General features: G+C 43.5%; 3 protein-coding genes across 7 annotated transcripts; 2 read left to right on the top strand and 1 right to left on the bottom strand.

Moving 5' to 3' along the window:
• The first annotated feature begins 21,412 nt into the window (after positions 1-21,412).
• LOC106581128 (beta-secretase 2) lies at positions 21,413-31,144 on the top strand. The gene is made up of 9 exons (XM_014162943.2): positions 21,413-22,113; positions 26,294-26,382; positions 26,637-26,850; positions 27,437-27,568; positions 28,088-28,222; positions 28,623-28,724; positions 28,979-29,128; positions 29,264-29,432; positions 29,628-31,144. The coding sequence occupies exons 1-9, from the start codon at positions 21,823-21,825 to the stop codon at positions 29,870-29,872; spliced, it is 1,527 nt and encodes a 508-aa protein (XP_014018418.1). The 5' UTR covers positions 21,413-21,822; the 3' UTR covers positions 29,873-31,144.
• A 543-nt stretch (positions 31,145-31,687) lies between these two features.
• LOC106581129 (serine-protein kinase ATM) lies at positions 31,688-45,822 on the bottom strand. 4 transcript variants are annotated; one of them, XM_014162945.2, is made up of 10 exons: positions 45,443-45,822; positions 43,779-43,896; positions 42,681-43,690; positions 35,736-35,851; positions 35,508-35,634; positions 35,146-35,321; positions 34,856-35,012; positions 34,371-34,555; positions 34,019-34,185; positions 31,688-32,157 (listed from the first exon to the last, which is right to left on the bottom strand). In XM_014162945.2, the coding sequence occupies exons 3-6, from the start codon at positions 42,975-42,977 to the stop codon at positions 35,175-35,177; spliced, it is 687 nt and encodes a 228-aa protein (XP_014018420.1). In that variant the 5' UTR covers positions 42,978-43,690; positions 43,779-43,896; positions 45,443-45,822; the 3' UTR covers positions 31,688-32,157; positions 34,019-34,185; positions 34,371-34,555; positions 34,856-35,012; positions 35,146-35,174. The 4 variants fall into 4 exon arrangements, with proteins under 4 accessions (XP_014018420.1, XP_014018419.1, XP_014018421.1 ...); XM_014162944.2 differs by having other exon boundaries at positions 34,019-34,153; XM_014162946.2 differs by having other exon boundaries at positions 34,019-34,145.
• LOC100286556 (protein NPAT) lies at positions 45,782-58,040 on the top strand. Of its 2 annotated transcripts, none has more exons than XM_014162942.2 (17): positions 45,782-45,974; positions 46,173-46,291; positions 46,424-46,484; positions 46,589-46,667; positions 46,777-46,817; positions 47,542-47,760; positions 47,933-48,008; positions 50,959-51,070; positions 51,163-51,254; positions 51,386-51,467; positions 51,589-51,685; positions 51,839-51,958; positions 52,077-53,630; positions 55,402-55,514; positions 55,648-55,738; positions 55,836-57,148; positions 57,345-58,040. In XM_014162942.2, the coding sequence occupies exons 1-17, from the start codon at positions 45,938-45,940 to the stop codon at positions 57,423-57,425; spliced, it is 4,287 nt and encodes a 1,428-aa protein (XP_014018417.1). In that variant the 5' UTR covers positions 45,782-45,937; the 3' UTR covers positions 57,426-58,040. The 2 variants fall into 2 exon arrangements, with proteins under 2 accessions (XP_014018417.1, XP_014018416.1); XM_014162941.2 differs by having other exon boundaries at positions 50,947-51,070.
• The last annotated feature ends 372 nt before the right edge of the window (positions 58,041-58,412 follow it).

Below are 58,412 nucleotides of genomic sequence, written 5' to 3'. Positions count from 1 at the left end.
GACAGAGCAGAGGAGGGGTCTGGTCGCGTGGAAATATTATGGTGCGTTGGACATAACACTACCTTCAGAAAGTATTCATACCCCTTGACTTATTCCACATTTTGTTGTATTACAGCCTGAATTCAAAATTGATTTTTGTTATCACACAATACCCGATAATGACAAAGTGAAAACATGTTTTTAGAAATATTTGCTAATTTATTGAAAATGAAATACAGAAATCTCTCATTTACATAAGTATTCACACTCCTTTGCTATGACACTCCAAATGGAGCTCATGTGCATCCAATTTCCTTTTATCATCATTGAGACGTCACTACAATGATGATCCACTCGGGCTCCCGAGTGGCGCATTGTTCTAAGACACTGCATCTCAGTGCAAGAGGCGTCACTGCAGTACCTCGAATCCAGGCTGCATCACATCCGGCCGTGATTGGGAGTCCTATAGGACGGTGCACAATTGGTCCAGTGTTGTCCGGGTTTGGCCGGGGTAGGCCTGTCATTGTAAATAAGAATTTGTTCTTAACTGACTTGCCTAGTTAAATAAAGTTTAACAAAAAACAAAACTTGATTTGAGTACCCTTGTGGCCAATTGAAATGTTTGGACATGGTTTAGAAAGAAACACACTGGTCTATATAAGGTCCCACAGAGCAGAAACTATACCATGAAGTCCAAGGAACTGTCCTTAGATATCTGAGATAGAATTGTGATGGGGCATAAATCTGGGGAAGGGTTTTAAAAAATGTCTTGTGTTGAAAGTTTCCTTTGTGAAATAGAAAAAATATGGAACTTCCCACTGTGCCTAGAATTGGCTGTCCGACGAAACTGGGCAAAAAGGACCTTGGAACTACATAGTTCCTTGGCTGAGATGGGATAACCTGCCAGAAGGACAACAGTCTTTACAGCACTTCACCAATCTTGGCTTTATTGGAGTGTGGTCAGACGAAAGCCACTCCTGAGAAAAAGGCACATGACAGCACGCCTGGAGTTTGCAAAAAGGCACGTGAAAGACTCAGAGCATAAGGCAAAATAGTATGTTGTCTGATGAGGCCAAAACAATGAAATGGAGCAAAATACTGGAAAATCCTTGATGAGAACCTGCTTCAGAGTGCAAAGATTTACGTTCCAACAGGACAATGACCCCAAGCATACAGCCAAAGTAACGATGGAATGGCTTCAGAACAAGAATGTGAGTCCTTGAGTGGCCCAGCCAGACTTGAATCCCATTGACATGAAGATTGCTGTTCACCACCGCTCCCCATCTAACTTATCAGAGCTTGAGAAAATCTGCAAGGAAGAATATCCCCCAATCCAGATGTGCAAAGGTGATACAGACATAACCAAGACAACTCATAGCTGTAATTGCCGCCCACGGTGCATCTACAAAGTATGACTTAGGTGTGTGAATACTTATGTACAGTTGAAGTCGGAAGTTTACATACATACACTTAGGTTGGAGTCTTGAAAACTCATTTTTCAACCACTCCACAAATTTCTTGTTAACAAACTATAGTTTTGGAAAGTCAGTTAGGACATCTACTTTGTGCATGACACAAGTCATTTTTCCAACAATTGTTTACAGACAGATTATTTCACTTATAATTTATTGTATCACAATTCCAGTGGGTCAGAAGTTTACATACACTAAGTTGACTGTGCCTTTAAACAGCTTGGACAATTTCTGAAAATGATGTCATGGTTTTAGAAGGTTCTGATAGGCTAATTGACATTATTTGAGTCAATTGGAGGTGTACCTGTGGATGTATTTCAAGGCCTACATTCAAACTCAGTGCCTCTTTGCTTGACATCATGGGAAAATCAAAAGAAATCAGCCAAGACCTCAGAAAAAAAATTGTAGACCTCCACATGTCTGGTTCATCCTTGGAAGCAATTTCCAAACACCTGAAGGTACCACGTTCAACTGTACAAACAATAGTATGCAAGTATAAACACCATAGGACCACGCAGCCGTCATACCGCTCAGGAAGGAGATGCGTTCTGTCTCCTAGAGATGAACGTACTTTGGTGCGGAAAGTGCAAATCAATCCCAGAACAACAGCAAAGGACCTTGTGAAGATGCTGGAGGAAACAGGTACAAAAGTATCTGTATCCACAGTAAAACAAGTCCTATATCGACACAATCTGAAAGGCCGCTCAGCAAGGAAGAAGCCACTGCTCCAAAACCGCCATAAAAAAGCCAGACTACGGTTTGCAACTGCACATGGGGACAAAGATTGTACTTTTTGGAGAAATGTCCTCTGGTCTGATGAAACAAAAATATACCTGTTTGGCCATAATAACCATTGTTATGTTTGGAGGAAAAAGGGGGAGGCTTGCAAGCCGAAGAACACCATCCCAACCGTGAAGCACGGGGATGGCAGCATCATGTTGTGCGGGTGCTTTGTTGCAGGAGGGATTCGTGCACTTCACAAAATAGATGGCATCATGAGAAGGAAAATTATGTGGATATATTGAAGCTTGGTCACAAATGGGTCTTCCAAATGGACAATGACCCCAAGCATACTTCCAAAGTTGTGGCAAAATGGCTTAAGGACAACAAAGTCAAGATATTGGAGTGACCATCACAAAGCCCTGACCTCAATCCCATAAAACTTTTGTGGACAGAACTGAAAAAGCATGTACGAGCAGGAGGGATTCGTGCATGTACGAGCAGGAGGGATTCGTGCACTTCACAAAATAGATGGCATCATGAGAAGGAAAATTATGTGGATATATTGAAGCTTGGTCACAAATGGGTCTTCCAAATGGACAATGACCCCAAGCATACTTCCAAAGTTGTGGCAAAATGGCTTAAGGACAACAAAGTCAAGATATTGGAGTGACCATCACAAAGCCCTGACCTCAATCCCATAAAACTTTTGTGGACAGAACTGACTCAGTTACACCAGCTCTGTCAGGAGGAATGGGCCACAATTCACCCAACTTATTGTGGGAAGCTTGTGGAATACTACCCAAAATGTTTGACCCAAGTTAAACAATATAAAGGCAATGCTACCAAACACTAATTGAGTGTATGTAAACTTCTGCCCCACTGGGAATGTGATGAAAGAAATACAAGCTGAAATAAATCATTCTCTCTACTATTATTCTGACATTTCACATTCTTAAAATAAAGTGGTGATCCTAACTGACCAAAGACAGGGAATTTTTACTAGGATTAAATGTCAGGAATTGTGAAAAACTGAGTTTAAATGTATTTGGCTAAGGTGTATGTAAACTTACGACTTCAACTGTAAATGAGATATTTCTGTATTACATTTTCAATAAATTTCTAAAAACATCTTTTCACTTAGTTGTTATGGCGTATTGTGTGTAGATGGGTGAGAGAATAAATATATATTTAATCCATTTTGAATTCAGACTAACACAAAATGTTCAATAAATTAAGGGGTATGTGTCACGGGTGTCGTATGAATTAGACCAAAACGCAGCGGGAATGTGAATACTCATCTTCTTTAATGAAGGAAAACGTAAACACTTAACAAAATAACAAACATCGCCGAGAAACAGTCCTGTCAGGTGCAACAAACACTAAACAGGAAACAACTACCCACAAATGCCATAGAAAAAAACACCCCTCTTAAATAGGACCTTCAATTAGAAGCAACGAGGAGCAGCTGCTTCCAATTGAAGGTCAACCCAAGAAACACCACATAGAAATAGACATACTAGAACTAACATAGAAATAGACCAACAAAGAACATAGCCCAACAAACCCTGAAACACTCTAAACAAACACCCCCTTTTAAATAAGAACATAGCCCAACAAACCCCGAAACACTCTAAACAAACACCCCCTGCCACGCCCTGACCAAACTACAATAACAAACAACCTCTTTTACTGGTCAGGACGTGACAGTATGAATACACTGTAAGCAATTCAGCTCCATACTAACTAGAGACTAGACAAGAAACAAAACTGATTTTAATTTGAGCATGTTAATGATATCTGTCATCAAGCCAATTATAGAGATCCTTATTAAAAAAAATGGGAATGCTTCATAGTTTGGACATTAAATACTGCAGTTGAATGTACCCCTTTGATAGTGTCACGTCCTGACCATAGAAAGCTTTTATTTTCTGTGGTAGAGTAGGTCAGGGCGTGACAGGGGGTTTTGTCTAGTTTATTTATGTCTATGTTGGTTCTAGTTTCTTTTTTCTATGTTGGGGGTTTTGTCTAGTTTATGTATTTCTATGTGGGGTTCTAGTTTCTGTATTTCTATGTTTTATTTTTGGGGATGATCTCCAATTAGAGGCAGCTGGTCATCGTTGTCTCTAATTGGGGATCATATTTAAGTTGTTGTTTTTCCCACTAGGTTTTGTGGGAGATTATTTTTGAGTAAGTGTATGTTGCACCTCTTTGTCACAGTTTGTTGTTTTGTTTATTAGTTTATTTGTATGTCTTGCATAGTTTCACAGTTTTAATAAAATGTGGAACGATACACATGCTGCGCCTTGGTCTCCTTCGAAAGACAAACGTGACAGATAGCGTAGGGATTATTTAGTTAAAGTATCATCTCAAACATAATGTGTCCCCACAAGTGAGACATTTGTGTAATACTTATGTTATTACATAAATAATAAGGGTTTAATAACAATGCATCATTGTTCTCTTGTCACCGACAGGATTAATTTCCAGGCCAACCTCTATGAAGGTACCAATCCTCCATCTGTCAGAAATATGTCTCCTTTCAACCACCTTCTCTTGGCAGGAACAGGAAGGGAAGTGGCCAGAAATCTCATGTAAGCCCTTTCTACAGAACGACATTTCCTTGTGAATCTCACAAATGACACATTCTCTAATCTTTGTGGTCTAAGGTAACTTCAAGTGAGTCTCTCATAGGTCTTTATAGCCACAATTTAGCAAAGTGCATAGCTAAGTCCAGTGATGACATCTGCACTGCTTGTTGTTGATATTCATGTTACATAAAAGGGAAACAAGGGAGAATAAATAGCTATGAATAAAATAATGTAAAATAGTTATCCAAGGTCAAGGATCTCTTGCAGAGGAAGTACAGTAGGTGACCTTCCACAATATTTTCATATCATCATTATGCTCCTCCTTCACACTTGGTTTCTGTGTGTTTGGTGGCAAATAAATATACCAGATAGCATCAAAGGAGATCTAATAACCTTCAGTGTTCTGCCTATAAAGCTGGTAGGCCTAAATAATAAAGGTACTTCCACATTTTTGTATCCAGGAGGTTTATGTTGATGGACATCTAAAATAAAAAATAAATGATACAATACCAACGCCATGAAATAGATTTTCAGCCATGTCTGATGTATACAGATGTAGGATCTTAATTTACGATGCAGTAAATGTAAAACTTGCAGTGTATTTGAGATATAAAAAGGCTTCTGACTTGATTTTCTCCTACAACAATTCATTATAATCCACTGAACATTGTACATTTCCTGTTGCTGTAGGATTATTTCCCAGCTGTAGCAAACTGGCTCAAATTAAAATCCTACATCTGTAGGCAGCAGGAGGAAAAGTGCCCTTTTACATTATGGGCTATCATTTCAAGAATAATTACAAACAGTGCATTCAGAAAGTATTCAGACTCCTTGACTTTTTCCACATTTTGTTACATTACGTCCTTATTCTAAAATTTATCAATATACATACAATACCCCATAATAACAAAGCAAAAACAGGTTTTTATACATTTTTACTAATTTTCTTAAAAATAAAAACTGAAATATCACATTTACATAAATATTCAGACCCTTTACTCAGTACTTTGTTGAAGCACCTTTGGCAGCAATTGCAGCCTCAAGTCTTCTTGGGTATTATGCTACAAGCTTGGCACACCTGTACTGGGGAGTTTCTCCCATTCTTCTCTGCAGATCCTCTCAAACTCTGTCAGATTGGATGGGGAGCGTCACTGCACAGCTATTTTCAGGTCTCTCCAGAGACGCTCGATTGGGTTCAAGTCCAGGCTCTGGCTGGGCCACTCAAGGACATTCAGAGACTTGTCCTGAAGCCACTCCTGCTTTGTCTTGGCTGTGTGGTTAGGGTTGTTGTCCTGTTGGAAGGGGAACTGTCGCCCCAGTCTGAGGTCCTGAGTGCTCTGGAGCAGGTTTTCATCAAGGATCTCTCTGTACTTTGCTCCGTTCATCTTTGCCTCAATCCTGACTAGTCTCCCAGTTCCTGCCGCTGAAAAACATCCCCACTGCATGATGCTGCCACCACCATGCTTCACTGTAGGGATGGTGCCAGGTTTCCTCCAGACAAGACGCATGGCATTCAGGCCAAAGAGTTCAATCTTGGTTTCACCAGACCAGAGAATCTTTTTCTCATGGTCTGAGAGTCTTTAGGTACTTTTTGGCAATCTCCAAGCGGGCTGTCATGTGCCTTTTACTGAGAAGTGGCTTCAGTTTGGACACTCTACCATAAAGGCCTGATTAGTGAAGTGCTGCAGAGATGGTTGTCCTTCTGGAAGGTTCTCCCATCTCCACAGAGGAACTCTAGAGCTCTGTCAGAGTGACAATCCAGGTTCTTGGTCACCTCCCTGACCAAGGCCTTTCTACCCCGGGTTTGGCCGGGCGGACAGCTCTAGAAAGAGCCTTGGTTGTTCCAAACTTATTCCATTTAAAAATTATGGAGCCACTGTGTTCTTGGGGATCTTCAATGCTGCAGATATTTTTTTGTACTCTTCCGCAGATCTGTGCCTCAACACAATCCTGTCTCAGAGCTCTGCGGACAATTCCTTCAACCTCATGGCTTGGTTTTTGCTCTGACATGCACTGTCAACTGTGGGACTTTATATAGACATGTGTCTGCCTTTCCAAATCATGTCCAATCAATTGATTTTACCACAGATGGTCTCCAATCAAGTTGTAGAAACATCTCAAGGATGATCAATCGAAACCGGATGCACCTGAGCTCAATTTCGAGTCTCATAGCAAAGGGTCTGAATACTTATGTAAATAAGGTATTACTGTTATTATTTTTCATGAATTTGCTAAAATGTCAAAAAACCTTGTTTTAACTTTGTCATTATGGGGTATTGTGTGGTTGTGTGATTTTTTTATTTATTTAATCCATTTTAGGATAAGGCTAACGTAACAAAATGGGGAAAAAGTCAAGGGTTCTGTGTCACACCCAGAACTGTTTCACCTGTCTTGTACTTGTTTCCACCCCCCACCAGTTGTCTACCATTTTCCCCCATTATCCCCTGTGTACTTATACCTGTGTTTTCTGTTTGTCTGTTGCCAGTTTGTCTGTTGCCAGTTTGTCTTGTTTTGTCAGGTTTACCAGGGTGCTAGTTGTTGTTTTCTAAGCCTGCCTGCCGTTCTGTCCCTAATTGACTCTGCCTTGGATTACGAACCTCTGCCTGCCCTCGACTTGACCTTTGCCTGCCCCTTTGTTTATAATAAATATTCTGAGAACCGAACTATCCACCTCCTGTGCATCTGGTTCATATCCTGAGTCGTGATAGGTCTGAATACTTTCCGAAGGCACTGTACATCTCCATCGTATTTAAAAATATCACACTCAATGGAGGAATTTTGTAAGTAGGTGATACCTACAGTATTGTCATGAGTGTCATAAGGATAGGACCAAGGCGCAGCGGGTAAAGTGCTCTTACTTAATTTATTAGATGAAAACACTTCAACAAAATAAACAAACGACGAAAACAGTTCCATAACCCATCCCAGGCTATACAGAAAATAACCACCCACCAAACACAAGTGAAACAAACCTCAACTAAATATGGCCTCCAATTAGAGACAACGACAACCAGCTGCCTCTAATTGGAGGTCCTACCAAAAACCCAACAAAGAAATAGAAAACTAGATTTAAACATAGAAATAGAAAACATAGAACCTAAACCAAAAACACCGAAACACACAAAATAAACACCCTCTGCCACGCCCTGACCAAACTACAATGACAAATAACCCCTTTCACTGGTCAGGACGTGACAGTACCCCCCCCCCCCCCCAAAGGTGCAGACCCCGAATGCACCTCAAAAACAAAAACCCCACAAAAACAACCCCAAACTTAAAGGGAGGGAAGGGAGGGTGGCCACCGTCAACGACGGTCCCGGTGCTACACCCCCCCTTCCCAATCCTCCCACTACGGAGGTGGCTCTGGCTCTGGGCGTAGCTCCCGTTCACAAGACTCTAGGCTGGGGAGCGTCGCTGGAGGCTCCTGGCTGAAGAGCGTCGCTGGAGGCCCCGGGCTGAAGAGCGTCGCTGGAGGCTCCGGGCTGGGGAGCGTCGCTGGAGGCTCCGGGCTGGGGAGCGTCGCTGGAGGCTCCGGGCTGGGGAGCGTCGCTGGAGGCTCAGGGCTGGGGAGCGTCGCTGGAGGCTCAGGGCTGGGGAGCGTCGCTGGAGGCTCAGGGCTGAGGAGCGTCGCTGGAGGCTCCTGGCTGCGGAGCGTCGCTGGAGGCTCCTGGCTGAGGAGCGTCGCTGGAGGCTCAGGGCTGAGGAGCGTCGCTGGAGGCTCAGGGCTGAGGAGCGTCGCTGGAGGCTCAGGGCTGAGGAGCGTCGCTGGAGGCTCAGGGCTGAGGAGCGTCACTGGAGGCTCAGGGCTGAGGAGCGTCGCTGGAGGCTCCTGACTGGGGAGCGTCGCTGGAGGCCTCCTGGGTGGAGCTGGGACAAAATAAACAAACGACGAAAACAGTTCCATAAGCCATCCCAGGCTATACAGAAAATAACCACCCACCAAACACAAGTGAAACAAACCTCAACTAAATATGGCCTCCAATTAGAGGCAACGACAACCAGCTGCCTCTAATTGGAGGTCCTACCAAAAACCCAACAAAGAAATAGAAAACTAGATTTAAACATAGAAATAGAAAACATAGAACCTAAACCAAAAACACCGAAACACACAAAACAAACACCTCCTGCCACGCCCTGACCAAACTACAATGACAAATAACCCCTTTTACTGGTCTGGACGTGACAAGTATATGTCAAATGTTACTGAAACCCTAAATTCTTTATGGAGAGCAGGTGCTTTCATTTATCACTTCAATGCAGTGACAGATGTAAAATCTCTGTGGTTTACTTACATTGTGAAACACAATACCATCATTCACACTCCCAGAGCAAGATGCTTGGACCACTGACTGTTCACAATGTACTAGCTGTTAATGATGTAAGGCTAAGCATAGATGGTTAGTTTTCAGAAAAGCAGTAACCACTCCAATGCAGGTTTATCAGTGTAAATGTACTTCAGATATACTGTAGACACACATAATGGAAGGACTTCTTACATCACATTTTGAATATGGCATGGGGTTAGGTGGAGGTGGGGTGTAATTTAACCTCCCATCAAGTTGTTCAAATACTGGAAAATGCATCTGATAATGAGGCCAATGGGCTACTGCATGCAGGCTTGCCCTTGCCGTGTGGTCGTTGCAGACAACAACGGAACTAAGAAGAAATATCTCTATATTGAAGGTCATGACTCCCCGTAAACACACACTCACCAGAAATACACACATTGCTTTCACAAAATGGGTTGAATATTTGTGTTGCTGATGTTTCTTCTTTGTCATCATATCCAATCCAAACCATGGTCATGCAACAGTACTATATACTAAAACAATTTTGTAGTATTTTAAGTTACTTTAAAATGTTCATATTTTTGGTAAAAAGACATAATGGTGAAGGACTTTTTCTTTATTTTTATTCCTGTCTGCACTTTTTCCATCCAAAACAATGAGAGATCTAATGAACTGTTTGATCTGTCTCCAAGATGCCCCTGCCTGCTGCCTTTATCCAGTCTGCCCGTCCACTTCACCCTCTCTCCCATCATCATTCCCCTGGCCTTTCCATGGCACTTGTGCTGCAGATGGTGGGTTAGGGGTAATTCCCAGGACAGCATTCTTGTTTTGACAACTCCTCTGAAGCCGGGTGTCTCCTATAACAAAATACAGACTTACCTATCATCAGAAAAATGTCAGGCGGCCCTTTTCCATGTCACCCAAAGGAGGATCAGGTTCCCTCTCACTATGCAACCCATTAGCTCAGAATAGAACTGTCCACAGCACCAGTAAATTATCCCCTTTGTTGACTAAAACAATGATGCTGATAAGTGACAAACTGTGCGTGTGGCTCCAAATATAACAGTTTGTAGAGTTAAGTTGGCTGAGGGAGAATGTTGTGACACTTAAAGACAACACATGATGGTGTTCTGTTATCAACCATATCACTCTCAGAGGAGATAAACACTTGAATCATTCAACATCAACACGGTCTACATGAGGAACTCCAAGTGAGGAGAGAGCTTGTGAGTCTGAGTGCTCAAGATATAGAAATCAGCAGTGGTGTTCTTTTTGGTCAAGAGAAAAATAACATGCCAACCATTGCAAACAGTATTGCTGGATCAATATAAAAGTATTTTGTGTAAACAAATCACAAATATAGAAAATAGAAATATGATCACCACTGGTGGACTAATAAGAATGATGTATTATGTTTACAAACACATGCATTCCATTGTCTTTCTCCCTCTGACTTGTTACCCATTCCCCTTCATCTATAGAGAGCAGTTATCCACCCCCCCACCTCTACTCCCCGAGCAATCCAGTACCACTTCACAACACCAACGCCCCACCCTACTACCGCAACTACTGACGGCCTTCCATTGGCTAGCCCCAAGGCATGGAGCAGCATATCTGTAGCCAATCTTGACGTGCTAAACTAGGGCGCTGAGGGGGCTAAAGTGAGAGGAGAGAGGGAGGAAAGGAGCGAGGGAGGAAAGGATAGAGAGGACGAAAAGGGGCTGTTAGGTGATTTGGTGCTTATAGCTGCATTCCCCTTGCCTCCGTCTCTCCCATTCCTCACTGGAAAAGTGAAAGATCAATAAATCATCATTATGCATTTCATCTCCTAAATGAACAACCCTTTTCAACCCATCATGATCATCAGATAATTTCACCACAATGTTATTATAGTGTTATAACAATGGTGTAATAGCATTTTGATATTCTCTTATCAATAATGTGTTTGCCTTTAATCACTCAAAGTCTAAACTAGTCTCTCGGTCTTGACACAGAGCATGCATGGAGCAGTGAGCTGCCTGATTGTTAACAAACGCAGAAGCATGGCGGCAATAAGAATGTGGAATTTGACTTCTCAGCTTCACAACTCAATCCAACACAGGGTTGCAGTGTTGCCTAGTAACAATGGCACACAACTGACCTTATCTATGTGGTCATAAAAATGTATGAAGACCCTCTTTCCTCCCCACCTCTATGTTTATTTATCTCCTCCTCTCAGAGCACAATCACCAGCACACAGCCAGGGGGCAAGCACACTCTGCACTCTCTTACCCCGGCCCGGGCAGCAGCGGGGTGGGTGTTTTTGCCTGGAAGCGCCCTTCTTTCATTATAGAAGGGTATCTGAACCAGAAAACAGCCACACAACACATACAGCACTGGTGGGCGGGAGATAGTGGAGATGCAGATTGCATGCCATGAAATAAATAGATAGCAGTAGCACAGAGGGACAGAGCGAACCACAACAGATATTTAAAGATGAATTAACCAAACTTAACCAATTTGCTGTGGAACATAGACCTACAAATAGTCAACCAAATCTGGTAAGTGTATCTGATCTCTCACTCTCTTGGCCACAAAACCCAGTACCATGCCTCTGATTGTCTACTGTACATGACCTTGGAGATACGAACTCATCCTGGGAGCTCTTTGGAGTTACTCTTTCTTCCCCAGGGGCTCCATACTGTACTTTAAACACCGTGCCACGAAAACTACTCTGCTACCAACCACCAGCCGCCCTTCCTGCTGCTACCATAGGAACATCTGTGTTGAGCTGCTGTGAGCATCTGGCGGGCACCATGCTAACACAGATGGTGTGTGTGTGTGTGTGTGTGTGTGTGTGTGTGTGTGTGTGTGTGTGTGTGTGTGTGTGTGTGTGTGTGTGTGTGTGTGTGTGTGTGTGTGTGTAATACTGCAAATGGTGGGTAAGGGTAGTGTCTGCCGTGGGGGCTAAGAGCAGGAGGTGGCAGGGATCCTGACTCCTACAGGGACTGCTTTGCTGCTATATCCTACTATGCATCATATGTATCCACAGTAATCCCCATTTTAAGGGTCAATGAGTGACTTTGAGTATAAATAGTTCTGTAGGGCAACGATGGTCAAATCTCTTCGCAACAAGTATGAGGCAGTGTGGTGCCAGGACAACAACCTCTCCCTCAATGTGAGCAAGACAAAGGAGCTGATCGTGGACTACAGAAAAAGGCGAGCCGAACAGGCCCCCATTGACATCGACGGGGCTGTAGTGGAGCGGGTTGAGAGTTTCAAGTTCCTTGGTGTCAAATCAAAATCAAATCAAATGTATTTATATAGCCCTTCTTACATCAGCTAATATATCAAAGTGCTGTACAGAAACCATGCCTAAAACCCCAAACAGCAAGCAATGCAGGTGTAGAAGCACGGTGGCTAGGAAAAACTCCCTAGAAAGGCCTAGGAAGAAACCTAGGAAGAAACCTAGAGAGGAACCAGGCTATGAGGGGTGGCCAGTCCTCTTCTGGCTGTGCCGGGTGGAGATTATAACAGAACATGGCCAAGATGTTCAAATGTTCATAAATGACCAGCATGGTCAAATAATAGTAATCTCAGTGAACAGGTCAGGGTTCCATAGCCGCAGGCAGAACAGTTGAAACTGGAGCTGCAGCACGGCCAGGTGGACTGGGGACAACAAGGAGTCATCATGCCAGGTAGTCCTGAGGCATGGTCCTAGGGCTCAGGTCCCCCGAGAGAAAGAAAGAGAGAATTAGAGAGAGCATACTTAAATTCACACAGGACACCGGATAAGACAGGAGAAATACTCCAGATATAACAGACTGACCCTAGCCCCCCGACACATAAACTACTGCAGCATAAATACTGGAGACTGAGACAGGAGGGGTCAGGAGACACTGTGGCCCCATCCGATGTTCACATCCCCAACGAACTATCATGGTCCAAACACACCAAGACAGTCGTGAAGAGGGCACGACAAAACCTTTTCCCCCTCAGGAGACTGAAAAGAATTCGTTTTTTTTTTACCTTTATTTAACTAGGCAAGTCAGTTAAGAACAAATACTTACTTTCAATGGCGGCCTAGGAACAGTGGGTTAACTGCCTTGTTCAGGGGCAGAATGACTGATTTTTACCTTGTCAGCTCAGGGATTCAATCTTGCAACCTTTCAGTTACTAGTCCAACACTCTAACCACTAGGCTACCTGCCGCCCCGGGTCCCCAGATCCTCAAAAAGTTCTACAGCTGCACGATCAAGAGAATCTTGACCGGTTGCATCACCGCCTGGTATGACAACTGCTCGGCATCTGACCGTAAGGCGCTACAGAGGGTAGTTCGTACGGCCCAGTACATCACTGTCGCCACGATTCCTGCCATCCAGACATACATAATAGGTGGTGTCAGAGGAAAGCCCATAAAATCATCTGTTTTCTCTGCTCCCGCACGGCAAGCGGTACCGGAGCACCAAGCCTAGGACCAAAAGGCTCCTTAACAGCTTCTACCCCCAAGCCATAAAACTGCTGAACAATTAATCAAATGGCCACTACCCCCTCCATTTGTTTTGTACACTGCTGCTACTCTCTGTTTATTATCTATGTATAGTCACTTCACCCCTATCTACATGTATAAATTACCTCAACTAACCTGTACCCCCACACACTGACTCGGTACCCCCTGTATATAGCCTTGTTATTGTTATTTTATTGTGTTACTTTTTATAATTTTTTAACTTTAGTTTATATGCTAAATATTTAACTCCTCTTGAACTGCACTGTTGGTTAAGGGCTTGTAAATAAGCATTTCACGGTTAGGTCTACACTTGTTGTATTCGGCGCATGTGACAAATAAAGTTTGATCACAGACTTTCTGATCTACACAAAAATCTGAAGCAGAGTAGGCTAAGAATCTCTATACAAACAATGCTATTTCCTGCCCAATAAAATGGCCCAGGCAGGCAGGGTGATGATAGAAAATGAGATTTTCAGCAGGAACATGTGGCCAGGTCATTACGCGCCATCTCCTTTAATCCCAGCTTGTCCAGCTCTTTCCTGGCTGTAATTACACAGTATCCAATATCACATGGAAATGCCAACAGATGCACAGCGTCTAAGACGAGCATTATGTACTTAGAGATGTCCCAGTCATTATGCCTGTTGTACAAGTCGTGCTGATTACACCATTGTTGTACTCTGGCTAAGGCAATAGGGCAAGTTGGATGGACGGAAGGACAGGCATGCATAACAGGTGGACAACTCAGGGGCCATTATGTGAAGCCATTTCAGAGGATGCACTGCCTCCATAATGTAAACTATGGTCATAATGAGTGTGAAAAACGCCAACAATGTCTAGTTATTTCACAGATCTCCTCATTGCAGTCTGAGCATGCAATGCACACAACTACTACAGCTAATACTGTATTATACAATCACGATGTGTGCAATCAAAATATCATAGTCTGAGCCAAAAAAGGTCTCATCATATGTTTACATTGTACCAGAATTGTAATGTGTTAGGCTGTGAAATCACATCTCATCTAGACATATGTGTATATATAAACTCTAGAATTTGACATGTATGAAGGGGGGGACTTGAAGGAAGAGTTGTTTTTCTTTCTCTGTGTGGTCATCTCTCCGGTCTCTCATCAGACGTAGTGATCAGAGCTCTGTGAGGATTAGGAACCAATGTTCCTCTGAAGAAGCTTTGCACAGCACTGTGAGGCTGTTTACTAATCTGACTAATTTGCTCACAAGTATGTCACAGTGCCTCTAGCTCACATGGGAGAAAGGTAACAGCCAGGAGTGCCCTCTTCTGGTCATTGGTGGAGCAGCATTAAGGGATTCGATTAACGCCCTGGGCCAACCGGGTTTTGACTAGGTGAGATACAGATTTTGTCAGATTTGACTTTTCGTGGCAGGTTAGGAGAACCTAAGCAGGAGATTAGGAGAATTACAAAGCAGGTTAGGTTAATTATGTTACGGTTGCAATAATAAGTAGGATTCTGTATTTTCACATGCAAAAGTGATTGGTTTTGATAAAAAACGCTTTCTGCCTTCTCAATGAAAACTAGTTTGAAAATTCAAACATACATTTTATGGAAAAGAGATGCACCATACTGCATTGATGACAATATGACAGAGCGACGCAGATTCCGTAAACCATTCTGTTTTAGCTGAGCTCACCTCACTCACCGGCTTCTGGGGCAGCTTAATCGAAACCCCTCAATGTGTGCAAGGAAGAGTTAAAGATATCTTTGTTCTGATTGGCTGAGTTCGTGATGGACAACAGGCCCATTGAGGCCCTGCACAAAGACACGCACAGTCAAAATGATGAATGACCATAAAGCTGCTATGAGTTTATAATAATAATGTCTTTACAGGAAGTTAAGAAGGATGAATGCACACCAAGGAAACACAATACCAATATTCCAGCTGAGCCAGAGCAAATTCAATTCAGGTCAATTCTTTCCCCCCCAAAAAACAGTAAATCCACAAAAACTGGAATTATAATCAAATAGGAAATACTGTATCAAATTGATACAGTACAGTACAATCACCACTCCTTCGTGATGATAGGAAGTCCTTGAGAGAGATGTGAGAGAAGTCCAGTAAATCCCTATTTCCAGGCAAATTATTAAACCATTTTTTATAGCACAATTACTGAACTATTTTGTTTTCAAACATTGTATTCATTGTTCTCATACCACAGCCATTTTGCTTTGTTATTCCTACTCACATGGCGCCATAAAGTGACAGGTATAATTTTAGTCAATCAACAGAATTTCAACCTGGCATTTAAATCATGGCATGGATCTACACATGTACAGATTTCATTTTTTAAAACCTAGGAACACATGCCTAACCTTTCTTTCTGTTTAATTTCATTCCACATTTAATGTGGAGATGTTACAACTCTGATGAATTGTTGACTTGCAGACTTACTCCCTGTTCACCCACGACTGCGTGGCCATGCACGCCTCCAACTCAATCACCTGGAATACATTTCTTGACTTAAAAGGCAGAGGCCAAAGGAAAGCATTGATGCTAACATTGCATACAGTTTAATTACAGGAACATCAGGTGTTATATAAATGGTGATATCCATAGTAGGTACCATTTCATTATGTCATGTGAGGCCCTACAGTGCATGCAGCTGTTTTGCTATGGAGCAGCTTGGTAAAGGCTTTTCCCTGGCGATTAAAACTCTATCAGCTCCGCTGTAGGCTGTGGAACTTCACTGAGGACATGTGACACTGGAACTGTCTTAGCCCAAGTGGAACTCATTGGGGCTGTGGAGGGAGACAGTGCCTGTCTCTGTGCTGCTCTTAGAGAATAAAGCGTGGTGATGTGGTGTGTCATATTGATCCTCCTGACCAATAGGGTCTCTCTCCCTCCACTTGTGGTGACAGAGACAGAGTGGACAGTGTGGCAGTTTGCTGGTCATCCACACCATATTGGTCAAGTGAGTGAGACAGGGCCTAAAGGGAATCCACCTTAATGACACTTTGCAACAGGTAATTGGGTCATTTTTATGCAATTACATTTTACATTTTAGTCATTTAGCAGACGCTCTTATCCAGAGCGACTTACAGTTGTGAGTGGATACATTTCATACCTTTTTTTGTACTGGCCCCCCGTGGGAATCAAACCCACAACCCTGGCGTTGCACACACCATGCTCTACCAACTGAGCCACAGGGAGGCCACAGGGAGGCATGCAATCATATGGATCAGCAGTTGTTGCCTGAGGTAGGACGAGGAGGGCAAGGGTCAAATCAGAACACGATGCAAATAGGACAATAACACCTCTCTGTGCACATGGGTCATTGTGTGGCAAACTTCACCTTTGAAAAATACAAAATAATTTCCATGTCATTCTTCCATTTACAATATATGCTCATGTATGCCTATTTATTTTGTATCTTACAAAAAAGTCCTGAATTAAAAAATCTTTCCTCTAGCTAAAGACTAGCCATACAGCACACAAATCACTTTTAAAGGTCAAATGCTGCCAATTTATCTCAATATCAAATCATTTCCGGGTAACAATTAAGTACCTTACTGTGATTGTTTTTAATTAAAATGGTACTGTAAAACATTTAAAAATGTTAACCCTAGCAAGGCTGCTGGCCCAGACGGCATCCCTAGCCGGGTCCTCAGAGCACGCGCAGACCAGCTGGCTGGCTGGTGTTTACTGACATATTTAATCGCTCCCTATCCCAGTCTATTGTCCCCATATGCTTCAAGATGGCTACCGCTGCTCCTGTACTTCTGTCATCATGAAGTGCTTTGAGAGGCTAGTCAAGGATCATATCACCGCCACCTTACCGGCCACCCTAGACCCACTTCAGTTTGCATAACGCCTCAACAGGTCCACAGATGAAGCAATCGCCATCACACTGCACGCTGCCCTATCCCATCAGGACAAAAATAATACCTACAGTGCCTTGCAAAAGTATTCATCCCCCTTGGCGTTTTTCCTATTTGTTGCATTACAACCTGTAATATAAATTGATTTTTATTTGGATTTCATGTAATGGACATACGCAAAATAGTACAAATTGGTGAAGTGAAATGAAAAAAAAAATGTAAATGGAAAAGTGGTGCGTGCATGTGTATTCACCCCCTTTGCTATGAAGCCCCTAAATAAGATCTGGTGCAACTAATTACCTTCAGAAGTCACATAATTAGTTAAATAAAGTCCACCTGTGTGCAATCTAAGTGTCACATGATCTGTCACATGATCTCAGTATATATACACCTGTTCTGAAAGGCCCCAGAGTCTGCAACATCACTAAGCAAGGGGTACCACAAAGCAAGCGGCACCATGAAGACCAAGGAACTCTCCAAACAGGTCATGGAGAAAGTTGTGGAGAAATACAGATCAGGGTTGGGTTAAAAAAATATTCGAAACTTTGAACATCCCACGGAGCACCATTAAATCCACTATTAAAAACAACAAACCTACCAAGAGAGGGCTGCCCACCAAAACTCATGGACCAGGCAAGGAGTGAATTAATCAGAGAGGCAACAAAGAGACCAATTATAACCCTAAAGGAGCTGCAAAGCTCCACAGCGGAGATTAGACTATCTGTCCATAGGACCACTTTAAGCCGTGCACTCCACTGGACTTTACAGAAGAGTGTCCAGAAAAAAGCCATTGCTTAAAGAAAAAAATAAGCAAACACGTTTGGTGTTCACCAAAAGGCCTGTGGGAGACTCCCCAAACATATGGAAGAAGGTACTCTGGTCAGATGAGACTAAAATTGAGCTTTTTGGCCATCAAGGAAAATGCTATGTCTGGAGCAAACCCAACACCTCTCATCACCCCGAGGATACCATCCCCACAGTGAAGCATGGTGGTGGCAGCATCATGCTGTGGAGATGTTTTTCATCGGCAGGGACTGAGAAACTGGTCAGAATTGAAGGAATGATGGATGGCGCTAAATACAGGGAAATACTGAGGGAAACCTGTTTCAGTCTTCCAGAGATTTGAGACTGGGACGGAGGTTCACCTTCCAGCAGGACAATGGGGCGGCAGGTAGCCTAGTGGTTAGAGCATTGGGCCAGTAACCGAAAGGTTGCTAGATTGAATCTCCGAGCTGACAAGGCAAAGATCTGTCGTTCAGCCCCTGAACAAGGCAGTTAACCCACTGTTCCTAGGCTGTCATTGTAAATAAGAATTTGTTCTTAACTGACTTGCCTAGTTATATAATCATTAAATTAAAAAACAGACCCTAAGCATACTACTAAAGCAACACTCGGGTGGTTTAAGGAGAAACATTTAAATGTCTTGGAATGGCCTAGTCAAAGCCCAGACCTCAATCCAATTGAGAATCTGTGGTATGACTTAAAGATTGCTGTACACCAGTGGAACCCATCCAACTTGAAGGAGTTGGAGCAGTTTTGCCTTGAAGAATGGGCAAAAATCCCAGTGGCTAGATGTACCAAACTTAAAGAGACATACCCCAAGAGACTTGCAGCTGTAATTGCTGCAAAAGGTGACTCTACAAAGTACTGACTTTGGGGGGGTGAATAGTTATGCATGCTCAAGTTTTCCGTGTTTTTTGTCTTATTTATTGTTTGTTTCACAAGAAAAAATATATTTTGCATCTTCAGTGGTAGGCATGTTGTGTAAATCAAAATGATACAGACTCCCCAAAAAATCGATTTTAATTCCAGGTTGTAAGGTAACAAAATAGGAAAAATGCCAAGGGGGGTGAATCCTTTCGCAAGCCACTGTATGTAAGAATGCTGTTCATTGACTACAGCTCAGCATTCAACACCATAATACCCTCCAAGCTCATCATCAAGCTGGAGGCCTTGGGTCTCAACTCCTCCCTGTGCAACTGGATCCTGGACTTTCTGACGGACCACCCCCAGGTGGTGAAGGTAGGAAACAACATTTCTACTTCGCTGACCCTCAACACTGGGGTCCCACAAGGGTGTGGGCTCAGCCCTCTCCTGTACTCCCTGTTCACCCACGACTGCGTGGCCATGCACGCCTCCAACTCAATCATCAAGTTTGCAGATGACACAACAGTAGTGGGCTTGATCACCAACAGCGACGAGACAGCTTACAGGGAGGAGGTGAGGGCACTCGGAGTGTGGTGTCAGGAAAACAACCTCTCACTCAACGTCAACAAAACAAAGGAGATGATCATGGACTTCAGGAAACAGCAGAGGGAGCACCCCTTATCCACATCGAAGGGATAGCAGTGGAGAAGGTGGAAAGTTGTAAGTTCCTGGGCGTACACATCACAGACAAACTGAAATGTGTGGACAGTGTGGGGAAGAAGGCGCAACAGCGCCTCTTCAACCTCAGGAGGCTTAAGAATTTTTGGATTGTCACCAAAAACCCTGACAAACTTTTACATATGCACAATCGAGAGCATCCTGTCGGGCTGTATCACAGCCTGGTACGGCAACTGCACCGCACTCAACCGCAAGGCTCTCCAGAGGGTGGTGCTGTCTGCACAATGCATCACCGGGGGCAAACTACCTGCCCTCCATGACACCTACAGCACCCGATGTCACAGGAAGGCCAAAAAGATCAAGGACAACATCCACCTGAGCCACTGGCTGTTCACCCTGTTATCATCCAGAAGGCAAGGTCAGTACAGGTGTATCAAAGCTGGGAACGAAAGATTGAGAAATAGCTTCTATCTCAAGGCCATCAGACTGCTAAACAGCAATCACTAACTCAGAGAGGCTGCTGCCTACATTGAGACCCAATCACTAGACAATTTAGTAAATGGATCACTAGTCACTTTAAACAATACCACTCTAAATAATGGCACTTTAATAATGTCTACATATCTTACATTACTCATATCTCATGTACATACTGTATTGAGACCCAATCACTGAACACTTTAATAAATGGATGACTAGTCACTTTAAACAATGACACTCTAAATAAGGCCACTTTAATAATGTCTACATATCTTACATTACTCATATCACATGAATACTCTATTTATACCATCTACTGAACCTTGCCTATGCCGCTTGGCCATCGCTCATCCATATACTTATATGTACATATTCTCATTCACCCCTTTAGACTTGTGTGCATAGGTAGTTGTTGGGGAATTGTTAGATTAGTTGTTAGATTTGTGTGTATTAGGTAGTGGTTAGGAATTGTTAGATTACTTGTTAGATATTACTGCACTGTTGGAACTAGAAGCACAAGCATTTCGCTACACTCGCATTAACATCTGCTAACCATGTGTATGACCAATACAATTTGATTTGATTTGGTAAAAAATAACAGCAAAAATAGTTTCTTAGCAAATCGCAATTTCTCAAGCAAGAATTTTGCGACAACCAAATGTTCCAGTTTTCAGGGTTTAATGGAAAGAGAGACTGTAATCTAACTTCCACTTTTGGACTAGATTGGTGGAACAGTGCAGAAGAGACCTACCCTGGACAGTTTTTCTTCTTCTCCTCAAGACCAGTATGTAAGGGATCTAGTTTTAGGCATTTCTTTTATGCCTACTATGTTAAGTTAGTGTGGGAGTGATCTGAGTAGGGAGGGGGAAACTGAATAATAGCTGTTATTGGCAGAGTTTTGGAATTTTCTTTGTTATTGGTCTATTAACTAATTGAATATATGGTGATGTCACTCCATCCCACCAAAACAGGCAGAAATTCCAGCCCGTCTTTCCAAACAGCTCTTACAGCATTAACATCATGTTCACAATTTTACAGTGCTATTCCAAATTCATAGTGTGGAAGTATGTACAAAACACAGGGAAATCACGTCGACAATGATAGCGGCCTCTAGTGGCCAAAAGTCAATTTTATCATGGGCAGCGCCATTGAGGGCTTCCACCATGTTAAAGTAGTCCGCGTCGTCAACTGGGTGGGAATTGCTATGGTTGTAGCCTCATTGGCGCTGCCCATGCTGTCACATACGCTATAACGACACAGATATAAGTCCTCTAACTATACTATGGTGCGCCCCATACGCGCCCTCCAAGCAAATCTTCCCTGACCAAAAAAATAAAAGTTGTGGCACTTCGTCACATCCGTGATATGGAATTCAGGAAGTCATCCATCCAAAATAATAAGTAAGGCAAATAACTTTTGGAGAGAGTAGTAAACTTCTGAATGCGTCTGAATGTGAAAGCCGAGGTTGTTTCTTATGTTTCTTCTGCGTCGTCGTCTGAACACGTTCACCATGATTACCTCACTGGAGGTCTCATGATGGCCAAGCTGAAAACTAAGGAGCAAACTTTGAACAAGGAGCTGGACTTTTCCCGAGGTTTGACTTTCCCTGAATAATATTTGCCATGGCTTACCATAACGGTTCGATCCCCCTTAGAGCATTATTTATCATGCTCTGTTTTGGAATGGCAAAATCTCTCTATACCATTCCACTTAAAATATTTACAGGTAAATTTAACTCTTCTTTGGATTTGGATTTAACTCCTCTGAAACTAATACAAGCCTCAGGAAATGGACTGTCCCTGGCATCTGATCCAGCTGGAATAGTGAACTTTTTGGACATGGTCAATAACTTACAAGGCGACTCTGGCAGAGGTTACTACATGGAGATGTCACTGGGTACCCCTGGTCAAAAGGTATATCAAAATATGACCTATTGTTTTCAATGTGGAATACATTTCTTGACCTCTACCTTGAATGAAGTAGACATTATATATATATATATATATATATAAGAGAGTATACAAAACAGCTGCTTTTTTCATGACAGATTGAACAAGTGAAAGCTATGATCCCTTATTTATGTCACTTTTTAAATCCACTTCCATCAGTGTAGATGAAGGGGAGGAGATGGGTTAAAGAAGGATTTTTAAGCCTTGAGACAATTGAAGCATGGATTGTGTATGTGTGCCAAGGTGAATGGGCAAGACAAAAGATTTAAGTGCCTTTGAACGGGGTATGGTAGTAGGTGCCAGGCGCACTTTGTGTCAAGAACTGCAACGCTGCTGGGTTTTTCATGCTCAACAGTTTCCCGTGTGTATTAAGAATGGTCCACCACCCAAAGGATATCCAGCCAACATGATAGAACTGTAGGAAGCATTGGAGTCAACATAGGCCAGCATCCCTGTGGAATGCTTTTAACACGTTGTGGAGGTGTTATGGAGGCTGTTCAGAGGGCAAAGGGGGATGAAACTCAATATTAGGAAGGTGCTTGACTTGGACTGAACTAGGTTCCAGTACTCATTTTGGGTGCTGGTATTGTTTATATTTAGGTGCAGGAGCCCCACATTACTTTTGAGCTAGAGGAATAGGAGCACAAGCAGTAGAACATTTGAGGTGCCGGTACTCTGCTCCTGTGAGCTCCAGTCAAGCACTGGAAGGTGTTCCTAATGTTTGGTATTCTCAGTGTAGATATAATAAAGTGTTGTTAATATACTGTAATAGAGCCTACAAATTCAACTACATAATGCAATACATGTTCACATTTAGGCCATGGTATTTAGTAGGCTAACTTATGACCAAGCCTGTCTGTCTGCAAATAGTTATTCCAGCCAGCATGTGATATGGAGAGAGGGTGTGGGGAGGCTGTTAGCCCCTGGGGCGTGGACGGGCGGGCAGGAGGGGGTGACGGCGAGAGTGAGACTGCAGCCAGCTCTGAGCCCAGGGCCTGGTTCTGCCATGTAAGCCCCCACGCACATGAGCTCACATGATGCTGCTAGACTCGGGCCTCTGCTTGGGCTCCACTGGCCAGGCAGCTGACCAGGATGAGGCTCAAAGGCTCAGGGAGAAAGCTGAAATCTGCTCAAACTCTACCAATGGATCTGGAGGAATGTGGCCCATAGTTTCTGTTCTTCTTTTGTTCTAGGTTTTATGTAAATATCTCCCTCTCCATCACCATCTATTTCCCCCTGTCTTCATTTATGCCTGGTTTTGCAATTTGGCCCTAATTGCATGCAGTTTTAGGTACCCACACTTCCCAGTCTTTGGAATGTTTACAATATGTTAGTATGTTCTTGATAAAGCCAGTGTGTTCTTAGCTGGAACACTTTTTATTGTTGGACTAAGAGTTGGGTGTTAGCAAGGTACCATGGCTATGGCACAGCCAGACTCTGGTTCCCACAATCTTATCAAGCTTATTTCTGCCTTGTCATGTCCTTGTGCTTATTAGTGGAATGATCACACTGAAGGAATCTGACCACCTCACTAAAATTAACCTAGCTAAGCAACACTTCTGACTATAATCAGATGAGAGGTAGGGAGGGGAGAGAAGAGGTTGGGAGGGGAAGAGAGAACAAGGGGAGGGGGGCACAATAACACCAATCGTCAAACAGTTCTATCTATGATATAATTAAAGGCCTGGTGTTAAACAAGGCGTTATTCAGATGAACCACTAATTGCCACATCTGTTAGCCCCGTCGCAGCTAGGCCGAGGTGTCGGCTGGAGTGCCTCACATCTGCTAATTGGTACAAACAGGTAGCAGATGCACATCCCCGCCACAGAGCCTCTGCTAATTAGCCAGGCAAGGCTCAACCACAGGTGACCAAGCCGCCATGCTGGCTCAGGGAAGGGGTATAGAAGGGATTTGCCTGGTGGTTCAGCCCAGCCAAGCTAGGGGAGTAAGGAAGAGGATTGAGAGGGTAGGAGGTACAAGGAAATGCCCCTAGTTTTCCCCAACAGGCTGCGTCAGGATGGTCTGTCTGGTTTGGGCCCAGCGTGAGTGGCGTGCTGCCATCTGTGTGGTGGCAGTAGGGTTTCAGATGGCAGAGCCATAGTGGTGGGACTTCGGCCAGTCCAACTAGGGAACACTGATAGGGACGCAACAGAGCTTTGAGGAAGTACAGTGCCTTCAAAAAGCATTCACACCCCTTGACTTTACACATTTTGTTGTTACAACCTGAATGTAAAATGGATTAAATTGAGATTTTGTGTCACTAGCCTACATACAATACCCCATAATGTCAAATTGGAATTATGTTTTTAGAAATGTTTTCTAATTAATTGAGAATGAAAAGCTTAAATGTCTTGAGTCAATAAACATTCAACCCCTTTTGTTATGACAAGCCTAAATAAGTTCAGGAGTAAAAATGTGCTTAATTTGCATGGACTCTGTGTGCAATAAGTGTTTAACATGATTTTTGAGTTACTACCTCATCTCTGTACCCCACACATACAGATAATTGTAAGGTCCCTCAGTCGAGCAGTGAATTTCAAACACAAAGATCAGGGAGGTTTTCCAAAGCCTTGCAAAGAAGGGCACATACTGGTATAAAAATATTTTTTTAACGTGACATTAAATATCCCTTTGAGCATGGTGAAGTTATTAATTACACTTTTGATGGTGTATCAATACAGCCAGTCACTACAAAGATACAGGCATCCTTCCTAAATCAGTTGCCGGAGAGGAAGGAAACTGCTCAGGGATTTCATAGTGAGGCCAATGGTGACTTTAAAACTGTTAGTTTTTAATGGCTGGGATAGGAGAAAACTGAAGATGGATCAACAACATTGGAGTTACTCCACAATACTAACCTAAATGACAGAGTGAAAAGGAAGCCTGTACAGAATATGCATCCTGTTTGCAGGCACTAAAGTAAAACTGCATGCCAAGGCATGCCATTGCCAAATATACAATGGAGTTAAGTGACCTAGTTACAGTTTTGACAGAGCTTGAAGAATTTTAAAAACAATCATGTGCAAATATTGTACAATCCAGGTGTCCAAGCTCTTTGCGACTGACCCAGAAAGGCTCACAGCTGTAATCGCTACCAAAGGTAGTGATGGATTGACTCAGGGGTGTGAATACTTTTGTAAATTAATAATTTATGAATTTAATTTTCAATACATTTGCAAAAAAGTCTGAGCATGTTTTCACTGTCATTATTGGCTGTTATGTGTAGATCCTGCTAGGGTTTTTGTATAGCCTATATTGTGAGGGATAGCTAGGCCTATTTCCAGTTTTTGTCGGTCATCAATAGTTCCTGCTCATCTGGTTTTTTTTTTTATTCTCAGAACCGGGTCGACAACAAGAATGCAGAATACTCTTGAGTAGCCTATTTAGTGAGAGCAGAATGCTACATTTGTTTTGTCTGGGTGTCAAGTAAGGTCTTCACTGTAACATTTCTGAATGAGTTACTTCTTATTCTTAGCTTTGACGAAGCCCATGCTTTAGTTGAATGAAAACAAATATCCCGAAAATCACATTTTGCTCGGGCTGCTTTAGGGAAGACGCAGGAAGTGCAATGTCACACCAGCAGACCGCTTTCCTGTGTATTCCCTTCATGTTGCCTCTCCTCCATCAATCCAAAGTGCTTTAAAGGCTAGTTAAGCAGCCTAACACGTTTAAATGGTAAATAAACTCCTTTGTTGCGAGCGGAGCTGTGGAGAGCACAGCCTCTTTAATGATGAGGAATGTTCAGTAATGACCCTTCTGCGCGTCACCGAGGTGACAGAAGTCGGTTATCTCATTAGTTCCCCTAGTTGAACTGATGCCTGAGACATGATCTCAACTGCTGCTTTGCTAGCTCACGTTCCGCTCCTGCTCGCACACCACTGACAAATACCAGGATGGAGGGAGTTTTAAACTGTGGAGCAATGGGCGGGCGTAATGTGGTCATGTTTTTTTCAAAAGATACCAGACCAGAGATTTTTTTCCTAATCTTCAGACGTCATGAGCATAGTAAATAACCTGTTCTGCTCAAAGCACGATCGTGCTGAGTCAGTTTGTGTGTTTATGGCGTGTCTTAAGAAGGGTGCGCATAAGTAACAAGGATGGTTGAATGACTGATAAAGTACTCACTACTCTTTTGTTTTTCCAGCTGAATATCCTGGTTGATACAGGAAGCAGTAACTTTGCTGTGGCTGCAGCAGCACATCCCTTCATCACACACTTCTTCAACACAGCACTGTGAGTCAGGCTCGCATATTTGCTCTGTGGAATATCTCTTTCTATTGGGTCAATGAGAAGGCTAGCATTATATTTGGTGGCCTCATAATATTAGAAAATGCCTTAATTAAATAAGTGTTTCACATCAATCTCATAATTTATACTACAATCTGATCATGTTTTATGTTTGTTTATAATTGGCTCAGGCATTCGTTTGATAAGATTTCCTTTGTCCAAGACTGCTGGTTAATCTCCCTGACTGTCCCTGTGTTCAGCTCCAGTACGTACAAGTCCACTGGCAGGGGCGTGGCCGTCAAGTACACCCAGGGCAACTGGGAGGGCGAGCTGGGCACCGACCTCGTCCTCATACCCAGCATCGCTGGCACCCTCACCATCAACATCGCCACCATCCTCTCGTCCGACGGATTCTTCCTCCCCGGGGTCAACTGGCAGGGCATCCTGGGTCTGGCCTACCCCCTGCTGGCTCGGGTAAATGGGGGGAGGGGTCCTCATGCCCTCTTGATATGAAGGATATCGCCATGTCTTTTTGATTTGGCACAGTGGTGTCTGTAAGCGTGGTGGGGGCGTGAAGAGCTGCTGAATGTTATCAAAGATCAAATCAACTCAACCGGAAAAGGTTCACACATGATACTGTTCAGAATGAAACTGTGATCTCATCATCACACAGAACCATGGGGCGTAATGTTGGTTAGGCTATTCTGAGCTTACACAATGTATGCCTTATGCAGATTTTGAGGTCAACAATTTTAAATCGTTGACATACAGTGACCACTCTGTACTGTGGATCTCAGCTTTGTTCAGGTTCAGATGATTTTCAGAATGTTTGTCATGCATCACATGCATATATCTGGCCCTTGACATATACACCATGTGAAGTCGAGGTATAGAGAGGGGGGGGGGGATCCTGTTTAGTCAGGGTGATAACTGATAAGACTTTCTCCTGTCATTCTCTGTGCTTACAGCTTCACTATTGACCAATAGGACAGCCAAGACGTTATACTATTTTACACTAAGTTAATTACCAGAGTGTTTTTGTTTATGTCTCGTTTCTCAGCCTGACTCCTCGGTGGAGCCCTTCTTTAACTCCGTGGTACGACAGACAGGCATCCCAGATGTGTTCTCCCTCCAGATGTGCGGAGCTGGGTTGTCAGCCAGCACCACTGCCGACCCCACGGGGGGAAGTCTTGTGAGTAGTCAGGAGGAGAAAGCTAAAGGCTATGAATGGGAGGAGTGAATGGTGGGGTGGGGGGGTGGGGACTTCCTTACAAAGGCTGGTTGTTGTAGTGTCAAAGAAGATGATTATTGAGGCTGTTCATCGCACACACAGTTGCTTGGCATAATATTTCTCCCGACGCCCAGACCAGATAAACCTTTCAAGGGTGGATTAGATTGAGCGGCATGGTGCTTCTTAGAAACATGATCGCTAGCAAGTCTCTGCGCCTCTCAATGCGTTTCCCCATTGGACACCCAATCTAGTTAGCGAGTGGCTAATTAAGCTAAGATAGCCCTTTGCCGAGGGCAGGTCTGTCGGTGTTATAAGAGCAGTCGTGGTCGAGCCGACCACGTGAGTGAGCGCAGCAGATGGGAGAGATAGTGGGGTGTAATCAGTATCTGCAAGGCATGCCATTGTAGTTTTATTACAGTATTCAGGCTATCATTGTATTCAGTAATTTGTAAAGTGAATGAAAACCCTGTTTTGTTTCAGGTCATGGGAGGGGTTGAACCAACATTGTTTTCGGGGTCCATGTGGTACACCCCTATAAAGGAAGAGTGGTACTATCAGGTGGAAGTATTGAAGCTGGAGGTTGGGGACCAGAATCTAAACCTGGACTGCAAAGAGGTATGAGACAAACTGTCCACTGTTTTCTAAATTGCCCTTTCCTGGTCTAAATGGTTTGCAAAGTATTTCAATCTGCACAACACGTCAGGTTTGAGGAACAAAGCCTAACCGTGGCCATAAGACTAAGGCTGTTTCTAGTGAGCATTATTTCTGGATGAGCCTGTAGTGCAGGTCTGGAAAGAGGATATAAAGCAACAGTTAATAAAGCATGCCCGAGCTGAGATACAAGAATGTGCTAAATCTGTTTCTGAAGCATTCCAGGAACCAAGGTGGACATTTCAGCTTTTTGTTTGATCAAGGTCTTCTGAAATGAAATATGCAACTGAAAAAAATATTATGTTTTCCCCTTTCTTTATACATCTTCCTCTCTCTTCATTCTCTCTCCCTCTCCTTCTCCCAGTACAACAAGGATAAAGCCATAGTGGACAGTGGAACCACTCTTCTGCGGCTGCCTGTGAATGTGTTCAGTGCTGTGGTGGAGGCCATCTCAAGAACATCTCTGGTATGTCAGCCGCTATGCCCATGATCAAATGACAAAGAACTTCTAGGATAACCTGGTTGTCTGAGGACACTTCAGTAACTGTGTAGACTGAGGACACTGCAACTTATTTCCTTACCCCTATATGGCAACTTTGTTCTGGTCTACGGATCTGAGAGAAAATGAGTGGTTATCTATGTAAAAGTACACTTTTTTTCACAACTCAGAGTAGTTTTATTGGAGTCTTAACAATCCATCACTGTCTTTCTATGGTCCAGATCCAGGACTTCACCTCAGGGTTCTGGGGTGGCACTAAACTGGCCTGCTGGTTGAAGGGGGAGACGCCGTGGAGGTTCTTCCCCAAACTGTCCATCTACCTGAGAGCCACCAACACCAGCCAATCCTTCAAAATCTCCATCCTCCCTCAGGTGACACAACAAACGTCCCCCATGTTGCCTCCGTGTGTTTGTTGTTTGCTTACTCTAATCAACATCAGCCATCTTATGAGCTTTAGATCTGTTTGCCGACAGCTCTTTTGACATTAGTGTGGCTGCTCCCTGCAGCTGTATATCCAGCCAATCGCAGATGTGGACGGTACGCTGGACTGCTTCCGCTTCGGCATCTCGTCGTCAGCCAACGGCCTGGTGATAGGAGCAACCGTCATGGAGGGCTTCTACGTCATCTTCGACCGGGCAGAGAAGAGGGTAGGCTTCGCTGTCAGTAGATGTGCAGGTGAGTGCTGGAGTCTATTATTGGGTCTTAGAGACGGCCTTGGTGTTCCAATATAGTATGGTTATGGCTCTAGCATCAGAAAAAGGTTTTTTGGGGGGGCTAGTAAATGTTTATGCGCCTCGTCAAGTGCTCTTCGTATACCCGTCTCACATTCCACAGTACGTTAGCTATTATAACCCTGGTTCCTCTCTCCAGTGAACGGCGGGATAGCCGTGTCAGAGATCTCTGGGCCCTTCTCATCTGCAGACGTGGCATCTGACTGTGCAGCTGGAGGGCTGCTGAAGGAGCCCCTTCTCTGGGTCATCTCCTACGCCCTGGTGGCCGTCTGTGTCGTGGTGCTCCTCATCCTGCTCCTCCTCCTCGTCCTGCCCTGTCGTCACCGAGACCGGTCCGGCGAGATCACTGATGAATCCTCGCTGGTCCGCCACCGCATCAAATGACTGAGGCGGGCCTCGGGTGGGACGGCGACGGCCACCGGGAGTTCCAATTCTACTGAGGCAGGGAGAGGGGAGGGGTTGGGGCTGCAGTGACCAATAGGACTGTTCTCTGGACACATCATGGAGACTGCAGTTTGACCAGAGAACGCTTTTCTTAGTTTAGATGTTACCAGTTTTCTTTGCACTCCAGTTTCACAGCAACCTCTGAATTTAGACACATTATTAGACTGAAGGTTGGGTAGCAGAAAGGAATGCTATCTCTATGCCAGCCCAGTCTCTCCTTGCACATATTTCCTGCTGATTCCCCACTGCCTACAACATGGTAGTGAAGTGCACTGCTCTCACATGAGACAAGGTCCTAAGAACTCTTAAACAGCAATGTTTCTCTTTACTTTTCAGAAGCCTCAACTCAAAATAGCATATTGTAAATTACTCAAGTTTGTTGAATGTTCCCCATAGGTATCGTTACCATTCTTTCATTACAATTTTACTCTTTGCTGTGTGATGAAAGGTGGAACGTTTTGTAGGAAATGTCCTTTGTCAAGCTGTTTTATTAAGAGTTGGAGTTGACTAAATGTTTTCATTCAAAGTACAACCAGGAGGTCACAGACAATGGAAGATGATACACATAGGTTGATATACTTCCCTTGTCGTTTACAATGCTATCAAGTCACAGCCATCTCATATGGGAACAAGCATGGGTTTGCGACATTCTGTTTAACTGCAAAAAGTGATCAAAAGTGTCAAATTATGAATATCACTCCATCTGTATGAGTGAGAATGAAGCAATCTGTGTTACTAGGATTTTGTAATGATATTGTGTACTTAATATACATATTTGATATTTAAGTCAAAATGAATGATTGTATAATATTTCAAAACCTCACCATTAGTAGACATACAGAAACCTGATTTGTAAGGGCACATTTATATTGGAGTACTTCTATGTTAAATAATATTTTCTAAATTTTACATTACCCATGATTTCAATAGGGGAGATGTATTGGCCAAAAAAAGTATTGTACTGTATTTTCAAAAAGTTTAATAATTTTTTTGCAAAGGTGTTTAATTTAAATCTGCACCTGATTTTGTATCAAACTGTTCACGATTGTTTAAATGTATCAGTGCCAAAATTGTGATTGTATATAATTAAATTGATCAGATTAAAGTAAAGGCTCTCATTCCAGCGTGATAAAACGCCCGGCCTCTATTCCAACCTGGATAAAAACAATTCACCATTCACTTGAATATTATGAATAAAGAGTTACACAAGTAGAGAGCACCATGGTGCAGGTTCTTTTTCTCTAATCTTGTATTCAAGAGCAACTACCAAGACCACTCTTCAAGCATAGGGGAGACAGTACCTGTAGGGTAAAATCTCCCAGACAGATCTTTGTCAGGGTAGATGACCAAGGGTCGGAATGGGTAAAGGTAAAGTGTCCGAAAACCTAACTTCAAAGAGTAACTCGTTTGAACGCCCCTAGCAACACCCTAAGAAAGGCTATTTTATAAATGTAACACTTACTGTTATACTTGCCTTTCTTGCACTAACATTTGAGCTTGTATTTTCTTACTAGCAATGATTTTGCTGATAGCTGCTTAATTCAGAAAAGTTTATTTTTGCGGTTTTACTTAAGTTTAATGCACTGACTAAATTGTTCTGGATTAGAACGTCTGCTAAATTACCAAACTGTAATGTAAAATGGATACTTACAACACTGAGCTTTATACTGCCCTGCTGGACAGTCTTACCACATCACACCACTGACACTGCGAGCATCGCCACACGCACAGCTAGAGGACACTGGAGGGTGAGTATAAGGATGGTCGGAAGGGAACAAGTTTTATTCATCAAATTGAAGTGAATGACGTATGCCAAGGTCTTAGGGTAGATGCCGAATGATAAGAGGGGAAAAACAAGTACTTAAGTAGTATCCCAGCAACCAATAGAAGGAGCACACTGATGACAGTGGTCCCTATGTACTTGATGGATGAATTCTTCTACATTCTTCTTTAACATAATCAAAGACCTACTCATTCGTACTACTAAAAAGGCTTTAAACGCAAAACATTTGTTTCTCAATTACGATATTACATTAGTCTGACAGGAAAAGGGCAAAATGTATGCATGTAACAACTGTCAAAAAATGGAGGTAGCGCTATCAGGAGGTGCAGGGCCCAGTTCGTGTACAAACTGGGGTAGTTCCTCCGCAGAGGGGTTGAGTGGAGGGCCCCCCCTTACCCTCATGGAAACCCTCGTTAGGGGCGTAGGGACCTGACTCCTGGTACTGTGAAGAAGACATACAAGATTTAAAGGTCAAGTGAAATTAAAAATTTTGACCACTTCTGCTACAATGTAATAACTACATTTAACACACTAAAAAAGGCAATTAAACATATCAGAACAATTCAGGAACACCACAAAGATTTGACTCTTTAGGTAGAATTTCCAGTTTGTACGTGAATGTCCTATGCAGAAGACAGTGAGGAACTTACTGGATTAGTGGTAATTTTGTCTTAAGGAAACCTTAGGATAGACAATTATATTATATACTTTTTACAATTCTTGGAAGTCGATGAAACAAAACAATTCAGTCATTCTTAATGTCCACGGTGTAGGAAATAAGACACAGAAAACATCCAAAACTGCATAGGCACATTCTATAGGTAAGAACATTTTTATAAAAACACTTACTTGCAAGTCTACCTGTTGAGGTAAGTCTACATCTCCTTTGAGTCCATTCATTCAACACTACACTAAACAAACAGGTGTCAGGTCTGTATGAGTGGTGGCCCTACTAGCCACTCATGTGGAACTTTACCGCCCCCATTTAAAACACCTCAGATTGACTGGAGGGAGTAAGCTCTCAATTTGTCTCTCGTACAAGAGCCTTTCCATTTGTGTTGTACTGTAGTTTTGAATAAGCCCTCCAAGAAATATATGAACAAAAATCAATTATCTTTATCTAACATCAGCTATTTATTATCCTATGATACAATGAACCTATACTAGTACAAAATTCTCTTAAAAAAGAATCAAATAGATTATATATCAGACATTTGATGAAAATAATTCTGAGCAACACAAGAAAACTACTCATATAAACGTTGCATTAGAAACCTAATAATTGATTACAGTCTGGTTGAGAGAATGCTAAGACCGTGCAAAGCTGTCAAAAGGGTGGCTACTTTGAAGAAACTCAAATATATTTTGATTTGTTTAAAACTTTTGGTTACTATATGATTCCATATGTGTTATTACATAGTTTTGATGTCTTCACTATTATTCTACAATGTAGAAAATAGTAAAAATAAAGAAAAACCCTTGAATGAGTAGGTGTGTCCAAACATTTGACTGGTACTGTACATCAGAGGAATAGCCAAATGTTTAAGAAAATATTTGTTGTAGGTATAGTAATGATTGTATTGTGGAGAGCAGAGTAGGGGCGGCAGGTATACCATGTGACATGGTGTATACATACATTACAGTGCAAATTCTATGCAAAATGGCTGCAAAACATCCTATTGCATAACAAAAATCCCCTTATGTCAGGTGATAAATTAGTGAGGGATCCACAGATGATCAAACCCATTCTCTACCTTGATCTCCATCATAGGAATGACGACATCATATAGGTTCTTTATCGGCATAATGGGCAGGTCAAAGGGGAGGGCTTATACAGAGGAACACAAGGGACAGTAACTTCATACACCAGTAAAAGCCCAAAAGTCATTTATGAAGGTGGTTGTGTTTTTTTAAATTTAACCCTTATTTTACTACATAACTTGACTGAGAACACATTCTCATTTACAGCAACGACCTGGGGAATAGTTACATGGGAAAGGAGTGGGGATGAATGAGCCAATTGGAAGCAGGGGATGATTAGGTGGCCATGATGGTATGAGAACCAGATTGGGAATTTAGCCAGGACACCAGGGTTAACACCCCTACTCTTACATTCCATGGGATCTTTTAGTGACCACAGAGAGTCAGGAAAACCAGCACACTACACAGGCTAATGTCCCCAATCACTGCCCTGGGATCTTTTTTTAGACCAGAGGAAAGAGTGTCAGGCAGATAAACTCTATAGTTCACAGGTGCATTTATGTTTTTGGCTTCTGTTGCCTATTGAAACATATTAGTCTCACCTCATTGAGAACATCATGGAAACCCACATCCTCTGCCACTTTAGCAGACATGTTTGATCTCCGTGCAGGCAGCCTGCTGGTTCACGAGAGGCAGAAACTAATAGGATGGGATCCTCTTCACACCTCCCTGAAGCACTAATAGTAAAACAAACTGTAGTTTCTCTCATCTAAATGGGAAGACACATTAATGCTGGGAAGACACATTAATGCTGGGCAGCCTGGGATCCAAACTGATTGTGAAGAGAGATTTCAGTTTGGAATGGAGCCCAGACTAAACAAAAGGTGTAACAAACAATCTTGTATCAATGTAGTGAGTATTGGGTGATGTTAGTTAGTGTGATCAGTAACTTACCCTCATGTCATTGTCTGTCTTGATGTCAGCGTTCTCCAACCACAGTGAGGCCAGGCAGAACACCCAGTTGTCGTGCTCCTCACCCTGCTCCAGACACTGGATGTAGTTCTCTACAGGAAGTTCCTTCTATAAACCTGCAGGTTGGACAGAGCCCTCTTTTCCAGCTTAAACTCCCACTGCACCTTCTGTGTATACATGGGGAGAGGGAGTTGCAATATCACACACACAGTAGATATTGAGCAGAGAGGACAGTGGAAAATAAAATCTTCACAAAGCCCGGAGGAGGCCACATCTCTCTCATCACCTGTCACCCATACTCAGAAGGCATAGCACATGAGAGAAAAAGAAGAGCAGCGAAAAGAGGGGAATGCGAAAAGAGAGAAAGAAAGAGGAGTCCGAGAGAAAGGAGAGAACAGGGAACAGTGTAATACCTACTTTGAGCAAATTATTCTGAGAGTACTGGCCATGTGATACAACCATCTTACCTGCTGTGAGATGGCAAGTTGGTTGGTCACCTGGGCAGTGAGTACCAACAATGACCTGTAGGTGGCAGTCCAGTGTCGTCACAGAACTACACGGCCGTGGGACACAGAGGTCAGTAGGTCACAACAGGGAGAAACTACGGCTCGACAACTTGTCCAACTGGGCCGACATGACAAAACAAGAACAGGTAGAAAAACAATTAACTATTAGAGAGCAAAAATGACGAGTCTCTCCATCGGATGTGTGAGAGAGCAGCATATTGTGTGTGTGTGTGTGTGTGTTAACCCCTAACCTGCGGTTGATAAGTGTGTCGATAATGTCTCAGAGGACGAAGGCCCAGGCTCCCCCAGGCCGTCCTTGACCTCCCTGAGCAGCAGACTGACAAGCATGTGGTACATCAGCAGGATGGTGCCTCTCGTAGGCATTGATCGTCTCACATGCCTTCTGACACACCGCCAGCAGGATCCTCTAGATGGAGATCTAGAATCAAAACAGAATCCGGATTCCTTTCCAGATTAAATGTGTGTGTGTTTTTTTTTTTTAACTGGGCCCAGGAAACCACTCAACTTTGTAAAGCCAAATTCTGTTCCATTGTGTTAGAAGAACATTCTACAGCAATTGCAACACAATTATGAGACAGGGACAGCATTTTACCAGTGTCTTGGATAAAATGGCCACCAGGGACTTGTGACTGGCACTGTGACATTTGCTGAGGTAGTCCAGTGTGGCTATGTTAATATTGGAGCTGAAGGAGGGTGGGTTTGGGGCTGGGTCCAGTTCCCTAGAGAGAACATGGAACATATCATCACAGACAATGAAAGGTTGTGAATGCAAGTAAGTGTGGTTGTGGAGTGGTAAGGAGTGATGTGTAATGAACATTACCCTAAGCACCTCCTCAGGTCCCCTCTGCCCCCCTTAGTAGCAGCCTCATCATACAGGGTCATCAACAGCTCCACCACTATGTCCGCCAGGTTACTGTGAATCAGGCTGTCGATTTGCTGTGGAAAGTCCAACAGTGATACAGAAAGTTAGGTCTGTCAGAGAGACAGACATTAAGACTGCTTTTACAGCTTCTACTGCAGGTTCACTTGGCTGCTGCTGGTTGTAGTTAGCACACCCTGAAAGGGTTGGCATACAAGGCACCAGGGTTGGGGACAATTCCATTTCAATTCAGCCAATTAAGTGAAAAGGACTGGATCCCAATCCTAGTTTATACAGGGCATTCGGAAAGTATTCAGACCCCATTACTTTTCCTACATTTTGTTACGTTACAGCCTTATTCTAAAATGTATTAGTGTTTTCATCTCATCAATCTACACACAATACCCCATAATGATAAAGCAACATTTTTGCAAATGTATTAAAAATATAAAACTGAAATATGACATTTACATAAGCATTCAGAACCTTTACTCAGTACTTCGTTGAAGCACCTTTGGCAGCAATTACAGCATCGAGTCTTCTTGGGTATGACGCTAAAATCTTGGCACACCTGTATTTGGGCGGCAGGTAGCCTAGTGGTTCGAGCGTTGGTGACCAAAAGGTTGCAAGATTGAATCCCCGAGCTGACAAGGTAAAAGTGTTGTTCTGCCCCTGAACTTGGCAATTAGCCCACTGTTCCTAGGCCGTCATTGAAAATAAGAATTTGTACTTAACTGACCTGCCTAGTTAAATAAAGGTAAAATAAAAATGGGATCTTCTCCCAGTTTTCTCTGCAGATCCTCAAGCTCTTTCAGATTGGATGGGGAGCGTCGCTGCACAGCCATTTCCAGGTCTCTCCAAAGATGTTAGATTGGGTTCAAGTCCAGGCTCTGGCTGGGCCACTCAAGGACATTCAGAGACTTGTCCCGAAGCCACTCCTGCTTTGTCTTGGCTGTGCGCTTAAGGTCATTGTCCTGTTGGAAGGGGAACCGTTGCCCCAGTCTGAGGTCCTGAATGCTCTGGAGCAGGTTTTTTTCAAGGATCTCTGTACTTTGCTCCATTCATCTTTCCATCACTCCTGACTAGTCTCCCAGTCCCTGCCACTGAAAAACATCCCCACAGAAGGATGCTGCTACCATCATGTTTTTTCCCCCTCACCTTTATTTAACCAGGTAAGCTAGTTGAGAACAAGTTCTCATTTACAACTGCGACCTGGCCAAGATAAAGCAAAGCGACACAACAACAATACAGAGTTACACATGGAATAAACAAGCGTACAGTCAATAACACAATAGAAAAAAAGTCTATATACAGTGTGTGCAAATGGTGTGAGGGGGTAAGGCAATCAATAGGCCATAATAGCGAAGTAATTACAGTTTAGCAAATTAACACTGGAGTGATAAATAGCAAATGATGATGTGCAAGTAGAAATACTGGTGTGCAAAAGAGTAGAAAAGTGAATAAAAACAATATTTACATTTACATTTAAGTCATTTAGCAGACGCTCTTATCCAGAGCGACTTACAAATTGGTGCATTCACCTTATGATATCCAGTGGAACAACCACTTTACAATAGTGCATCTAAATCTTTTAAGGGGGGGGTTAGAAGGATTACTTTATCCTATCCTAGGTATTCCTTAAAGAGGTGGGGTTTCAGGTGTCTCCGGAAGTTGGTGATTGACTCCGCTGTCCTGGCGTCGTGAGGGAGCTTGTTCCACCATTGGGGTGCCAGAGCAGCGAACAGTTTTGACTGGGCTGAGCGGGAACTGTGCTTCCTCAGAGGTAGGGGGGCCAGCAGGCCAGAGGTGGATGAACGCAGTGCCCTTGTTTGGGTGTAGGGCTTGATCAGAGCCTGAAGGTATGGAGGTGCCGTTCCCTTCACAGCTCCGTAGGCAATCACCATGGTCTTGTAGCGGATGCGAGCTTCAACTGGAAGCCAGTGGAGAGAGCGGAGGAGCGGGGTGACGTGAGAGAACTTGGGAAGGTTGAACACCAGATGGGCTGCGGCGTTCTGGATGAGTTGTAGGGGTTTAATGGCACAGGCAGGGAGCCCAGCCAACAGCGAGTTGCAGTAATCTAGACGGGAGATGACAAGTGCCTGGATTAGGACCTGCGCCGCTTCCTGTGAGAGGCAGGGTCGTACTCTGCGAATGTTGTAGAGCATGAACCTACAGGATCGGGTCACCGCCTTGATGTTAGTGGAGAACGACAGGGTGTTGTCCAGGATCACGCCAAGGTTCTTAGCACTCTGGGAGGAGGACACAAGGGAGTTGTCAACCGTGATGGCGAGATCATGGAACGGGCAGTCCTTCCCCGGGAGGAAGAGCAGCTCCGTCTTGCCGAGGTTCAGCTTGAGGTGGTGATCCGTCATCCACACTGATATGTCTGACAGACATGCAGAGATGCGATTCGCCGCCTGGTTATCAGAAGGGGGAAAGGAGAAGATTAATTGTGTGTCGTCTGCATAGCAATGATAGGAGAGACCATGTGAGGATATGACAGAGCCAAGTGACTTGGTGTATAGCGAGAATAGGAGAGGGCCTAGAACAGAGCCCTGGGGGACACCAGTGGTGAGAGCGCATGGTGCGGAGACAGATTCTCGCCACGCCACCTGGTAGGAGCGACCTGTCAGGTAGGACGCAATCCAAGCATGGGCCGCGCCGGAGATGCCCAACTCGGACAGGGTGGAGAGGAGGATCTGATGGTTCACAGTATCAAAGGCAGCAGATAGGTCTAGAAGGATGAGAGCAGAGGAGAGAGAGTTAGCTTTAGCAGTGCGGAGAGCCTCCGTGACACAGAGAAGAGCAGTCTCAGTTGAATGCCCAGTCTTGAAACCTGACTGATTAGGATCAAGAAGGTCATTCTGAGAGAGATAGCAGGAGAGCTGGCCAAGGACGGCACGTTCAAGAATTTTGGAGAGAAAAGAAAGAAGGGATACTGGTCTGTAGTTGTTGACATCTGAGGGATCGAGTGTAGGTTTTTTCAGAAGGGGTGCAACTCTCGCTCTCTTGAAGACGGAAGGGACGTAGCCAGCGGTCAAGGATGAGTTGATGAGCGAGGTGAGGTAGGGGAGAAGGTCTCCGGAAATGGTCTGGAGAAGAGAAGAGGGGATAGGGTCAAGTGGGCAGGTTGTTGGGCGGTCGGCCGTCACAAGACGTGAGATTTCATCTGGAGAGAGAGGGGAGAAAGAGGTCAAAGCACAGGGTAGGGCAGTGTGAGCAGGACCAGCGGTGTCGTTTGACTTAGCAAACGAGGATCGGATATCGTCAACCTTCTTTTCAAAATGGTAGACGAAGTCATCCGCAGAGAGGGAGGAGGGGGGGGGAGGGGGAGGAGGATTCAGGAGGGAGGAGAAGGTAGCAAAGAGCTTCCTAGGGTTAGAGGCAGATGCTTTGAATTTAGAGTGGTAGAAAGTGGCTTTAGCAGCAGAGACAGAAGAGGAGAATGTAGAGAGGAGGGAGTGAAAGGATGCCAGGTCCGCAGGGAGGCAAGTTTTCCTCCATTTCCGCTCGGCTGCCCGGAGCCCTGTTCTGTGAGCTCGTAATATGGGAATGAGGTAGGTAGATTGGGTGGGCTATTTACAGATGGGCTATGTACAGTACAGCGATCAGTTAGCTGATGTTTAAAGTTAATGAGGGAAATATAAGTCTGCAGCTGGAACGATTTTTGCAATTCGTTCCAGTCATTGGCAGCAGAAAACTGGAAGGAAAGGCAGCCAAAGAGGTGTTGGCTTTGGGGATGACCAGTGAGATATACCTGCTGGAGCGCGTGCTATGGGTGGGTGTTGTTATCGTGACCAGTGAGCTGAGATAAGGCGGAGCTTTACCTAGCAAAGACTTATAGATGACCTGGAGCCAGTGGGTCTGGTGACGAATATGTAACGAGGGCCAGCCGACGAGAGCATACAGGTTGCAGTGGTGGGTGGTATAAGGGGCTTTGGTGAGAAAACGGATGGCACTGTGATAGACTGCATCCAGTTTGCTGAGTAGAGTATTGGAAGCTATTTTGTAAATGACATCGCCGAAGTTGAGGATCGGTAGGATAGTCAGTTTTACGAGGGTATGTTTGGTGGCGTGAGTGAAGGAGGCTTTGTTGCGAAATAGGAAGCCGATTCTAGATTTAATTGTGGATTGGAGATGTTTAATATGAGTCTGGAAGGAGAGTTTACAGTCTAGCCAGACACCTAGGTATTTGTAGTTGTCCACATATTCTAAGTATGAACCGTCCAGAGTAGTGATGCTAGTCGGGCGGGCGGGTGCGGGCAGCGAACGGTTGAAAAGCATGCATTTGGTTTTACTAGCATTTAAGAGCAGTTGGAAGGAGTGTTGGGATGGTGCCAGGTTTCCTCCAGACGTGACAGTTGGCATTCAGGCCAAAGAGTTCAATCTTGGTTTCATCAGACCAGAGAATCTTGTTTCTCATGGTCTGAGAGTCCTTTAGGTGTCTTTTAGCAAACTCCAAGCGGGCTGTCATGTGCCTTGTACTGAGGAGTGGCTTCCGTCTGGCCACTCGGCCATAATGGCCTGATTGGTGGAATGCTGCAGAAATGGTTGTCCTTCTGGGAGGTTCTCCCATCTCCACAGAGGAACTCTGGAGCTCTGTCAGAGTGACCATCGGGTTCTTGGTCACCTCTCTGACCAAGGCCCTTCTCCCCCGATTGCTCAGTTTGACTGGGCGGCCAGCGCTAGAAAGAGTATTGTGGTGGTTCCAAACTTCTCCATCATTCATAAATGGAAGGCCACACTGTTCTTGGGGACATTCAATGCTGCAGATTTTTTTTTTTTTACCCTTCCCCAGATCTGTGCCTCGACACAATCCTGTCTCAGAGCTCTACGGACAATTCCTTCGACCTCATGGCTTGGTTTTTGGTCTGGAGGCGAAAGAAACGCACGCCTGTTTAGGCAAGGTGCTGGCTAGCAGTGCAAAACAGAAAGCCACGCACTCTAGGTGCTCAGATGCAATAATTCACTTACCCAATAACCAACGTTTCGACAGACAAGCTGTGTTCATCAAGCTATAATGACAAACACTCTGAGTCACTAGTTTATATAGTTTCAAAAGACACACACAGGTGTCTGTAATCATGGCCGGGTGTGGCATGATATCATATATGCACTGTCAACTGTGGGACCTTATACAGTGGGGGAAAAAAGTATTTGATCCCCTGCTGATTTTGTACATTTGCCCACTTACAAAGAAATTATCAGTCTATAATTTTAATTGTAGGTTTATTTGAACAGTGAGAGAAGGAATAACAACAACAAAAATCCAGAAAAACGCATGTCAAAAATGTTATAAAATGATTTGCATTTTATTGAGGGAAATAAGTATTTGACCCCTCTGCAAAACATGACTTAGTACTTGGTGGCAAAACCCTTGTTGGCAATCACAGAGGTCAGACGTTTCTTGTAGTTGGCCACCAGGTTTGCACACATCTCAGGAGGGATTTTGTCCCACTCCTCTTTGCAGATCTTCTCCAAGTCATTAAGGTTTCGAGGCTGACGTTTGGCAACTCGAACTTTCAGCTCCCTCCACAGATTGTCTATGGGATTAAGGTCTGGAGACTGGCTAGGCCACTCCAGGACCTTAATGTGCTTCTTCTTGAGCCACTCCTTTGTTGCCTTGGCCATGTGTTTTGGGTCATTGTCATGCTGGAATACCCATCCACGACCCATTTTCAATGCCCTGGCTGAGGGAAGGAGGTTCTCACCCAACATTTGACGGTACATGGCCCCGTCTATCGTCCCTTTGATGCGGTGAAGTTGTCCTGTCCCCTTAGCAGAAAAACACCCCCAAAACATAATGTTTCCACCTCCATGTTTGACAATGGAGATGGTGTTCTTGGGGTCATAGGCAGCATTCCTCCTCCTCCAAACACGGCGAGTTGAGTTGATGCCAAAGAGCTCCATTTTGGTCTCATCTAACCACAACACTTTCACCAGTTGTCCTCTGAATCATTCAGATGTTCATTGGCAAACTTCAGACAGGCATGTATATGTATTTTTGAGCAGGGGGACCTTGCGGGCGCTGCAGGATTTCAGTCCTTCACAACGTAGGTCTACAATCTTGTCCCTGACATCCTTGGAGAGCTCTTTGGTCTTGGCCATGGTGGAGAGTTTGGAATCTGATTGATTGATTGCTTCTGTGGACAGGTGTCTTTTATACAGGTAACAAGCTGTGGTTAGGAGCACTCACTTTAAGAGTGTGCTCCTAATCTCAGCTCGTTACCTGTATAAAAGACACCTGGGAGCCAGAAATCTTTCTCATTGAGAGGGGGTCAAATACTTATTTCCCTCATTAAAATGCAAATCAATTTATAACATTTTTGACATGCGTTTTTCTGGCTATTTTTGTTGTTATTCTGTCTCTCACTGTTCAAATAAACCTACCATTAAAATTATAGACTGATCCTTTCTTTGTCAGTGGGCAAACATACAAAATCAGCAGGGGATCAAATACTTTTTTCCCCCACTGTATATACAGGTGTGTGCCTTTCCAAATCATGTCCAATCAATTGAATTTACCACAGGTGGACTCTAATGAAGTTGTAGAAACCTCTCAAAGATGATCAATGGAAGCAAGATTGACCTGAGCTCAATTTCGAGCCTCATAGCAAAGAGTCTGGATTACTCATGTAAATAAGGTATTTATGTTTTTTATTTTAAATAAATTTGCAAATGTATTTCTAAAAACCTGTTTATGCTTTGTCATTATGGGGTATTGTGTGTAGATTGATTAGGAATATTTATTGTGTAGATTTATTATAATAAGGCTGTAACGTAACAAAATGTGGAGAAAGTGAAGGGGTCTGAATACTTTCCGAATGCACTGTACATGATAACATCCTTCAGAGTTTCAAGCACATCCAGCTGCAGGCACAGAGACTCCCAGCATCTCTTCCTCACCGGTTTTCCCAGGCAGTTGTAGTCCTTGAGGAGGTCATAGACCCTGTGGGCCTTCTCTCGCTGCTGGGCCACTTGGGTGTCCTGGCCCGACAGGACAAAGTAGGGCAGGATGTTCACCATGATCTTACGGAAGCAGTTGGCCAGCAGCTTCTTCCAGTCATTACCCAGGTGGGTGCCAATGGACTTCACCTGCTCAAAGTCATCCAGGAAGACCAGGTGTGGGATAAGGACCTGATAGGAGGAGCTGGGAGAAAATAAAGAAACAATGAATAAATCAATCTTACGTAGATGCACCATTCCTTCCTTCCTTAAGGTGATCTGACATGATTGAATAGGAGAAAGCAATATGGTAGAAACTCTGCTTTTACCTCAATTCACTCCAATTCTGTCAGATCAGTAAATTCACTAAAAGTAATTTTATTGACATACAACTTATGGGATAAAGTATAATGTAAACTAAGCATGTGCAACTAGCTGTAGAAGAGAGTGGCGTGATTGAGCAGAGTGTAGGGGAAGGACTCCAGGGTATAGCCAGGCTAGCCCAGCCACTCTGCCACCAGGTAATCCAGGTGAGAGCTGACAAACCCCTCCAGTCTCCTGTAGCCCAGAACTCTGGACACACTGCCCAGGATCTACATGGGGTGAGGGACAAACCAGATTAACATTCAGTCTGTCAATATCATAGCATACTGATAGTAGTAAGACAGATGCTGCATGTAGTGACGGTGGAAAGGCTGAGTTATCCACCTACACTATAAAGTGCTTTCAGTTTAAGAAACATTAATGCAATACATCATTTATGAGACTGTAAATACGTGTAGCCAAATGATTTGCCCTCAGCTTTTTGATGAGCGGCTCCTCTATGTTGTTCTCCTTGTAGGACTGGAAGAGGGCGAAGAGGGACTGTTTCTCACAGACGGGGCTGCAGCACAGCACCACCGACACATTCTTCAGCAGCGTGGCCTTGCGGTTAAATGTCTCGTCCTCAGGTATTCAGGAGAGCTGCTCTTCTGTGACACGCCAGGGAGAGCAGGGGGATAGTGAGATGGACTGGCCATAAAAATGTCTGTCAGAGTAACATGTGAAACACAGGTTTACCTGGAGCCTCATCCCTTCTTAGGCTTTCAGGTAGACGTTCTCAAAGGCTGTCTGCTGGCATTTCAGAGGAAGTATCTTTCTCTTCTCCAAGCTGTCCGATGTCATCTCCAAGAACAGCCTATGGATGGAAGAGAGCATGCATGGTAGACATGTTAAACATGTAAATATTAACTTTTTAACTTCAGAGACATTAGCCTCTGATGGCACTAAGGCTGGTGAGAGTGTTCCATTGGTGAAATGGCTGAGGACACCATCACTCCCTTCACTTTCACCATGGAGTCAAAGGGCATCTCGTCGAAACTGAACTGCAGGTACATGCTCTCAATCTCGCTCAGGACATCTTTCGCTTTCACTTGAGTTTGGTTTTGAGTCACAGCACTTTAAGCTGAGGGAAAGATTGAAGGTGGCATGAAATCTATGGAGTGGCGCAGTGGTCTAAGACACTGCAGCTCAGTGCAAAATGCGTCACAGCAATACCTGGTTCGAATCCAGGCTGCATCACATCCAGCCGTGATTGGGAGTCCCGTAGGGCGGCGCACAATTGGACCAACATCGTCCGGGGTAGGCCGTCATTGTAAATAAGAATTTGTTCTTAACTGACTTGCCAAGTTAAATAAAAAAATGTTGACACTAACCAGGTTTTCATCCAAACTTTTTATGCGAGTAAAGTACATGACAGAAAGTGTCACGACTGGCCTGATGGAAATAGCAAATTTGTCAGTCAAAACTTTAATTATGCGAGAAAGGTGGGATGTTTTTCTGTCAGTAAAATTAATTATGCGAGAAATGGCAGTGGAAACACCTTTATGCGCCAGTATTGATATAATAACCTTCATATCGTAGTAAACTTGGAGTCATGTGAGGAAATGTTGTGTGGTCCTCCCACTACAACTAGGGAAAGCATGCAGTTTATTAGGCCACAGATTAAATAAATGATGATGAACTTCACAGGGTGGTCAAACAGTGAGAATGCAAAGCGATGATGGATTTAATCAATGTTGTCAATAAAATAGTAGCCTGGCTACACCTCAGTCACCTAATAGTGGGATTTGGGTGTTAGGTTCTAAATAAACAGAGTAAAAACTAACGGACAACTAGGAAAAGCTCAAACCAAGTTTAATCACCCAATAGGTCAGACAGCTAAACAGACAAAGACATGTTCCCACCAGCAAAAGTATATATACCCCATTTTAGGTAGAGTCTCCTCCTTTTCTCTAAACATTACATCTTTATTGCTAGGCAGGAAATTAAGATGTGGGTAATAAACTGTTCCTTCTCCCTTAATGTGACCTGACTTGACCTCGGCCCCCATTCCTCACTAATCCACAGCTATCCACCCTTATCAGTGACCGCAACCATGTGATTGCCTTTCCCTTATTCAATAACATTCCAAGCCCCTGGCTCATATCCAAACTTAATTGACCCCACCATATACATTCCTCCTAGAGATAACCATTAACTTCTGGTGTAGCAAGTATTTCAAATTACAACCCAACAACTGAAAGCAGACTGTGGCCCTTCTTTCCATAGGATAGCTGATGTCTAAAAATAACATGTTCTGCATTCCCCTCTCTCCCTCAGTACCATGAACAAGGATATTTCATAGTTCAAGTTTAGAATTAAAAACCCATCCGGGTAATAAACTGTGTAGGAAGACATACTACCTGAAGACTGCATCCCAGGCGAGCTGCTTGGAGCCTTTCGATGCTCTAGTTCCCGAATGTGGTGCAGCTCCTCCACTGTGTCAGGAGATCAGATGAGCCGTCTGAAGCTATAAGCCTCTTTCTGTATACAAGAACATAATGTTTTGTGCACAGATGCAAAAGCCACCACCAGTAATAACAATCATCAAAACAAACTCCAATGACAAAACGGATATCAGCTTATATATGTAACGTCGTGGAAGTAACTTGAAATGAGCTAAAAACTGAACGTGGACACTCCCCATTGAAACACAATTTCCCAAAATGCACATCTTCCAAATATGATGGAAATTCCGGGTTACGTGTGCTCGACTTCCCCGCCTTTTCACGTATCGTAGGATGTTGCGTACAAAACACCCTGGATGTTTTGACCAAATGTAACGTTACTTTCTTTATTCGCGATTAATTTATTCTTACTTGATTTTACAGATAATGTAACTTGTACTTGTTGCAGTAATGTTGCTTCCGTCTGACATAGCGCGGCTCGTTTTAGGTAAGTCTGAACTGGGTCCTGTTTGTATTGCTAGCTAACCTAAAGCTACCTAACTAACGTTATCTGCAATATCCTGCTGGTGATATTGCATCCAGGGCTGCACTGTAGTAAGCCAACATCAATATGATTTTGACTTCCTCTTACTGTGGCAAGCTAAGCCTCCAATTCTGCTACTCTTGTACACTGTTTTTTTTACAGGATACATGCAACAAGAGGGACTGTGTTCTACAAGCCAGGCATTCATTCGTGAAAGCCCCAATTTGAAGGAGTACGCAGAACACAGCTCAGATGATGCAACTATTCCTGCTTGTGTTTTTGTAAGTTTCTTAGTTCATACTGTATATAGCTGTGTTCAACTCTGACTGTAATGACTATATAGTTACAGTGAGTTCGTTAGTGGATTAACGTTACTTAGCTAGGTAGCTAATTCATGTGTACTCCCATTGCAGTCCCTCTTTGGAAAAAACCTGACAACTATTTTGAATGAGTATGTTGCTGTCAAAGCTAAAGGTAAGCGTAACCTCTGACCTCTACCACTTTCAGTAAATGAGTACAGGACTTTAACGTTTATATTTTATTCTTGGTTGTCACACTTCCCTGCAATTTCTCCTTAGAGACGATTGAAGAGACTCAGATACCTGTCATGATGACATCATTGTGGAAAAAGCTTGATTTCACACTCAATCAAATCAAGTAAGGACCTATTTTTATCTATAAAACGGCAAAGAAAAACTTGCCAACAGATTGCTGTTTGATGGTGTCACTTTCTGACATCTTCAATTCTACTTATTTCTTTTATTAGGTCGATGCAGAACTCCCCAGCTATTATCCAGAATCAAAGACGTAAGTGCTTTATTAAATATTCTTGCACATTAAATCATTATGATCTTAGTACTACCTCTGAACTTGGATTTCTTCATTGCCTCTTTGTAATGTTGTGGCTCAAGCCGTCAGGCAGAGTGCTGAACTCCATGGCTGTATGACAGAGGTCCCTAATTACATTCAGCCGTGGGCAGTTTGTTTTCCATGGGCGAGGGGCCGACCTGGAACATAGTGTAAATCATTTGGAGTGGCTGTGGTTTCTGGATTCAGACTTGCTGTTGCAAAAAATACGAAGATTTCTGCGCATGCAGGATCTACTAGCCTATCTCCTTTCAGTTGCTGCTCAGTCGCTTGTGACGCTGCCACTTGTTCACAAAACAGCAGTCAATAGCGATTTAATGTAATTTTTTCATCCTCATTGCAAACATTGTCTAAACAGTAGGCAGACTGCTGGCTATATGGCAGCATAACTATAAAGATTACATCACACAAAATGCAAATTGTTTTGTACACTGCAAATTGACCGCAAGAATCCCAAACAGAGTATTTGATCAAAATCATTTTAAACCTTCATTACATTGGTATACGATCACATATTCCTCTCTGTTTATGCGTAGGAATACTAATTTCCAGGTGATTTTACAATATTTTGTATGTCAAAGCGATTTGACATAAATTCACCCACGGGCTGTCTATTGGAGAAACCTGCTGTATGATATGATTCATAAGCATATTTCCTCTGCAGTCCGCACACGTAATGGGATCGTGAACATAAGGGGGCGACAGAGAGTCTTATCATCAACTCAGTCCCCCAGCTCTGGGTTTCTGTCATCGTCGGCCCCCACGTCGACCCAGGGCATCGCCACCCCAGTCTGCTACAGCTCCCAGCAGACCAGACCCTCCCCCATCTGCAGCATACAGCCCCAGATCCAAGATGGAGGACGTCTGCTCATCAATGTGAACCGTAAGTAAACTCATCCATGAGCAGCAGTGTACTGGGGAAGGTTGTTACAGTAGGTGTCTATCACATCTCATTTTAACTGGCAATTGCGGTCATCATTATGGACATTAATACCAACTTATAGGAAAGATTGTCAAAGCTTCATTGAATAATGGACACTTGCTTTTTATTACAGGGGAGTCACCGTTGCAAATAACAGTTCCAGACAACCGGTTAACCCCAGGACCATTATCCCCAGGGCGTCGGAAATGGTAAGATAGTCATTCTCATCTATTTGTTTACTTCTTTGTAAGTTCTTCTTACCCATGTGTAGATTGTAGGGATGTACCAATTCAAATTTCCCCCGATTTAAAAAAAAAAAAAAAAAAAAAAAAAAAAACATGTTTATAGATTCAAGTGCATCGGACTGTGGACCCCAAACCGATCCAAATGTAGCATGCATCGGTCAGAAAATTGATTCAATCGGCGCTTCACTAAAATGTTTTGCTCATATTACGTTATTTTTCTACCTCTCATCTTTGGTGACAACTGATGCTTCAGTATCGAACTGCATGTGCCTTCAGAAAGTAAGTAGTCGTACCACTTGACTTATTCCACATTTTGTAGTTAAAAATGGAATTCAAAATGGAAATAGATTTTTTTTCTCACCCATCTACAGGCAATACACCATAATGACCAAGTGGAGAAAAAAATGACATTTTTGTACATTTTGTGAAAAATGAAATACAGAAATATATAATTTACCTAAGTATTCACACCCCTGAGTCAATAGTTTGTAGAAGCACCTTTGGCGGCAATTACACCTTTGAGTCGTCTTGGGTAGGTCTGTATCAGCTTTGCCCATCTGGATTTGGGAATTTTCTCCCATTCTTCCTTGTAGATTTTCTCAAGCTCTGTTAAATTAGATGGGGAGTGGTGGTGAACAGCAATCTTCAAGTCTTTCCACAGGTTTTCAATGGGATTCATGTCTGGGCTTTGGCTGGGCCACTCAAGGACTTAAACATCCTTGTTCTGTAGCCATTCCAGTGTTGCTTCAAATCAAATCAAATGTATTTATATAGCCCTTCGTACATCAGCTGATATCTCAAAGTTCTGTACAGAAACCCAGCCTAAAACCCCAAACAGCAAGCAATGCATGTGAAAGAAGCACGGTGGCTAGGAAAAACTCCCTAGGAAAAACTCCCTAGAAAGGCCAAAAACCTAGGAAGAAACCTAGAGAGGAACCAGGCTATGAGGGGTGGCCAGTCCTCTTCTGGCTGTGCAGGGTGGATATTATAACAGAACATGGTCAAGATGTTAAAATGTTCATAAATGACCAGCATGGTCAAATAATAATAATCATAGTAGTTGTCGAGGGTGCAACAAGCACGTCCGGTGAACAGGTCAGGGTTCCATAGCCGCAGGCAGAACAGTTGAAACTGGAGGAGCAGCACGGCCAGGTGGACTGGGGACAGCAAGGAGTCATCATACCAGGTAGTCCTGAGGCATGGTCCTAGGGCTCAGGTCCTCCGAGAGAAAGACAGAAAGAGAGAATTAGAGAGAGCATATTTAAATTCACACAGGACACCGGATAAGACAAGAGAAATACTCCAGATGTAACAGACTGACCCTAGCCCCCCGACACATAAACTACTGCAGCATAAATACTGGAGGCTGAGACAGGAGGGATCAGAAGACACTGGCCCCATCCGATGATACCCCCGGACAGGGCCAAACAGGCAGGATATAACCCCATTGTCCTGTTGGAATGTAAATCTTCGCCCTGTCTGTCATTTGCACTCTGAAGCTGGTTCTCATCAAGGATTTGCATGTATTTGGCTCCATTCATTGTTCCCTCTATCCTTACCAGTCTCCCAGTCCCTGCTGCTGAAAACCATCGCCATAGCATAATGGTAGGGATGGTGTTAGACGGGTGATGAGCTGTGCCTGGTTTTCTCCAGACATATTGCTTTGCATTCAGGCCAAAAAGTTTAAGTTTTGTCTCATCAGACCACATCATCTTTTGCCTTATGCTCTGAGTCTTTCACGTGCCTTTTTGCAAACTCCAGGCGTGCTGTCATTTGCCTTTTTCTCAGGAGTGGCTTTGGTTGGGTTCTTGTTCACCTCCCTGACAAAGGTCTTTCTTGCCCGCTTGCTTAGTTTGGTCGGACGGCCAGCTCTAAGCAGAGTCTGGGTAGTTCCATATTTGTTCCATTTCCCAATGATGGAGACCACTGTGCTCTTGGAAACTTGCAACACTCTGGAAATGATTTTATACCCTTCCCATCACAATAATATCGCAGATCTACAGACAGTTCCTTGGACTTCATGGTATAGTTTCTGTTCTGACATGCACTGTCAACTGTGGGACCTTTATATAGACAGGTGTGTTTTTATAAATCATGTCCAAATAATTGAATTGGCCACAAGTGGACTTGGATGCACCTCTGAGCACAATTTGGAGTGTTATAGCAAAGGGGTATGAATACTTATATTTCTGTATTTCTTTTTCAATAAATTTGCAAAGATTTCTAAAAACATGTTTTCACTTTGTCATTATGGGATATTATGTGTAGATGGGTGAGAGAGACAATCTATTTAATCCATTCTGAATTCAGGCTGTAAAATGTGGAATAAGTCAAGGTTATGAATACTTTCTGAAGGTACTGTAACGGTGTTGACAGTAATTGATCTACAATTCATTTTGCATGCCGAACAACACCAGGCAATATCAGTAGCCAAGTTAAACTGTGCGCTGATCAACGCGAGGTAGGCAGCCTGTTCTTGAACTTCCATATCTGTGTGGCACCTTCAGCATTAAAATACTGAAATGGCTTGCGTGATATTAGGCTTTATTAGTTGTCGCAACCTATGTCATTTGCTAGGTTATTGTTATCTATGCGCTGTTGAAAATGCTGTTTTAGTAAGCTACTGGTACGCAACTCTTATCTGGCTGTATCTGCTGAATGGGGCTTACAATAGATTTTATTTTGAGATGGGAGTGAAATCTAAAGTTGTGCTATATAGTCGTTGGCTGTGTCATAGCTAATTTTGCTTGGTTCAAACCGAATCGCACCGACTCGTTTCAAACTAAAACATATCGTTCCTGTAACATTGGAGCCCATGTATCTAGATGCATACCGAATTGTCTTGAAATGGAAATATGCATATCCCTAGTAGATTGAGTTATGATGAGAGTAATCTTCCCAGTGACTCCCCCAGGAGGAGAGGTGGGGGCTCCAGTGGATCCAGTGGGACTGGAAGAGCCAACATGGCGGCCAGTAGCCTGACAGCAGAGCCCCAGAGTGAAGAGGCAGTCACAGAGAATTTCCCTGTGAGTACAAAACAAAGTTAATACTCTGCAGTTGAAATACTGCTAACCCCAGTTGACTGATGTGAATTTATCATTAAATTGTGTTTTTGCAGCAAATGTTGATACAAAATGCAAGAGAGAGGATTCTAAATGACAAGTCCTTACAAGAGAAGCTTGCTGAAAACATCAACAAAATTCTAGCTAGGTAATAATAAAAGTAGATCTTCTTGAGTAACATTTGAACAGTACCGACATCATTACTTATTACATTTGGCTGTTGGGTAGAGTAGATATTATTTCTTACCTGTGCATGTGTTTCTTACTCTCTACTTGTAGTGATGTCAGTCCTCAGGCTTTAAAGGCATCATGCAGCACCATGGAGCCTGACCAGTCAATAGATGAAATTCTGGGCCTGCAGGTAATGTCATGTTCTGACAGACTTGCTATACCCCATTTCTCCATTCAAACTCACAGAACATTGTCTGTCTTTAGTGCATAGAGTGTGGATTTGTGCTTTCTACTGACGTTTTACTCTGCAGGGGGAGATTCATATGTCTAATGATGTTATACAAGACATTTTGGAGCAGACAGAGTCCGACCCAGCCTTCCAGGCTCTCTTTGACCTCTTTGATTACGGTAAACATTTTAATCTTTGCTGATGATTTATTCTAGATCATGTGCAGGATTTTGTTGCTCCTGACAAATGCATGAAGTGGGTCTGGTGATTGTTTGACTAAGATTTTATAAAATGTCATTATTCCACTAAATCTCTTGATTCTTTGCATTAAGGCAAAAGCAGAACCAGTGAGGATACTGAACAAGGAGCTGGAAACGTGAGCAATACCACCACAGAGAATGGTGAGACTGAGACTAGATGTATTGACGGCTCTCCTGAGACTGAAGACCCAGGTATGGACAAAGTCCTCATGACCTTTTAAATAATGCATGTTGGAATCATATACTAAACAATATTGATGCTTCATCAGCAATCTCTTTCTGACAATGGGGTTTCTCTTTCATTTCTCAGGCACTGGGCCTGAAAACTCGACATGTGGACAAGAAAATAGAGTAACAAAGTCCAGTCAAGAGCCCAAGAGTAAGAAAACAAGGAAATCTGCACCTCCGGTTTCAAGCACTTCAAAGGCAACTCCTGGACCCAGTAGCAGAGGGTTGAGAAGGGGAGCTATCTCAACAACTCCTGGACCCAGTAGCAGAGGGTTGAGAAGGGGAGCTAGCTCAACAACTCCTGGACCCAGTAGCAGAGGGTTGAGAAAGGGAGCTATCTCAACAACTCCTGGACCCAGTAGCAGAGGGTTGAGAAAGGGAGCTATCTCAACAACTCCTGGACCCAGTAGCAGAGGGTTGAGAAAGGGAGCTATCTCAACAACTCCTGGACCCAGTAGCAGAGGGTTGAGAAAGGGAGCTAGCTCAACAACTCCTGGACCCAGTAGCAGAGGGTTGAGAAAGGGAGCTAGCTCAACAACTCCTGGACCCAGTAGCAAAAGGGTGAGAAGGGGAGATATTGCAACTCGACCCTCAGCACGTATTGATCAACTTACCGCCGCTGCTTCTTCTGCCGCAAAGGACTCTGATAGGGTTGACTCAGGCTCCATCTTTAATCCGGATATATCAGGCGTGGATATAGATGAACCTCTGAATACTCCTCCTCTTGACAGTATAGCTCCGCCAGATGTCTTTGAGCCAGTCAGACAGGAGAGTGGAACAAATCGTCCGGCTTCAGCATGCAACACACCTTCATCTGAAACCAGGATGGTCTCTGCTGTGAAAAACATATTTAGCAATGAGAACACAGTGGGGGCTGATGGTAGACAAGTGATGGATAACCAAGCTTCACTTCTTAACTCTTCACCTTCCCTGTCCAATTCCATGCCAGTGCTGGATCAGTCAAACAAGGCTCCCATACAGGCCTCTAACCTGCCTCATAGGAATATTGCCCCTCCCAGCAGTGTAGGAATTTCACAACCTCTACCACAGACCATACACTCTATGGCTGTCCCCTCAACAGTTACAACAACTCCTGCTGCCGCAACCTTCATCCCCAACCCTACAGGCAAGGAAGTAGACCCCAGTAAGATTGTGGCCCTGAAGATCATAATCAGCGATGAGCAAGAGGAGCCCTCTAGTGACTCAGCCTTGAACCAGGCTGTGTCCAGCATCACTGGGGATAGGATCCCCACCATCTTCCTCTCCTCCCCCTCCAAGTCACCTGCTAAGGCCCCGGCCCTCAGTGGCGCCCCCATGGCTCAGGAGGAGACTGTGCAGGCGGTGAGCAGCTTACAGAGGACAGAAGTCCTCCAGCCAGCAGAAACCAATCCTCTTAGTGGGAAAGCAGGGGATGTGGCAGCATTGGCAGGGATGTCATCTGTGTTGACACAGCCTGGCTACTACATTCAGCTGCCCTTTGATTCAGCCACATCCACCAACAGCTACATCTTAGTGACAGACACAACAGCCACAGACCCCCAGTCCAACAAGGGGATATTACCCAGTGGCGCCCCACAGGTACAGAGTGTACCCCCTACCTCATATACTCTGGCCACTCCACCCCGCTATTCCCCTGGTAAGACTGCATTCAAATACTTAAAGATGCACTATTCAGAAATCGCTCCACCGTTTCCTGGTTGCTAAAATTCTAATAGTTCACCTAATTTCAGTTTGTGAAATATATTTTCCTTAACCAAAAATATTGTATTTTCAGCTTTTTGAAGCTGGTGTACAAAACCGAAAATAAAAGACGCAAAAATGAAACTTTGTCTCTTTCGAACGTTAGCCATTTGACCTTCGGTTGATCTGCATGGCAGAGTGGACTCTTTTCCGGCTTACAGCCTGGCCGTCAGTTGCCGAGTCATCTAAGAACGGGAAGCATAGAAATGGTGCACATAAAACAGATATACTGCTTGTTAGACTTGCTTTCAATAAGTGACAGATCTATAACACACATTTTTATGTGAATTTGGTTGGGTCGCCCAAAAAGTTACATATTGCATGTCAAATTGGGTGACAAATGAATGCGAAGTGTCACATTTTTTATTACGACGCATACATTTTCTGGCCATTTACCATCCTAAAAATTAGGAATAAGCAAAGGCTTTGATTTCTGGTCAAACAGATAGAAAGGGAGTCTTGGAAAACATCAACTAGAATAGGTCTTATAAGGTATTAGAAATACATCAAAACGCAATGTTAAAAAAATTATCCCTGCCAACTTATATCAACACTTTTGTATGTCGTTTTGGAGAAATTGTTCTGCCTTCTGTAAGTTTAAGAAACATTGCCATGTGCCTTGAAATTCCATGACCAAAAACTAGCATCTTTAATTTATTTTCTAATTTCTCTCCCTCTTGAGGGAAGATAATGGAAGTTCAGAAGTAACTTGAAAAGGTAGACCTCTGAATTAGTTATGGTGCTTTTACTGATAACACTTTTGTTTATGAATTATTAAGTGATTAAAACGCGAATTTGTGAAAAATCGTTAATGGAATTTCTGCTATTGAATTGGCTACAATGGGAAATCATAGTAGTCACAAACCACACTTTGGTTCACAAGATTGAACAGCACAGTACAGTAGAGAATAGTATATAGTTCAGTACAATTAGGAAAAGTAGAATACAGTACACAGTATTGCACACTAGAGTTGAGTACACAAATGTACTGTACTGAGCTCTACTGTGCAGTACTTTGATGTCCAAACTTGTGAAACATAGACGTTTATGATTGGTTCAAATTTGGTCCGGTCCTGACCAACCAAATTTGGTCTTGTTTGGGGGCCGAGTTCATTAAAATTATAGCCAGTGTGTGGAATAATACCCAAGTATGCAATGTGTACCTATTTAAGATACCTCACCATGAATAGAATGATATTCATATCCATAATTATGCATTTCTGTGTAGTACAAATCAGGGATCCATTATGAAATTCCGTTACCTCAATTCTGTTACCGTGTGTAAATCCACTTCACTTAGTGTAGTTCAATAACCAAAAGAGATTTTTTCAAAGTCAATAACTGACACCTCATTCTTTCTGCAGACATCGTTGAATTCTTAATTCAGAGCATATATTTAAACATATTGGGGAAAAGTAGACAGATAAAAAAAAAAAACAAAGGGGTGTTTTACCGAAATTCTGTTACCAAACTTTGCAACTGCACAGTTCTGTGTAAATTGTTAAAAGTAGTCTTTGTGCATGAACTTGTATGGTTTGTTAAACTTTAAAATGAATGTTTTTTTGTTTGGCATACATTTACAGTGGAATGACCCAATAGTCATCACTCACTTAATTTGCCATGCTGTTCTGCTGGTGGGAAATGTCTAACCAGTTATATCCTCCCAGGATCTAGACTCATCATATCTTCACCAGTTCAGCCCATGCTGCAAAGCATGGTGGTTCCTGTATCTGTTGTTGGGCAGAACAATGCAACACAGTTCTCAATAGTTCCTAATCAGGTGAGCATTCCTTCTTCTTTTTTTCCTTTTTTTTTGACTGTTTTACATATTTCCATTTAATCCTTTTTCTTGAACGAATAGGCTAATTTAGCTACAATAACATGTGCATCTTGTGATCATTTGTTTGTTTCAGTTGATAGCCATGCCTAGCCCTGCTTCAGCAAAGCCGCCAGCAGCAGTGAATACCAAGCCTGAACTGGCTCCCAAGGACACCACAGTCTCAGGTAAGGAATTGTGTTCAGTCCTCCATAATGTCATTGTCTGTTTACTGTTATCCTGTAATTTTATTCATAAATGTTGTTGCTTGCTTGTGCATTTCAGGAAAAACGGGAGCTTCTGGATTGAATATGGTTACAAAGCAGGTCCACCCGCAATCCTCTGAAAGCACAGGGCAGCAGAAGGTAGCAGTTGGCTCGAGCCCCAGCCATAGGAGGATGCTTCGCTTTGATGGGTCTGCTGGTGAAACTTCCACCTCCAAAGCTCCAGCAACAGCTACTCCTGTATCGCCTGTCCAACAGGTGGAGAAAGAGATGCCTAAATCCGCCTCTGCTATCTTGGGGAGCAGCAGGCCAAAAAGGAGAATAGAGACTGTAAGATGTACAGACAACACTCAAACATCATGGGCCGGAACAGAGACGGAGAAATCCTCCACTGTCCAAAAGCAGAAAGAACCTGTGAAAAAGACCCCTTCAAAGAGGGACGCAGATCAAAATGCTAGAGGTCAAAGTGCAAGTACCAGTAGATCTCAGAGTGCTGGTAGCAGTAGGACTGATGTCTCACAGTCAGAGTCCAGGAAGAGATCTCAATCAGCAGACAAGAAGGATGATGGTGGAGCAGGACCTAAGGATGCCCAGAGCTCCAGGTCCTCTTCCTCTGATCACAGACTGAGATCAGGGAGCAGGAAAGAGAAAGACGCATGTAGACAAGAGCCTACTGAGAAATCTCCTGCCAAGGAGCGGGAGGGACGGACAGAGAAAAGGACATCTTCTCAGGACCCCCCTCATGTCACTGCCAATAAGGAGAATGAGCTGGAGGGGGGAAGGCGAGAGCAGCAGCCAACACCAGCACCAAGAGCATTCAGCCCGGCCCCAGTGGGCTCACAAATCTCTGTCCCCCTGGCTTGCTCCAGCAAAATCCCCTCCAAGACCAGCCCACTGACCAAGCAGGCAGCTGAAATGCTCCACGACATCCAGGGTCTAAACCTTCCCTCCAGCCCTCCTAAGAGGCCAGGCATAGGCTGTCTGGAGCTGCCTCTTCCTCGGACCCCTGGCCGTCTCCAGGAGTCTCTATACTGCCCCAGGACCCCTGCACGTCAGAGGCTGGACAGAGACGGAGAGGGCACCCCCAGGCACCTGGTCCCTCCCACCACCCCGGACCTTCCCTCCTGCAGCCCAGCCAGCGAAGCAGGGAGTGAAAACAGCATCAACATGGCGGCCCACACACTGATGATCCTATCCCGAGCCGCCATTGCCAGGACAGGCACCCCACTGAAAGACAGCTTGCGCCAGGAGGGGGCTGGAACAGTGACCCCTGTAGCCTTCAAGAGCAAGAAGCGCAAGCAACCTGAGCCCCTGGCCAGCCCGCCAGCAAATAAAGATATCTCAGGTTCATCTGGCAGTAAGAAGAAAGCAAAGGTGAGCAAAACATACAGAATTTTCTATTCAATCTGTGTATCCTAATCTCTTCTGCAGTTCATAATTGAATGTAATCGCATCAACCCAGTCGTAGATATTTGGCATAATCTCCTGCATAATTCTCCTGCATTCGTTGCTTGTATAATGAGAAAGCACATTAAAACCACTGCATCTCTTTATGATTTGTACCCCTCAGAAACAGCAGAAACTAATGGATTCCTTCCCCGATGACTTGGATGTCGATAAGTTCCTGTCTTCACTGCATTATGATGAGTGATGGGTTGAGTTATAGCAGTTTGACAATGAGATGAGAATCTCCCAAACACTACCTACCTACTCTCCAGGAATTGAACAAGCCATAATTTACTGTCACAGTGCCTATGGTTAACCCATAGGAGTTAGGCACCTGTGGTCTAGTGGAGCATGTCCTCAGCTATTATTTTTTCTTCTATGGTATGTCTGCTTGTAGGGTTTGTCCTACATCCTTTGACTTAACAACTAATTATATTTGTGATGTATGTACTATATAGAAATTATTGCAGAAATGCCAAATTGAGAGCACTTTGGTTCCATTCAAGGACTGTAATGTTAAGAATGGTTTCCCAATCTTGTTGTATTAATAATTTCAAGAATTCGACCCTTTCCTTGGTCAATATTTCACTGTGTCTAAACTTTAAATGATCCACCCAACACACTATGGCTGTGGTTAGACAGGCAGCACAATTCTGATCTTTATTTCACTAATTGGTATTTTGACCAGATCAGCTGTGAAAAGATTGGTCAAAAGACCAATTAGTGGAAAAAATGTCAGAATCGGGCTGTGTAAAATAAATTTGTGCAGATGTTTTCTTTACTAGTGATTTTAAATTAAATCTTGTTTTAGAAAAATCGAGTTCCATTTAATATTGTTTTTGTGCAGGTAAAAACTCACTGGTTTTCAGTCCAAAGCAAAATATCACTATCAGAACACAGTCTGATAACCCAATCTGTGAAATTCACTATAACAAAGTTAATATTGCACCATTTTATTCACTTGAGGTAATTACTACTATATAGTAGGCCTATATCATCTCACTGTGATAGACCGCTGGGCCAGTAGAGATTCTTCTAAGGTACTGCATCTTAGTGCTAGTGGCATCACTACAGACCCTGGTTCGATTCCAGGCTGTATCACAACCGTCCGTGATTGGGAGTCCCATAGGGTGGCGCACAATTGGCCCAGAGTCGTTAGGGTTTGGCCGTGGTAGGCCTTCATTGTAAATAA

Source organism: Salmo salar, chromosome ssa20, assembly GCF_905237065.1.
Source record: "Salmo salar chromosome ssa20, Ssal_v3.1, whole genome shotgun sequence".
NCBI lineage: Eukaryota > Metazoa > Chordata > Actinopteri > Salmoniformes > Salmonidae > Salmo > Salmo salar.
The sequence above is the reverse complement of the archived record's forward strand: the minus strand, read 5'-3'. Positions and strand labels throughout refer to the sequence as shown.

Excerpts from the sequence above, each read along its gene's own strand:
- LOC106581128 (XM_014162943.2), top strand. The coding sequence starts at position 21,823 with ATGGCTTACCATAACGGTTCGATCCCCCTTAGAGCATTATTTATCATG. Across the intron at positions 27,569-28,087 it reads ACCCCACGGGGGGAAGTCTT|GTCATGGGAGGGGTTGAACC; the intron begins GTGAGTAGTCAG and ends GTTTTGTTTCAG. Across the intron at positions 29,129-29,263 it reads AAATCTCCATCCTCCCTCAG|CTGTATATCCAGCCAATCGC; the intron begins GTGACACAACAA and ends TGCTCCCTGCAG.
- LOC106581129 (XM_014162945.2), bottom strand. The coding sequence starts at position 42,977 with ATGGTGCATCTACGTAAGATTGATTTATTCATTGTTTCTTTATTTTCT. Across the intron at positions 35,852-42,680 it reads ACAACTGCCTGGGAAAACCG|CAAATCGACAGCCTGATTCA; the intron begins GTGAGGAAGAGA and ends GACTTTCCACAG. Across the intron at positions 35,322-35,507 it reads CCATTTTATCCAAGACACTG|AGGATCCTGCTGGCGGTGTG; the intron begins GTAAAATGCTGT and ends ATCTCCATCTAG.
- LOC100286556 (XM_014162941.2), top strand. The coding sequence starts at position 45,938 with ATGTTGCTTCCGTCTGACATAGCGCGGCTCGTTTTAG. Across the intron at positions 45,975-46,172 it reads CATAGCGCGGCTCGTTTTAG|GATACATGCAACAAGAGGGA; the intron begins GTAAGTCTGAAC and ends TTTTTTTTACAG. Across the intron at positions 51,255-51,385 it reads ATCAACAAAATTCTAGCTAG|TGATGTCAGTCCTCAGGCTT; the intron begins GTAATAATAAAA and ends CTCTACTTGTAG.